Source organism: Coturnix japonica, chromosome 2 (assembly GCF_001577835.2).
Source record: "Coturnix japonica isolate 7356 chromosome 2, Coturnix japonica 2.1, whole genome shotgun sequence".
NCBI classification, from domain to species: Eukaryota; Metazoa; Chordata; class Aves; order Galliformes; family Phasianidae; genus Coturnix; species Coturnix japonica.
The window spans coordinates 47,107,983-47,168,930 of NC_029517.1; the positions used below are offsets into that span (position 1 = coordinate 47,107,983).

General features: G+C 42.1%; 1 protein-coding gene across 1 annotated transcript; it reads right to left on the minus strand.

The window, feature by feature from the left end:
- Positions 1-25,232: 25,232 nt before the first annotated feature.
- INO80C (INO80 complex subunit C) lies at positions 25,233-60,720 on the minus strand. The gene is made up of 5 exons (XM_015854316.2): positions 60,496-60,720; positions 38,435-38,545; positions 35,498-35,609; positions 33,705-33,772; positions 25,233-29,565 (listed from the first exon to the last, which is right to left on the minus strand). The coding sequence occupies exons 1-5, from the start codon at positions 60,628-60,630 to the stop codon at positions 29,434-29,436; spliced, it is 558 nt and encodes a 185-aa protein (XP_015709802.1). The 5' UTR covers positions 60,631-60,720; the 3' UTR covers positions 25,233-29,433.
- Positions 60,721-60,948: the final 228 nt, after the last annotated feature.

The window sequence follows — 60,948 nt, forward strand, 5'->3', positions numbered from 1 at the left end:
GATGTTTGTCAGGGCACAACTTACACATACTGACAATCTCCCCTGGGGAGAGCTGAGTAGGGTTTGGAAGTGGCTTGCAAAGACTAGAGCATATTCTCCCAGCCAACTCCCAGCCAGAGGAAGCATCAGCACCTGAGTGGCCCTTCCTAGTCCAGAACCAGCACACAACTCTCCTCAGTCACTGCCATCCCTTCCTCTTGGATAAGCCTGGGCTTTGAAGGAAAAATAATTTCATAAAAATTTAGAGGAACATCCAATTAATCAAAACGCAGCACGCTGCCAGCACAGTCTCACCAGAGCCCTGCTATCATACACCGTGGCACTTTCAATTCTGTTGCTTCATTCTCCTGACAGAGATATTAACAAAAAGAGGAAATGGGCTATTACTGTGACAAAGGCTTTGACAGCACAGGGAAAATGGCATGTTAACTCATCGGCAGGGCAGTCTCCAGGCAGGGATGAGTTAGCTGGAAGTAGCTACACCCCCCCACTCATACAGCTCACAGTGCTCAGAATCCTTCTCCTCTTCCTGTGGTTTTGCCTGCTCAGGAACAGGGCACATCTTTCACAGTATCACAGTATCATAGTTTCGTGAGGGTTGGAAGGGACCTTACAGATCTTTTTCTGTGCAAAAGATACCTTACCCGAGTACTTAGGCACCCCAGCAAATGGCCCCTCTTGCACAGGCTATTAAACACTCAGCCTGTTTTGTTTCATCCAGTGATATGCCTAAGCAAGTGAGGAGTTACGCTCCATTTAATGGGTGGGGGGTTGCTTTAGTGTTAAGGGGGAAGTCTGCTTGCGATGTACATGTAGAAGAGCCATAATCTATTTTTATTACAAGCAGATGTTGGAGTATTCTTGGCTTGGAAAAACCCATGAAAATCAGAATTAGCTACATTAATAAAGGTAATTTGTTAAACTGGGTGTATTTACGTTGTTTCAAGATCCAGTTCAGCTTGCTACAAATTTTTTTCACTGTTGCTCTAAGAAAATTCTGTGAGAACAGTTATTTCTCCATTCGTTTCTCCCTGCTTGAGACCTGATAATGGTTTGTATGTCAGAGGCTGCTGTGGGTGCCTCCATGGATGGAGTATCCACAGCTTCTCCAGGCAGCCTGTGGTTGGGCCTCAGCACCCTCACAGTAAAGATTTTCTTCCTAACATTTACCCTAAATCTCCTTTCTTTGGGTTTAAGGCCATTCTGTCATGTTCTGCCACTATCAGGCCATGTAAAAAAAGCTATCCTCCTCTAACTTGTAAGCTCCCTTCAAGTACTGGAAGACTGCAATGAGGTTTCCCTGGAGCCTTCTCTTCTCCAAGCTAAACAAGCTCAACTCCCTCAACTTTTCTTCAAAGGAGAAGTGCTCCAGCCCTTTGATATCGCCTCTTCTGTTACAGACAGTGATGTAACATAAAGTTAGAATTCAGAATTTCATGTTCTTTGGAGAGCGTACTGCTACCTAAACTTTTTATGTGATTTTTCTGGAAACTGGAGTAAATCAAGTGGAAGGTCCCTTTTAGTAACTGAGGTTGGTCAATCCAAGCCCAGGCTGCTGGCCAGGCCCTCTTCCCAAATCTTTGTATTCCTAATTCCTGCCCTGCACGTAAACTCATAGAATCATTAAGGTTGGAAAAGATCACTAAGATCATCTAGTCCAACTGTCAATGCATCACCACCATGCCACTAACCACATCCCTCAGTGCCACACACACACACAGCTCTGTTTCTGTTGCACAGATGGTCATCTTTAGACCTGGTTCAGAGAGCTGCTCTGTCTCCAGCAGATCCCTGCTGGCCCCCAGCTGCTTATCTCTGTCCTGGTGTAGCCCCTTGCTAAAGCTAGCATATTTCTGTGGCCATCCAGTGAACCAGGATGGGAAACTGATCCAGTTGAAAAATAACCAGGAAAATGTAATGTATTTTTCTCCCAGCTAAACCAGTTTCCTAATCTGATGTGCCGAGCTGCTACAAAAATACCAATACTGGCAGAACACAGCACCGGAACAAGAATGAGGTCATGAGAGAAAAGGACAAAGTGAACCTGAAGAAATGCAGGTCGAGCCGTGTCCTTGGAGCTGGAGGCAGATCTAGGCTGCAGCAGAAAGTAGGACATTGCGACAGCTCTGCCTCATCCCAGGATGAGAGAGGGCTCTCCAGCAGCAGCTCAGAGGGAAGCAGGTCCCTGTGGGAGACCCAGTAATAGCAACACACTTGGATCAAGGCCTTCACAGTGGCTGTGATCAGAGAAAGATGCCATATGTATGCTTAGAAAAAGGAGCAGCCTTTGGTATAGGTGAGAGCTTTGTTCTGGAGGGGAAATATCATGGTCCCGGACATGGGATCTCCTTTCATTGTGGTTGCCCAAAAGTTGCTCCCATGTTTTCCATCAGCCTCTGCGAGGATCTTGTGCTTGTAGCACTTATACAAAAGGAACAAACTGCAAACTCAGTCCCACCTTCTTTTGGCAGCTGTGCTGACTGTCGGTGCCATCATCCTATTATTTACCCTGCTCCACCCGGCACAATTTGCAGTTGAGGCCACAACATCTGACCTAACAATCAGAAAGGTCCAGCTCTACATTTTATAAAGAAAAACAGAAACAACAGAGCTCAGATTTGACCTTTAGAAATTTTTGAGAATGTCACTCCTCAAAAGAAAGTTTAACTCAGAAGTAAACAGTGCTAAGGATTGCACAATTACATGGATAGGCAAAGGATAAGGCCTTGAAGACATATTGTAATGTGAATGTATGCCTGCAGGGAATGGAAGGTATATCAGGATCTCACAGGAAACCTGTATGAGACAGAGTATTTTCCCAGACTTGTAAAATTCAAGAGATAGTCAGTAGGTGGTGAGTTGTTGTGATGGTTTTTGTTGGTTTGGTTTATTTCATTTCTATCTGGTATTTACTCATTCCATGAAAATAAAATATGGCGCAGGCAATATTGACTGTAAATTTACCTCCTCCTTTCTAGAGTGTGTGCTCTGACTGACTGCAAAGCACTTGATGATGCTGACGCTCAGTTGGTCACAGTGCAGCAAATATCTTATGGAAATGAACGAAGCTGCTTGTGATTCACAAATATTCCTTCAGCGTATGATAGGTGCTATTTTCAGACACCACATCAATTACACCTCTTCTCACTTTAAAGATTTTCTTCATGAGCACAAGCATAGACACTACATAAACCAATCAACCAAACAAAAAGCCCTTGTGTTCTGAGAAAGAAATGACGGTGTCAGATAAATAAATATCTAAGGTCAGTTTATTGAGGACTCTTATTTTACTCTTAATGAAAGTCATGAGTGTTCATATTCTCTGCTACCAAGTATAAGCTCTGCCTTCCAGCTCACCTTGTGTTTTAGTTCTGTGACCTATAACATAAAAAACTTGTGAGTAGTTTTGTCATACTCTGTATCTACCCCAGTTTGTTACTGCAACTGCCTAGTTGGTGATCCTGCTTAGGCTTCAGTATGTGGTAAAACAGTCAAACTTGTATCTGTTCTTTTTTTCTTTGCCTTTCTTATTGCCTGTTTCTTTACAAAAAAAAAAAAAAACAATGTACATGTTAGTCAACTAAACTTACCTAAAATTGTTGGAAGAAATTGCTTTGGCAGCAGCACTTACATATTGTTTTATCCTGCGGAGTCAAGGTTATTCACTGATGTCCTCAGAACTACAAAGTTCTTAGGCAGAAAAGGAAGAGCCACCTGCTGCCTTCACCCCAGAAGCATCTGACAGATGGTTTTAAGATTCCCATTCTAGGTGTGGAGAGGACAGTTAGACTCCTACCTGCTATTAAACATTGCAAATACGGTATTAGTGTTGCCCTCTGTCAGTGAGAAAGTATTTCTTCCCAGAATAGTTTTCCAGTGAGGGAAGAATATAGAATTGCCAGAGTTAGCATTCACAATAAGCTTTGCTTTGAGATATGCCATAGAATCATAGAATTACACAGGCTGGAAAACACCTTGAAGATCATCAAGTCCATGAAAAGCTTTGCTGAGCAGCCAGCATGTTTGCATATCAGGGAATAAACAACTAAGGTGCATTTTGTTTTTATTTGACTTTTTCTAGATATTCATCATTTTTCTATACAATTGATGCATCTACAGGGGATTGTATACTAAGAAATGATAAAGCTGTATTTACATGATTACTGAAATTACTTATTCAACAGGAAGGCAGCCTCACTGATTCATCATAGTTTAAATTTTAATTCAGTGAAAATGTAACCCCTAGAAAACACTGCTCACATCTATAATTAATTGATCGTTACGCACTGTAGTTTGCAATTTGATATACTTTCCTCGAACTCTACAAGAAAGTGTTTCATGTTATCTCTTTCTGATTTCATAACAAATGAAAATGGCCTCCTTAGTTTTATACAAAGAGACTCATTTGCAAGGATATGCAGAACCAAATGCCATTTGCTGCCTAACACAATTTAGACAGAGCAGTGCAGCCTTCTCTTTTTCTTGTGACAGTGATTCTCCCTCCAAGACAAGGTTCTGGCAGTCTGCTTTCATACAAAGTAGACTCAAATGTAATTATGCTGCTATGACAGCTTAGTCTTACAGCACTCACGATCCTTTTTCTTCTAATTTCTGTGGTGCGGCTGTGGGTAGAAAGTGATTCTGTTTTTTCTTCATCCAGTATAAATAGAAATCCATGTCAATAAAGTCTAAGTTGCGCTTGTGCAAGATCAGGGTTGGTCTCAAGATCTTAACCACTTCTCTCTTAAAAATGGGGGAGTGAAAAAAAGGGACAAAAAGTGAGGTTCTCCAATGCTGACTTAATGTACGTCAAACATTAACAGCTAAAATGAGACCACCCCTACTTACACATTTGTGTGTGGAAAGAAACCTGTGTTTAAAGTTCCACTCTCACATGGGAAGATTGCAGCTATGGCCACATTCATTCACTTCTTGTCCTCCCAGAAGAGTAAACCCTGTCATTTTTCCAGAGCCCCTTCGTAAAAGGTATCCATGCATGTGATACAGATACCAGGCTGATTCTGGGGTTGCGGTGCCTCGTGGTAAGAGAATTACTGCCATTTGGTGAGGCCTACATCCAAAATAAAAATAAGGTAACAACAAAGCTTGCTCTTTGGTCTTCTTGCCCAGTCTTTGAGATAGGCTGTAGAAAGGAGAAAGTATCTTTGCAGGGTTGCTTCAAAGTTCAGAGCCTGATGCAAGCATTTGAATGCTGATTGCCTGGGGCCAGCCTTGTGATGATGTGTTTTCATGATCAAGATGTCTTTACTATTTGCTGCCAGTCAGAGGTTTTCTGTGGGTTTGCCTTTGAAGAGTTATGATCAGCAAAATCTGCAAGTGTGGCCAATGCAACTTAATTTGCAGTGATACCCATGGAGAGCTTCCAGAGGTGTGATAGCAAGCATTTTAGTTACATGTGGCTTCCTGAAGTTCCCCAAAGCACACTGAAAAGGGTCCAGCCATTTTATTTTTTCTTTTTATTTAAGGCAAGAAATATTCCCTTTCCAGCTGTGAAAGCAGCAGCACAGGCCAGAACAGAAGGTGTTTGTGGTAAAAAGACAGAGGCTCAGCCAGAATATATTCATCATTTTTCCTCCCTGTATTGTCCAGGGAGCCAGCATCAGATCATGAAAGAGGCTTGGGACTTCTGCTCTGATCTGTGCCCTGGATGCAGCAGGCACTTCTGTCAGTCTGCCGTGCTCTTTGTCACTTGCTGAGGCCTGAATTTACAGAAGGACTTCTCCTGTTCAGAGTACCTGAGTGAGCTGCTATGGACCTGGGCCTCTTCAGGCCTGGTTCCAGCTCTCTTGAGGCACTTCAGCAGCTTTGAAACAGCAGATTCAGGGAGCTGTGCAGAAGCACCCACTTTTCCTCTTGCTCTTTGACATTCCCATGGATAAACCAAGCAAGTTCTGACTATTTTGATCAAGTAATGTGGATTTTGTGTGCAGGCTGGTTTCTTGATCTCTTAACAGTCTTATCATGTTGGGATCTCAAGTTATTGGTGCATGTTGTGCTTTATGTGTTTTCAGAATTTAGTAATTCAGGGAAGAGCCAGGGCTGGGGCAGAGTTGGGTGCAGGTGGGATTCCCGGGGCCCAGTGCTGGAGCCTCAGTGGTACCATGCGAATACACTCATGTATGTGTGTCCCTGCTGGATAAAGCCAACATCTGGTATGAGGAGAGGATATGGGCAGGTGCAGGAGCTGCTGCGTATTATGAATGAGGGTAGTAGTGAGTGGAGTGTGGTAACAGAGATTACTAAGAGCAAGAGGTTGAGGTAGCTGTGTGCTTTCATGTTGTGTAAGCAACACTGTCTTGTACACTTTAGTTTTCCTATCCAATATGCATGGGATATTAGGAACGGTTATTTCTCAGAAAGAATTGTAATGCATCGGAAGAGGCTGCCATGGAGGTGGTGGAGTCACCATGCTTGGAAATGTTGAATAACCATATGGATGTGGCTCTGAGGGACACTGTTAGTGGGCATGGTGGGGGTGTTTTGGTAATTGGACTAGATGATCCTCGTGGTCTTTTCCAACCCTAATGATTCCATAACAACATATAAGATCCTTGCCATCTGAAATGGCGTTGGCTTTACATTCCGTATTGACTTTCTGTTGCAAGCCCCAGGTTTGCTTGCTCAAGAGGTTTTGGTCAGCAGTGATACTGTCTCCTCAGCACCTCAGGGCTGAGACCACGTTTTCTTAGGTGAACAGCTCTTCTATAGTGTTGCTGTTTAGACTTCTTGTGTTGCAGAGCAAAAACATGTCTCATGAAAGCTGAGGCAGATCCCCGACAAAGTAATGTTGGCTGTGAGACTTGTCTGTAGCTATGTAAGATCTGGAAGGGGAACTCTGTTTTCATTAACCCAGTGGTAAAACTGCTGCCAGCCTACAGTCTTCCTGTGGTACAGATCCCTGTGAGACCTTCCCTGGGGGAAAGCCTTGCTTCATCTCCATATGGATGGCAGCTGTTGTCCTTGAGGCAAGCGGAATATTCCCTCTGATTTTATATCATGAACATATTCTGCCCAGTTTCTCTTGCCTACTGCACACTTGCCTGCCCACACAGCCCTATTCCCAAAGCATGTCCTACCAAGCACCAGTGCAACTGAGCCTCTTCATCTGCCTGTTTTTTTTCCTCAGAGGTAAAACCCGTGCTTCTGCTTCTCTTTGAGATGGAAATACCTGAGCATTTGCTGTAAGCTGTGTTCACAAAATAAGAAGGCACACGATATCTTCATGTACTCAGCCTTGATTCGTTCACAGTACACTGTTTTGCGCTATTGTCTGTATCTGCAGGGAATGCAGTGGTGTATCTGCACTTACTTTGCAAAGATACCCATGACTATGGGAGCAAAACGAACTGTGTCTTCCCTTGGAATGGAACACCATTTTGTTCCGAGGAACAGATGAAGTATGTATGCATTTGCTTTCTTGGGCACACTTTTCATTTCTTCCTTCATGTTTTGATGCAGAAGCAAAGGTGGGAGTCACTGATACCAATTGGTTGTTGTCAATAGAACAAACATTTTTTGTTTTGAGGTTTCATTAAAAAAGAAATGGGAATCACGCTCTCCTTCTTTAGCTCACATCCCAGTGCCTTGAGAAGTGGTGGCTTTCTTCCAGGTGATGGTCAAACTTAATATTAACAACAGCAATTTCTTATCGATAACTTATAAGGTGAGTGATTCAGCATAATAAAAAGGGCTTGAAGCTTACTGGGATTCTTTTTTTCATTGTCTTTGTTGGGTTATAAAGCAGTTGGGAAAACATTGTTTCATGGTTCTGATTCTATATTAGATTCTATGGCTCTGTATTTCACAGCTATGATAAAAGCAGATACAGCAGTGATGGGACCCGTGTAAGTACCCAGATAGATGATAAAATTATTGCTGTGGAGCCCTTTCGGGTGTGCTTTGTGAGAGAAGGCACTTAATCTGAAGAATAAGGGATTGTTAACTTTTACTATATAGCATATGCAATACTGGAGTTTATTAGCCCATTGTTCAATACAGTAACTGATGTGCTGTTGAAGTATTTTTTTTTCAAAATCCATGAGATGAATAAAGTTCCCAAACTTCCTACCTCAGTTCTCTTATTCGCAATGTGTGTATATTGGTGATACCAGGTGAAAGTGCACTAAATTAGACACCAGTATCCAAACGCAGCACACAGGTGGAACATCATTCACATCTGTACTTGAAAAACATTTGTGTTTTGTTAGTGGTGGTGGGTTTTTTTTATATCTACATCAATAGAAACTAGATTCCTAGTTTAGGTACAGAGATGCACACTGCTTACAATGCTGTATGATGGCTACCTTGGAGATCTGCAGCAAATGGTTAATTAACTGCTGTTGTGGTGATGTCCAGAGTTGTCACCAAGAAAAGACACTGCATGAAGGATTACAGTAAGCCCTTGCTGTATTTCCCCAGGCTGTAGGACAGGCTGTGTATTGCCAGGTGTGGTCACAGCTGTGCAAGGAGCAAGTAGGAAGAGAGGAAATGAAAGCAGAGAAGGTGCTGCCACTAAGGCCATGCAGCAGGGTAGTCTCATGGAGCACTGCTTTCACTACTTGTTACAGTTAGCGGTAATTAGTGGAGACCATTACCAACTTTTCTTTTACTCTTGTTTTGCACAATAGGTTTTGTGCTTTTATAGTTATATTCAGCTTCTTCTTAAGCTAAGCATGAAATGACAGGTGTAGCCCATAGCTGCTTTCAGCACTCTCACAGGGAGAATGCCCTTCTTTACCTCCCTGCAGTTGGGGGGAGAGCAGTCGTCCTTTTTACAATATCTGCATCAGTGGCAGCTTCTAAAGACTTCCTTGCTCGATGTCTGAATTTACTTTTAAAAAATGATGAAGTGTGAGTTTTTTCTGCACAAAAACTGCTTATCCCTCCATTTCAGGAGCTTCAAACCATTTGCTGTCAGCATCCGGACAGCCCCAGCTGAAATAGCTAGAGATGGTTATAGCTTCTCCTGGCAAATGGAGGAGCAAAATCCTACTGTGCTGAAGATGGTTACATTGAATTCTTTTCCTACAGTTGATCTCTACACATCTTTAGGCATGATCACTGCTTACCACATTTCTCCCCCTTTCCAGTAACCATCCTTTGCCAGTGTGTGGAACCATCTGTTGGAGCTGTCTGTCCCTCTGTGCTCTCTTGACATTGCCAAGAGGCAGTCAGTGCTCTGCATCAGTGCTTACATGGGGCTGGTGGTTGTCTCCCAGTGCTTCATGCAGGTCTGCAAAGCTGAAGTGGCTACTTCCCCTGTTTCAGTGTCTGACAGAAATCTTTCCCTACTCCATGACTCCAGAGTACAGGAAGAATGCAGCGCAATTACACTTTGTTCAGGGGGCACATGACAAGCAGTGAGATGCATTTTAATGATTTTAATCTGGGTTTATGCAGCACAGAGGGACAGTGTATCAATTTTCCTGTTCATTTTTTTCATCTTGGAATGAATGAATGCTTACTGCCCAGCAGTTGCAGGCTCATAACCTCAGGTTCGCAGATATTTGTCTTTTCATTTGGCTCTTCTCTCAGTTTTCTCTTATCTGTTGCATACCTTAACAATCTACTTTACTCTACACGGGATTCAGAGGCATAAAATCAAGATCTGTTGGCACCACTTCCCCCATTTGCTGTGATCTGAAAAGAGAAAGCCACTAGTGGAGGACAGCCCCTGTGTGCAGTGTGAAATTAAATACCTTTGGGATGTGAACCCTGGTGAATAACAGTGTCCATGTAAATGCTCTGGTAAGTGCAACACCAGTGTCAGGCTCTGTGGCATCTCTGCTTATTAATGCCCAGCTTCTGTTGGAATAAGGAGAGTCTACCAAGATCAGTGGATCTGAGCTTTTGGAGATAGCTTTTGGATACAGAGTTCCACATATTAGAAAATAACAGGGCTTAAAGTGACATAAAACTTCAACTGTCTGCTGTTGGTAAATACTGTGATCCTTCTCTATCTTCCCATCCCTTGTAATGGCTCAGCCCCACATGCACATACAAGCAGCGGCTATTGAATAGGCATTGCAGATTCAAGGCAAGCTTTTTAACAAAGCCACAACTTAATACTATGCATCTAAGGAAATGGAAACTCCTTTCTTGTAGCTGGGTCACTCTCCAAATATTGTCTGTACAGGTCCACATTTTAGGAACTGTGTTTTTCCTCTATCTCCCAGGGCTTTTTTTCATTACCCCTTACCTAGATGGGTAGCATTACAAAACTTATAGTGTTAGCTCAGGTGTCAGCCCATACAACAACTATCACTGAATACTTTCAGGCTGCCCATCAAGCTCCATCAGCCTTGCTGTGTCTATTTCTTTAAAGCCAAAGGAAACGAGCACCTGCAGCCTCTCAGGGCACCTTTATAAGGGCTGCTGTGGGCAAGGGTTTGTTTTCTTCTCGCTCACTCACTTGTAAGTGCTCAAGCACTTCTTTTCCTCCCAGTGCTTCTCTGTGTGGAAGTGTGCTGGAAGATCTTTTGAAGCCCTTTAGCCCTGTTAAAAGGTAAAGACAAAAGTTCCAAATCCTGCTCTGGTCTTCTGTTTTACCTTTCTCCACCCTATGTGCACTGTGGTGTCATTGGTGTGAAGGTGGGACCATGAGGGAGGACTCCTTCCTTTTCTTCCTTCCTTGCTGGCAGCCCTGTGTGCAGGCATTCCTGTGTGCAGCTGTGCCAGCGCTGCCACAGGGGAAATCTCTGTGCTCGCAGAAGATGGTGCAGCAGTGGTTTTCCCTGCCAAGTCCCAGCGCTTGCCAGTCATTGTTGGAAGCTAGGCCTTGATTTGCTTTTCCCTTCTTTCTGCCAACTCAACATACTGGTGTACTTCGTGATATTTTGGTAGTTAACAAACATTATGTGCATGCTGTGAGAAATATCCTACGTTGAAATGATACGGATGAGTGTGTAACGTATGTCTTCCTTTATAGCACCTTTTAAATGTTTGTTTGTTTTTAGGAACAGCAGAAAAGGAGGATAAAAGAGGAAGAGGTACAAACTGAGAAGAAACAGCAGCAGCTCTTCAAGTTGGTGGCTGTTAGAGAGGAAGGCACAAAGGTAGGATAATGTCTTTGTGGTTATGAATCCTTCATTCCCTCACACAGGCTGTAGAATTGCTGTTGGCTGATGTTGTGCTGCTGTCCAGATACTGTCATGTATCCCTTTCCATATATCCTTGGGAATGAGGGTCAACAGAAAGCTCTGGATCACGGAGATGAGAGTGAAAGGCAGGCAGACTTCAGCAGACTTGTCTTCCAAATGGCTTGGCTCCAGGCAAATCACAGAGGATGTACAAAGTGTCACTGCCTCCTTGAGACCAGCCCAGTTTCACCACCACCTCACATACAAACATGTGAGAGTAAACCCTGAGTTTCTGTGCTGAAACAGCTACCTGCTTAGTGCTTCAAACTGTGGTTTCATTTCCGTAGTGTTTTATGGCAGTATCGTAACCTTTAACAGTCCATGAATCAGAGTTGTCAGCTTTTCCACTTTTGTCATGAGCCTTGTGATTCTTGCTGTGTGTTTTAGCTTCTTGTGGTTAGCTGAAGCTTACTTGCAAATTTTTCCAGTTTAGAAATGGCCATTTCCTGTTCTTTTTAACAACAGAGGAATACACACCGAGGCAGGCAGCCTTGCTGTGCAGCTCCTCACTTGTACAAACTGACAGTGCTGTTGGTAACTGTGGTCGCTGGCTCTCTGTGTTTTGAAGTGGGCTGCAATGAGACTCTCTGCTTTATGCCTCTTTCCTGGCAGATCTAGGGAGGTGGGGGGAATTGGGAAGACAGAGTGTAGACTGGCACGGAAAGGCAAAAAAACAAAACCAAATGAACTCAAACAACCAAATAGAATCGGCAACCTTTTCTCTAGCTGTTTGAATAAAAGGCCTTATACACTTATGTGGAAATGTTCCTATTATTGTTATTATTTCAGCTTTTAGCTGACCATGGGAACATTTCCAAGGAAACCAATTCTCTGGGAAGCCTTTTGTTTTCTGGAAAGGCTGCTAGTGGAAAGCAATTAACATAAAAACATTAAAATTGACCAACTTAAATAGACAGAAGAATGGAGGAAGGGAATGTGGGTGTATGTGTGAAGTAAGAATATGGCAGGCCAGGGTAACACAAGAGGCAAAAAGATGTGATGAGGACTTGGGTGAGCATGCAGATGGATGCATAGAAATTGCAGAGGGTGGTTGGGGCAGGGAAGGGATCTGTTCAGGGGATACAGAAGCAGGGAGGATGGCTGGGTCCTGATCTAACCTGTAGGAGTATGACAAGAGACAGATTGGAGAGCTGTGAAACAGTGAGGCAACAAGGAGTTCCAGGAATGAGGGTGGAGATACTCAAGTGTCTCTCTGTTCTTTGGGTCAGGTATGAGTTTTGTTTTATATGTTTGCCCAATTCTAGATTCCTGTTGTCATCAGCTGTGAAAATGTTCAGCTTTTACTGTGATTTTTAGATCAAGCTTATGTTCTGTCAGCTCCTGAGTCATTTTGCTTACCACAAATGCTGGGTGAAGGCACTGGCAGCTGTGGTGTTGATGTTTTTATGTTACAAAGGACCTGGTGCAATGTTTTCCCCACCGTTTCTTTGGTGGGTTTTGTACCAGCTTATCTCAGCCACAATTGAGGATGCACAGGTACAGAACATCTCCTTAGCCCTTCAACCTTTCTATAGTTCTTTCCTCCTGCATTTTTATTTATTACCCTGTTCATGTCCACACAAATCACTTATAGACAGTCAGAAATAGTGCTCAGCCATACTCAGGGAGGGTCTGGGTGTTTCAGAAGGAGACAGAGGTAATATAGCAGGCAGGAGACCGGTGGAAAGGAGAAGAAACAGTAAATCCTGCGCTGTGACACCAGTCTTCCCGTGGGAGGGATGATATGAAATTACTGGGGAGGAAGGAAGGGATGTGGAATTTGGTCAGAAAATCACCAACCAGTCAGGATGTGAGTTCAGCGATGCTCAGAGTATCTGCATCCCAGAAGCATGTTTGAAATAGAAATACACTAAGGCAGTTGACTCAATAGAAGTGAAATGGGAAAGCTTGTTTCAAGCTGGCTGATGGTCTTTCACTCTTAAGTGGGGAACGAAGCATTACATGAAAAGGCAAAAGGAGTGAGACTATCAGGGCAAATAGATTTGGAACTGGTTGAAAAGAAACAAAAACTCAGGAGTGCCACATACACATGAACAGTCCCTGTCAACTTTACCTGTGCCAGCTGTCCTACTACTGCTGTAGAAGGAGACTTTCCAGCTTTTCAGGCTAATGTTTATGTTGGTGCTTTTATGCAAGCCTTCCCATCTATTCAAAGTGCAGCCTATGCTTCAGTAGATCCATAGTACCCTGTACCAAAGGGTCCCCCCAGTTTTATCCTTCTGCCTTGTTTCAAGATGAAATTCTAATTGAAACAAGATGAGGCAGACAGGATGAGTTTCTATAAATAGGTTATAAAATATCATCTTAACAGGAATATGTATGACCCAGTTCAAAAACCCATATGAAGTATAAGTGTTAAACGCATTCCCCGATTAGATACAGTAATGTCTCCGTGTAACTTGTTTCATTCATTGGAAGATATTTATTTTGGCATATCTCAGCAAACGATAACATATTTTCTGTTTTGGTGCCAAGTAGATGTATTTTACTGATAGTTTCTGCTGATGTTACACTTTGAATTATCACTGAATTTGTTGCACATATAATATAGAATCATAGAATTGCACTGGTTGGAAAAGACCTGAAAGATCATTGGTTCCAACTGCAGCCTAACTATACTACCCTAACTAATAACCCTCTGCTAAATCCTGACCCTCAGCACCACATATATGGTGTATTTCTAGGGTTTTATTTACCATGATTTTTTAAACAACTGTTTCATTTATGTTACCTATTGTCTGGTATGCAGAATAGATTTTGTTTGCTTCTTTAACTGAATCCTCATTTCAAATGCCATTTTTCAAGATACCGTATTTCATGGTGACATACAATTTATCTGAGAAACCATGTTGACTCTTGTAGAGGTTGTGATAGAGGATCTGAGAGCCATGTAGGGTGTTCAGCTTTCACTTGCGTTTGTGTAACACAGTATGTAGTTGTCTCAGCCAACCGAGATTACCTGTATAAGTATCAGAGGAGTCAGCGTTCAGTTTTTGTTATTCAGTTTCTTTTATACATACACAATGCTCTCAAACAGCTGGTTACTGAAGCAGAGGTTTGGCAAGGCTCTAATTTTCATTACTTGACTCTCAGCAGTTCATATTTCCTCATGCTTTTTTGCCATGTTTTCTTAGAGGTTGCACATATCACTCTTTCTGATCTGCAGCAGCATGCACATTTTCAGAAAAATACATGTTAAAGTGTAAATACACTTTCACTATTGAAAACCTAGGATTAGTGTTGGCTTAAAGAAACCAATGTACATTTTCTAAGCAGGCTCATGTGAGCTTAAATAAATGAAATGTAGACTTTTAAGCCTTATCCAAATTCCCTTTGCTTGACACATTCTTGCTATAGATAGTAAGCCATCTGAGCCAACTGACACTGAAAGACCAGCAACAACAGTATCATGTTTCTATATTATATTAGAAGAAACTACTCCTTACCAACAAAATCAAGTGCAAGGTCCTGCACCTGGGTTGGGACAATCCCAAGCACAAATACAGGTTGGGTGGAGAATGGCTTGAGAGCAGCCTTGAGGAGAAGGATTTGGGGGTGTCAGTTGCTGAAAGACAGCATGAGCTGGCAATTTGCACTTGCAGCCCAGAAGCCCAACTGTATTCTGTATTGCATCAAGAGAAGTGTGACCAGCAGGTCAAGGGAGGTGATTCTGCCCCCTCTACTCTGACCTTGTGAGACCCCACCTGAGTACTGTGTCCAGTTCTGGGGCTCTCAATACAAGGATGAGAAGTTGTTGGAGTGGGTCCGGTGGAGGGCCATGAAGGTGATCATAGGGCTGAAGCACCTCCCCTCTGAGTACAGGCTGAGAGCACTGGGGTTTTTCAGCATACAGAACAGAAGGCTCCAGGGGGATCTTATAGCAGCTTTTCACTACTTGAAATGGGACTACAGGAAAGCTGGGGAGGGATTTATCATAAGGAGTGTGCAGTGACAGGACAAAGGGAAATGGCTTTAAACTGGAAGAGGGTAGATTTAGACTAGACATTAGGAAAAAAATATTTACTGTGAGAGTGGTGAAATGCTGGAACAGGTTGCCCAGCAAAGTTATAGATGCCCCCTCCCTGGAAGCATTGAAGGCCAGGCTGGATGGGGCTTTGCGCAACCTGGTCTAGAGGGAGGAGTCCCTGCCTATAGCAGGGGGGTTAGAACTGTATGATCTTAAAGGTCCTTTCCAGACCAAACCATACAATGATTCTTGTCTGTTTTGTGAAGTTACTGAGGTCTTTATAATGTACTGCAGTGCTGGCCATTCATGTCCAGGCTGCAGAACTTCTCAAATATTTTGGAACCTGTATTATATCTGTATAAAAGNGTATTTGCTATATCAAGTGTAAAAAACAATACATTCACCAGTCATAAATGCAGAATGCAGACCCTAACTTGAAAAGTTGGTTGGCGGTCTTGGACATAACCTAATGGAAGCTGAATTTAAATATCCTACACTGCCTCTAGCGCGAGAAGTCACAGAGCTGGGGTTACCAAGTAAAATACAGAGGTTTATCAAGGCACAGACAGGAGAGGTTTTCAGGATGGTCACATCTGGCAGTGTTGACACTGAATGGTGTGTGTGTGACTCCTCATTGTGAAGCTGCTGTTGCAGTTATCACTGCTAATCTGGTGCGTGCATCTTAAAATGCTTTTTAAAACATGGAAGCCTGAGTATTAGGGGACAGGAAAACAGAGTAAGTGGTCGTGGCTCTGAAGATACAAAGGTGCAATCCTTTGGCTAAAAGCACATATTGCTTCTGCCTCATCATGGTTCTTCCCAGTGACTGAGTAGGTGACAAAGGTGGACTGTTAACTCAGTGAGGTGTGACACTGCAGGAGCTGAGGAGACCCACAGCCTTATGGACAGTCCTCAGTCCTGTACCCTCTGCACACCTGAGGTGCTCTACTCAGCTGCCTGCAGTATGATGTAAAGTAGATATGGCCCATTCATAAAGCTAGTGAATATGTGAAATAGTAGATATGTGCCATACAAAAGTAAGCATCTCTGGGAACCTTCAAGTTAGCGTGTAGATTTGACAGCAGTAATTTAAGCCAAATTGAGACCAGTCAACACTTTCTGCAATAAAAACTCAAAACCTCTGTACGAGGCAGGACTCTGAGTAGATGTGCTGAGTGAAGCGCCGTTTAGACAGGTTTATCTGCAAATGGAGGAAGAAAAGGGCCAAACTGCACATGTACAACCTCATAAAGAATACGTTCTTTTGCAAGATAAGGGGTGATTGCTGAGTTTACTAAATGTATTTAACTCACTATATCTCTTTTCAATACCTTTTGGGTGTATTTTTTTTTTCCAGATAGTCTTGGCCTTTATAGAAACCATTATTTAACATGGGTGACCAATTACACAGTGTATTTGAATCCTGAACAAAAAGTACTTTGAGGTATTGGTATAACACTAAGCAACCCATAGGCAGAAATTGTTTTTACTGACCTCTTCACTGCATGGTTAAAGACAAAAAAAAAGCCTGTAACAAACGTACCCACTTGTGGTCAGGAGAAGCATGAAGTACAATAAATTAGTTTTACCAAATGCTTCAGTTACTGTAGCTGGCAGTAAGCTTGCTTTAACTCTATTCTAGAGTTGTGAATAAACTCTCTAGCAGAAATTCAAAGTAATGGTGCAATACTGTGCTTTCAGTTCCTCACACTGTGGTCTTCCTGACAATCACAGACTTGCTGTGCCTACCAAGAAATGTACTCTATTGAGGTGGCAGAAAATTTCAGCAGTTCCTAAATGCAGAAGGCAGCACAGCTGAGCTATTTGGGATGAGATCACCATGTCACAACTGCAGTTCCAGCACGGTTTTGCTCAAAAATCATGGGGGAAGCATTTCCCCTACCACACCAGTGATAAAAAGGAGAGAGGGGCTGAGGGTGGCAGGAGCTCCAAGTCCTGACTCACTGCTCATGGTGGCCAAAGGAGGCCTCAAGTCCACAGACATCAGCAGCAGGAGGGAAGTGGCTGCTAAAGCAGACTTGTGTGAACTTTCCTTCCTCTTCCTCATTAAGAAGAATTGTACTTTTCTTCTGATATGCACCTTCTCACGTAGCATTCACCATAATCATCTAGAGAATCTCCACCTGCATCCTAACCAAATTGCCCTCTCATGGTTCAGTCCGTTAGGAACTGCTTCAGCACTCTGGTCAAGGCAGGCTGTGGGCTGTTTGGCCTGGTGGAGATTGGCTTCCATCTGATTTTATTCCCAATGCAATGATCAATTGCAGTGAAATGTGTGCAGACCAGCAAGAAAATGAAGGAGGCTCTAGTGTTAAGAGTTTGAATCTTTGTTTTTCTTTGTCACCTATATAAATTCATTAGATACGCTGATGTTTTCTCCCAGAGGAGCAAAGTACCATAAGGCAGAAGATGGTAGTGAACACATTAAAAAGATGGGGGGGGGGGAACCAACAACCCAAACAGCTGAAGAGTTTAAAATCAAAACTGAATGGACCCTGAGGTGCCTGTTGCTTCAGTAAGTGCATCTTTCAGCTTTGGAGGCAGCTTGCGTGGCAAAGGAGAGCCCCTCTCCTGCAGTGGGGTCAGCTGGATGTAGGACCTTGGCTGAAAGTGTGGAGGAAATAATGTATCAGCCACCACATGGCTTCCCAGTTGGGGTCATAATTTTCCCTGAGTGTGCTGCAGAAGTGAGATCTCGCCTCTTGCTGTTGCCAGAGCCTGTGCTGGTTTATCAAGAAACCCCAGCAAGCTGCACAGGTACTTAGGCCATGAACTTAAAGAAGTTTACTCCTGAATTGTAGCCAGGGGGCTGCAGTTCTCACCTGCTGCTTGGTGCCTGGGGCCACTGCTGGGGGGGGCAGGATTGCTGGCAGGGGGCCCATCACCGTGCCAAATGGACGGAGCCACCTGTGTCTGTGTCACCGTGCCTGTGTCCAAGCCAAACAGCCACTTCCTGGAGTCCCAGCTTGTAGAGGAATGTCACTGTGCGTCATTGCTTGGAGTGGAAATTGGATAATGCTGCTGAGAGAGAGCATAGGCCACGGCCAGCCCAGCTGTAGGCATTGCTGCTGTGAGCTCATGACAGCACACGGCTCTTTCCTGCAGTTGACAGCAGGAGGGAAGAGGGAACCTTTCCCAGGAAATCAGCCTGTCCCAGCCAAGCATCTGCGTGTCCTGGGAAGCCTGCACAGACACACTGCACTGCTGGTGTGGCCCCAGAGCTCCCCAGCTGCATGATTCAGAAAGTTTTCTTAGCTTTCCCCCTGTCGTCAAACAACTCCTGATGTCCCAAACTTCTCGTTCCTTTCCCAAACACCAGCTAATCTTTACTTGGCCACTAAGAAAACAGAGATGAAGATACGATGGTCAATACAAAATGGCTGATTTTTACAGAAATGTGGGGCAGGTGGAACCGCGGTCGTATTTCTTTCCTCCTTTTGCATTTCCCCCCTTATCAGTACATGCATTTCCTGTGCAGTGGAGTTCGCATCCCTGCAGTTTTGGGCAGCCTGAATCACTTAGCACAGGGCTGGGGCTGCACTCAGTGGTGAGGCTGCCCACCTGGCTTCCACCTAAGCCAGTGTGTAGGTAGGGATAGGTAACGGTGAGGCTCATTGGAGAAGCTGATGAGTCTTTTCATTGAAGATCATATCTGCAGTAAGTGTTAATGAGCTATGCTGGCTTGGGGGTGGAGGGAAAAAGATTGTGAGATACTTCTGTTGTCACCCTGTTCACTTGTGTATGAATGGAGGTGCCTCTGCCTTCCCCCTTCTTCTAAAGATCAGTAGCTGGCTGATTTCTTTTTTAACTGGAGCGTTCAGAAAAACATTGTTAAACTGTGATGTCCCCAGGGGTCTGTGGTAAGAAAACAATGTTAATTTGCCCAGTCTAGAAGCAGAAAGCTAGGGAGAAAAAAAAAGAATAAAATACACTGTGTTCTTTGTTCTAAATACCTGGAATTGAGAGCCCTTGTTGGAAATAAGTGCCATAAACGGCTTTAATGGTTTTTATTTTCCCTCTTATTTATGGGGTAGTGCAGGATTGCTGCCATAGCACTCAGTGTTTCATTGCACAGCACAGCTAACTATTTTCATTTTTTTAATGAGCAATGGCTCTAATTAGTGTCGATATCCCGTTGGGTGTGCACCTATGCTTTATTGCATTTTCCAAAGGTTGTTGTGTCATATCAGCTTCTAGAAAAGTTCGAGATAGCTGCCTGTGTCATGGAAAAATAAGGCTTGATTAACAGAGGATGTGAGAAGCCAAAGAAAACACTAGAAATGTGTAAGGCAGTTAAGGTGGTGCAGATCAGTACATACAAAGGGGTGTGTAAATCTGTGAACATTTGATGTGATTCATTTATTATCAGGAGGAAAGTCATTGTTACTACATTCCTGCTTGGAGATCCCTGCTTATAGGGGTAGTTACTTCAATGTCCCACTCAGCTCACAATCTCAGTATCGTGAAGATTCAGTCCTGCTTTTTCCTCTTTACTGACTTGGAAATAACAGTGATTTTAAAAGCAGATCCATCAGTAAACCTGCTGATACATACACAAGGCCAGGAGGTGCTGAGGCTGTTGGGTATCACGTTGTAAGTTTCCTCCTCCTGGGTTTGTTCTCAGTAACTGCTCAGTGGTTTGGTGCAGCTTGTACTGCTTGTTTTGTGGTTGCTATCAGGCTGGATGTGAGCAGCTGCCATGTGCAGAAGCACTGCCGACAAAGAAGCACGTGGAAAGCTGCAGTTATTTAACTGTTGAGGTGCATCCAGTAACTCAGTTATGCAGAAAGCACAAATTATTGTGTTCGTACCCTGTCATTGGAAGACAATTGTCCATCATTATGAGTACATACAAGAGAAAGAGTTCTTTACAACAATCCTAAGACTTCTAGACTTGGGAAAAGGTGGGTCCAACTTGTGGTCAAATCCTGCGGATGACAGTCTTGCTGATCTCAGGATTTTCCAAAGATTAAAACGCAGATGTTTGGATTTCTCAAAACCCCTTTAAACTTCAAAAAAAACCCAGATCCATTTCCCTCTTCCCCAGATACCCGAGATGGCCATAAACCACTTTAGCATCCTGGCAAGATTTCCTTCAATAGACAATCTATTGAATAGCTCCTAGAAAGCTCATCAGCAACTTTATATTTTAGCACATGAAGTCAAAGTTTATCCCTTAGCTTTTGCTTAACCATAAACTACTTATAAGGTGCATCCCTTGTGTATGCACATACAATCCTTTTTCCACTCGTACTATTTTTATAACAGACTGTGTATGTGTGTGGGGTGTCTTGTATGGGTATATACGTATAAAGTCTGAGCCAAGAAAAAGAAAAGGATGTCCAAGTAAAACCCAGCAGACTTGTGATGGTGACCATCCCCAGCACTGCTCGTGGTCTTGGTTCTTCCAGGAGTCCAAGGACAGTACTTGTCCTTTATATAGCCCTGTATGCTGGCTCATCTAGTTGAGAATTTGTGTTAGCCAAATTAAGTGCAAGCCGCTTAATAGATGGACAGAGAAAAACCCATAGCACTCATGAACCTCAAGCTCCTAACAAAACATTTGCAATGCACATATTTACATTAAGGGTTTGTATGTAGAATTACAGTGCAGGGCAAACATCCCTATCTTGACGAGCTGGCTGAAAGAAGGGCTAGTAGGAACAGAGGAAGTGCCAGAGTGTTGGACTGAGTGAAATCTGGCATGTCTGCCTATATGTGTATGTGTCATTTCTTCGTTAGCTTAAGCTCTCTGAAGGTTTTCAGGTGGTGACTGCATTGCCTTGGGTAGCCATATGGTTTGAGAAATGGCATATACTTGCTGATGGAAAACACTTTGTATACTAGCCAAGCAATTTTTCATTTTCTGGTGAACTCATTCCCTTTTAGGCTTTGCTTCAGTGGTCCTTTTGACAGAGGGATTGTTGTAGGGATACTTCTGGTTTGGCCTGCCCTGGGGTTTCAATTACCATTTGCAGGCTGTTTTCTTGGTAATGTATGCCCTCAGCTTTCACATTGTGGTTTCAGTTTTTCTTTCTCGCTTGGAATTTTCTTCTTGCTTGAAATCCCCTTGGATTTTAATTCTTGTAGTGCTTCTTTCCTCTTTTCAGTAAGTACCTTCTGTAGATCTCCAAGTGAAGGCTTCCTTTGAATAACTTGATTTTCATTTATTTTTCAGTCCTCATTTTTAAGCTAACTACCACAGAGCTGTGATGGTGTGAGGTTTTTGTTGCTGTTGGCTGGTTGTTGGTTTTTGTTTGAGTGGGAGGCAGAGGGAATTGCATCCCCTTCCAGGGAAGGTGGTATTACTGATTATGCTATGGAGATTATCTCTTAGTGGCTCATATTCTTGGTTAAACTTCAAAAAGTTTAAAACTTTTTTAAGTTTAAAAGTTTTAAACTTTTAAAGACAAAATCCAGCCTGTCATTCTGTATCACCCCCAAAAATGAGCTTTAATTTCAATTATTCATTTTTAGGGGTCTAGGAAACAAAATATGTTATTCTTATGCATCCTCTGATCATCTTCATGGCCCTCCTCTGGACACTTTCCAGCAGCTCCATGTCTTTCTTGTGCTGGGAGCCCCGTACTTCAGCAGTACTCCAGATGGAGCCTCATGAGAGTGGAGTAGAGGGGGACAATGACTGCAGGGCAACATCAAAGACCTTGCTCAAGTCCAGGTGGAAGACATCTGTTGTCCTTCCTTTGTCCACAGATGCCATCACTCCATTATAGAAATTCACCAGATTGATCAGGCTCATTACTTTTTGTCCATTTCTTCTGCCTAATGTATCTAAAGAATTCCTTCTTGTTCTTCACATCCTTTGCCAAGTTCAATTCCAACTACGCCTTGGCTTTCTTACATCCATTCCTGTCTCCTCAAATGTATTGGCTTGAGTTTGTGATGTAAATTTGGAAAAGCAGGAAGTAGAGTGTATTGATAAATAGATCTTGGAGATAGTAGATTAATGGTCTGATGGCAGAAAGGATCTAGGATAAGGATCAGGGCACTGTTTGTCCTTGATTTGTTGGTTTTTTTTCCCCTCCTCTACTACTGATGCTTTCAACCCTTCTGATCCAGCACTGGTAGCAATACTGGGAACCTTTAATTGACAAGAAGCATGTGCTGCTTGTGTTGGCCTGGGTGTTGAGTCAAAATCCACCAAGTTGGTAAAACACATTTCTAAGGCTTCAGGAGAAGTAGCCCCCCAAAAGGGATGTGGGCTGAGCTTACTCAGTTGTGCCCAAACCTGCAGTGCTCTGTAACCTCACACGACTGATGGCTGAATCCTGGATGACTGCCCTGACATCTGAAGCCCTGCCTTCGAGTGTGCCCAGGGACGTGTCAGCCTTGACAGAGCCAAGCAGCTCAGTGTCAGCCTCTTGCCCACTGTCTCTTTTCCAGCAGCAGATGCAGCACTTGTGTGACTTTTCACTGTTGTTCCAGATCACTCAGCAAAAAGGCAATTGTGGGTTATTGCCTTCATTTGCAATATGGTCAGGGCAGTGATGCTGCCGCTGCAGTTTCTGCTCTCCTTATCCAATAGCCCAGAGGAGAGGATGCTTCCCCCCACTCTTTGATATGGGCTCAGTCTCTTCTTCTACCTAACAGATTTAGGTTCCTTTAGGAACTTTCCACTATCCAGTGAACATCCAAATCACTGGAGTTGTGTACAGTCCCCACTCATTCTGTTGTCATAGTTCATAGAAGGATTAATTAGGAAACTGCTGAGTGAACAAAGCGTGTACCTGAAGAGTGAAAGAACAGGGTTCCATTGCTTTTTCCCAAAATCATCCACGTGGCTTATTTTTTTTTTCTAGAAGCTATGAACAGTCCTTGTGGGGGTCAGTGCCACAGGGCTTCAGAGAGATCTGCATGTCCCAGAGGCATTGCATCCAGGAAATATACAGGAAAGATAGCTTTTGCATTCTCTGTCCCAGCGTGGCACTTCAGAAGGACACATCAAGGCTCATGGATAATTTGGCTTCCAGTTCGTCCTAAGATAAATTAGAAGAATGTGGAGACAGCTGCTGAAATAAACTGTTTGCAGATGAGATTTCCCTGAAACAGGCAGGGTTTGACATGCCATTTCCAAAGGGTTATGAAAGCACAGGGCCAAACCAGCATACTTCCATGGAACATTTCTTGTGTCGCTGGAAGGGGGGTAATAACTAACTCTCAATTTACAAAGCTCATGGGAAGGGGAGGAAGTTGCTTATATTTGTTTCTTAGCTCTGGTGTTTTGCACAGCCTGGTACAAGAGATGGAGGATAACAAATATCTGTCTGCTTGTGCTTTGCCGTTGGCTTCAGTAACAAAGGGCTGTTTGACAGGAGAACAAGGCTCGTGCCTATGAGCTGCTCTCTGCTTCATTTGTGCACATGAGAATGATGACAGTCGCTGGCTCTACATCTCCTGCTATGACATACCTTCCAGAAGGGGAACTGTGTGAAGTAGTGAGCTATGATCTACTTACGTTCTCTATTCCAAATATAAAGCCACCCTAATGTCCTATCTGTGTTTCACAGAATTGATTAAGAATCACCCACAGAGTATTTTATAAATGTACTTGTATATTATTTTATAAGCTTTATGTATTTTATAATTTTTTTCTCATTGACATAGCCTTATATCGACAGGCAGTTGGTTCCGCAATTCCAATGCATGCCCATTTACCCTATTCTCTAAGTCCAGCACTTGGTGAAAGTCCTGACATTGCCTCTTTATTAATGGTAGTATCAGACCCCGCACTGCCCCTGTTGTCTCCTGGGAAAGAAATGCTGCTCAGAGATGCTCCTAGAGACTGCCAGCTTTTTTTCAGTTGAGGGCACTTTTGTCCAAAGCTGAAAGGCAGGCTCCCATCATGAGACTGCCTGCATGTATTCAGCCCCACTGGGTTAGAGGTTCTTCACAGGCTCCTCGAGGCAGTGCTAGAGTTCAAGAAGCATCTGGACAATGCTCTCAAACATAGGGTTTGGTTGATTTTTGGGTGGTCCTACGTGGAGCCAGGTGTTAGACTTGATCCTTGTGTGTCCCTTCAACTTGGGGTATTCTGTGTGCTTTGATGGCTTAGCCACCTGCTGAGGGATGCAGCTGTAGTCACAGGGCAGGGGAATTACATGTTGTACAGCTCCTTGACACTCTGTAAGCAGCCTGAAGGTATCCCGCAATTAACCACTCTTAATTGTTTCAGCGGGTTTCAGACCAGACACAAACTCTTCTGTATGGATGCGGCCCCTCTTTTGTGAGCATGTGGGGATTGCCAGCACCCAAGTTAGTTAAGCTGGAAGACATGAAAGGATTTGGGCCAACTGAGCAGTATATTAAAAGATCCTTAATTCTGTGCCCTCTGTCTTCTCAATGCACGTAGTGAGCTGATGCACAGTACTCAGGCAGTGTGTGTGTGTGATGACCTCCACCACCAGGAAGAAGTGAATCAAGAGTGCAGGAAAACTGCTGTCCCTTAGAATATGGATGGGATCACAGCCAAAATTCAGATGTTCCCTGTTACTCGCTGCTCCCATTAAAGGGTAGGAAGCAGTCTTGAAGAATTCTGAAGTTTTATGTTAAGAACGTTCTTGTGTGTGATCTGCGTTGAAACATTAAATTCCTATATATAGGGTACTTTTCTGCTTTGGTGCAAACTCTGCTTTGGAGCCGAGGCTTAGAGAGAAAAGGGTCATTGTTGACACGTGCAACACATGTAGCATCTTGTAAACAATTTCTTCACTTGAGATAAGAGTAATTTTTGCATGTGAGATTTGTGACACAGGAGAAGACTTCAGGTAGCCCATGAACCTTCTACAACTGGCTGGACATACTGCAGCCAAGTGACAGGCACAGTACTCACAAGCATCTGGCAGGAGATAATGCCCAGAGAATGTGTTTGCAAACAGTGAACACAACCAGTACCCAAACCAACTTATTATCTAGTCTGCTGTTACTTCAGTTTCATGTACCAATTACTGATTTTAGGTTACAGTGTCAGAGAAAATGCCGTTCTGTATTTAATACATGTGATCTCGGAGGTCTTAAAAAGTATGCAGCTATGTCACGCTTAGCAGTAGTTTAAACAGTTAGTTATTATTATTATTAGATCTCCCAAGATATTATTGCGATTGCTGTCTGCAGGCTGTGATTTACAATAGTGTAATCAACTGAAAGGACTGCATTCAGTACAGCTTTTCAGATCATAGAAAAACAAGCCAAGCAACACTTGCGGATATCAAATGGACTTCAGTGCTTTATTACATGAAGATGTATTACCCTGTTAAATCCCACCCACCCAGCAGAGAAGAAGCGGTTTGTAATTGCGACACACACGCTAAAATGAGGGAGATAATGCATTTCTTCTAATAATAGATGTATCATCATCCTGGGGCGACTGAACTGTTCAGAAGTAATGCAGAATACTGCTTGGCTGTTCTTGGTTAACAGAGCACAAAGTCAGTTGTCAGTTGTTTTTATGTTTTGGTTTTCTTGTTCCTGGAACCTAACATCATCTGTAAGACTTCTTCCCTGAAGTGTTTCAGAACGAGAAAGCTAGGTGCTGTTTTGTCTGGGTATGTAAACCATGTACATTAGAGGCAATTTAAAGTTTGATAGTAATAAATTATTGCTGGGTTAATTTACTACCTTACATCTTCAGGAAAATATATATATATATATATATATGCAGCGAGTTTGAGCTTCTTTCCTAATTTCTAGTTCATTTTTACTTTGATATTTTTCACTACTAAGAAGTCACAGAATCATTAAAGTTGGGAAAGACCATTAAGATCATCCAGTCCAACCACCAACCCACCATGCCCAGTGACCATGTCCTGCAGTGCCACATCCACATGGTACTTGAACACCTCCAGGGACGGTGACTGCACCACCTCCCTGGGCAGCCTGTGCCAATGTCTCATCACTCTTTCAGAGAAGTAGTTTTTCCAAATATCCAAACAGAACCTCCCCTGAGGTTCTGGCACAACTGAAGGCCGTTACCTTTCATCTGATCACTGTTACCTGGGAGAAGAGGGTAAATAGCCCCTCACCACAGCGCCCTTTCAGACAGTTCAAAAGAGCAATAAGGTCTCCCCTGAGCCTCCTCTTCTCCAGGCTGAACAATCCCAGTTCCCTCAGCAGCTCCCCATAAGACCTGTGCTTCAGACCCCTCACCAGCTTTGTTGTCCTTCTCCAGACACGCTCTAGGGCCTCAATGTCTTTCTTGTAGTGAGGGGCCCAAAACTGAACACAGAACCCGAGGTGTGGCCTAACCAGCGCCGAGTCCTCTCCTTTGTACTTATTTCAGTCTCCTTGTGCTGTAAGAGCTTTGATACTTACTGGTCTCTGTCAGAAAAGATGAAGGCACATTTCCCAGCACACATCTGCTACTCTTATCTATGGAAGACCATATGTAGCAATTCTGTGGGGATCCAGAATACTGCCAGAGGAGAAAATGGAAATACATGACAGTGAAATGGCAGGGCTCCAAAATGAGCAGTACCTTTTTAAATTGCACTTTGGTGGTCTCCAGGATGTGGGGCTAAGGCAGAGGAAAAGGCAGAGGCAGGGAGCTTTTAAAGAGTACAAACTAACAGGGAAGCAGCAAGGAGGCAGGTAAGGCAATCCTCCTATCTGGAAAGGGGTGGGAAGGGTGGAGGCAGCAGCCACAGCTGCTGGGAAAGCTGCTGCTCTCAGCTGTCTGCAGCACTCGCCTTCCCTCTGGATATGTTGCCACCAGCATCACTGCCCCACAAGCTTCAGGCTGAAGCCGTCCATGTCTGTAGTATGTAGCATACCCAGGTGATGCTCTGTAGGCATTAACACCTGTACATCAACAGACTGGTCATTGCTATGACTGCTGGCTTTTTCACTTCACATATGTGACAGCACTATTTGTCAAAACATATTTTCCTGAAGTCTGAAATGGTGTTTGTCACTGCTTGTCTTTTTAAATGCCTTTCTTTAGTCCTCTCTGCAATTTACATTCAGCTTCTTTTATTTATGTCCCGGAATTACTTTTAAATATAAATGCACTTCTCGATTTTCAGTTCTTCTGAGGCTGACAATAACACATACTTAAAAAATACTCTGAGTAGCTCTTCACTTATCCATGTTTTCTGCTCTGTACAGCAATGCTGCTGTTGCGCAGTTCTCTCACAGAAGGCACTGATACAAGTAGCAGCCTGAAAACTGCTCCCCAAAAGAACTTAAATGGACTGATCAACAAATTGGCTAATGGATCTTTTCTCAGCTTCCTGCTAAAACAAATACATTTTAACTGCTGCACATGGTAAACTGCTGTTGATCAGTGTAAAACTGTGTGGTTTCAGTGTCTTTCAACAAATACTGCACAGCGTACTAAGTGGAGTGCCGCATACGATGGTCTGCATCAAACGAAGTTAAAAACTAGGAATGAGAAGGGAATCCAGTAACCATGGCATGGCTAGAAAGCGATTAGGGGCTGGTAATGTTTTTTGCCAAACCTAAGCCACATTTACTTTTCTAAAGCTGATTCATCAAGACACTTAAGTTTTGAAAATGGACTGCATAAAAACTGGAAAAGTAAATGATTCTGCATCCAATGCAGGAGTGCCTGGAACACTTCTGATAGGGAGGGAGCCTGTGCTTCTCAACAGTCATTCCCAAAGAATGCTGAAAATACTTGTGGGAGAGAACAAGTTGGTGAAATCTCATTTTCTAAGCTAGTGTCTGTTTACTTAAAGCAAAAGTGATCTTAGAGCAGTTCTATGTTTGCTTTCAATATCAATGTTAAGCTTATCTGATAAACTTATCTTCTGTTAAAATAGCCATTACAAAACTCAAATGCAAAGAGAATGTGGCTTGGATGCCTACTGGTATGAAGAGAGATATCCTGTCCTATTATTTTTTGTTCTATGATACAGTTGCAGCATTATCTAGTACCCAGATCTTTGATGGATCTATTGTAAGCATGTCAAAGACTTTTCAAATTACTTTGTTTTTGTAAATATTAGATCACAAAAAACAAGGACCGAGTCACACATTGAACAATGTAACCCATTGTTAAGTGATTTTTCCTGTTTTAGAGTTGAGATTAAACTAGCATTACTTATTCTTACGAGAAAATGTCTGTACCAAAAACTACCATTGCTATAGAAATGTGTGTGGAAGATGCAGTTTAGACATTAAGTAGCCCCCACTGCGTGCTCCTTGTGCCCTCAAAGATGGGACTTGCATAATGTCATAGTGTCCATGATGGAACCTGGATGAAGTGAGGACTGCCCACTTCCCCCTCAATCTTAGTTTCAGAAAATCATGATTGTTTCTGATGTCAGCAAGTACCTGTCAATCCCAGCAAGATTCTGAGCTCTCCTTCCTTCCCCTTTTCTCTGAAGAGAGACAACTTTCAGTTGCTCTCACATACTCTCCTGTTACTTCAGAGTGCAAAGGTCAGTGCCCTCATCTAGGAGGTCCTGCCTTGCTGAAGACCATCTGGGTGCCAAAATGCCACTGGACAGAGGAATTCCTGTTCTTATAGCATCTTTTCCTTAAAAAGTCTGGGAAATAAGTACTTTCTCTGTACTAATTAGTAATAATAATGAACTAACTAGCAGAGGCAGAACAAGTGAGTTGTGGAAGGAAGCGCTCAAAAATTACCAAGTGTCACAACTAAGAGTTTCCTGGTGATGTGGCTTGAGTCCATTATATCGACTCATTAAGCTATTTTAAAATGAGTTTGAGTCCACCTTTATGTATGCTGACCTTTCTTCAATGCAAATATTTGTGTGAAGCTGTTCACAGTGCTTTGTACCTTAAGCATTCATCTCAATAGCAGCACTTAGCTGGTATGTTAACTTGGATTTTTACAGGTGGGACAAGCTTCTTCATAGCCAAATTTAGAGCACATCTGCAAGGCAGGTCTTGGAAGCTGAGATGTGTTGGAACTTTTTCCTTTATTTAACTGGCTGTTTATTCTTCTGAGCCAGATCAGTACTTAAATATATAGAGTGGGAATGAAATCCTGTCTCTAAAGAAATTAATATAACTTGGACATTATGGTGCTGATCCGTGTCCTTAAGGTCTTAAGTTATCTTGGCCACCAAACCAAATTGCTTACGAATTGGAAAAGTAATGTAAAATGTAAGTATTTGTCAGAATTAAATCCACATGTTCATTCAAATCCATGTGTCATCAACAACTTCCAGATGTAAATATCAATGGAGTCCTGCAGGCAGTCTGTCATAACTCTCAAACCCAGCACCATTCCAGGGTGACACACAACAGTATTTGGTCTTTTCAGGAAACAATGCTTGTTGCTTTCCTTAAAGCCAGGTATCCTGTAACCACATCTGAAGGGAGCATCCGAATATAGGCAAATTCTTCGATAGTACTAAATCTCAGCTTGCTCTGGGGATCTGTGTAATTTGCCTGCAAAAGAAACAACGGAGAAGATACTATTCAGATAAAATCTCAAATCAGAATACTCTAATGAAGCACATAATTATGAGACCGGTAATTACTGACTTTCTTTTTTTAGTAACAGCACTGCTATCCTAGCATGTGACCACAAGTTTGTATGTTTTCTTCTTCCTCGTGTCAAAATTTATGAGGAGTTAACTAACCCCCAGAAAATCACATTAGAAATGCATTGAGCATCACAGAGGGCTAGAACAGTCTCATCTAAAACAACTGCAAAAGAAATTTCCCAACTCTCTAAACTCACCCTAGCAACTCTGTGCCTTGTGCAGTTTCTCCCAAGGCAGCTCTCCAAACCATCAGGCTGCTGCCAACAAATTACCCAACAAAGAAGCTGAATTATGGGTGCACGGATAGCTTTGGACTGATTTTTCTCTTCCTCTGTACAACTTAGCTTTTAATTTACTTTAAAGCGGTTGCTAAAGCAAGGGAGTCTCAGCTTATGGTACTGTGACTGAACTGATAAGAAATTTGAACTCCACACTTAGCTTTGCTGCAGATGTCTGCTTTCAGGATAGAGCCTGGCCAGCTAGCCCTGGGCTAGGCTCACATCCTCTGCTGCATTTGGGTTTCGAGTGCCTGGGAGCAGTGCCAATCTCATTCCATCCTCTCCCCTTCCGTGTCGCTACAAAAACCCTGAGCTCCTATGAGTTAATGGCAGCACAGGAGAATGGGCTGGAAGATGGCAGGTTTCAGCATAGCCTCCTCTCCACCTTCAGCCTCCAAGATGTTACCATTATATTCCAAAGTGCCTGCCAAGGACCTGCAAGTGTCCTGTGCACCCTTCCTCAATGGGAGTTGAGTGTAAGGCGCAGGCAGCTGAAATCTCTTGAGACGCTGCTACTAGAGCAGAAAAGGCCAGGAAGGTACAAAGTGTTATAGTGTTACAGCATGGAGCCTTCCACCAATTTTACGTTGGAAAGGATCTGTTGAGTGTGAAACAATCCACGTAATCGTCTGGTCTGATAAGGCTTAGCAGAAAATGAGGTGTTATTTGTAGCATGTCTCTTTACAAAGAAATGCTATAAGGTTAATTAAACGTAGGCAGCTAGCAGGCAAGCCATCAATTCATTTCCAGACAAATGGCAAAGTTAGGACATTAGGACTAAATTTATCCCTGGTGGTAACTTTATGGCTATTCCAGGTGTTAATTTACTTCCTTTTTTTTCACACTGTAAATTTGGCCTTAGGAATCTAAAGAAAAGCTAAGCAAGCAAACTGCTTCTCCAGAGTGCAAGGCTCTGTAATAAACCAGGACAAACGATATGTTTGTGCTGCACATCAACCAATGTTAAAATTATGGCACTTCTTCACCATTCTTATACTTCATATTGTGCTGTACTGCTTGTACACATTAGCATGTGGTATGTGTCATACAGCAACTACCATACAGTGAGTGTCACTAACTTAAGCTAGCGCTTCAGCAAATGCCACAAGATAGTAGGGAAGTGAAGTAAGAGGATTTTGCCAAGAATGAACTCTGCTGTACTTCAGAGCTAAATCAAAGGCTGCAAATACATGCTTTTCTGATACAATAAATAATCTTGATCTGTTTCTATAATAAAAAGAGAGATTCAAATATTTGAAGTTTTGATGCTTTGCATTAAATTACTTTGTTTTGCACGTTAATATAGCTAAAAACTCATCTTGCAACTTTGGAAATAGTTCTATTTTGCAGTGTCAATATATTAGATAATAGCTTTTGAGTTCTAGGCTGCTTTACAAAGATAAATTGGCTGCTCTGCTTTGACCAATGGTGAATTTAATTCCATTTGTGTTACGCACAGAAAGAGAAGAGAATCAATAGAATTTAATTGTGGCAGTTAATATAACTGCAGATATACTGATGAGAGTGTTTTAATGCACTTCTCTTTCTTTTCTTTTTTCTTTTTGTACCTGCTAGACCATTTAATTCTTCCCTAAATGAGCAATGCTAAGGAATTTATTTTTTTCTCTGTGGGGAATCCAGCATTCCCATACAAAATACTTCCTTCCACAAAGGCTTTCAGATTTGAAACAGTAAATATTACAGTAAACATTACACTAGATTTCTAAGATATTCTATTACTTCACATCTCTTCCTAGTAAGAATCTTTAAAATAAATGTAGTGCTTCTTAAGCACATTTCTGGCTCAGCAATTCAGAGGATGCACTGTCTCAGTTTCTTTCTCAGTACAGGAGACTGAGTGGAATCTTAGAGAATGGAGACTATTTACACTAAACTAGAATAGTTAATATAGAATAGTGTGAAGGGCACCGGTGGAAAGGAAGAGCTAGTAAAGAAAAGCTGGGGAGTAGAAGTCTGCTTCCAGTGGCCAGCCTACCTCTTAGCTGGCAGGGACACACTTCACTTACACCTGCACTATCATCTTGCTGTAGCTGCAATGACTGACTATGCAACACATCAAAGGCTGGTGCTGGGAAGAACTGGTTGGTTCCTTGGACATAGGACAGACAAGGACTTAATCCTTTATGCCTTCTGCCCCATTGAAGCCCAGCAGAGGTGTTGTATCAGCTTTAACAGCACCTGTTGTGAATGCCACTTGAAAAGCAACTCTAAGGGGAGAGTAGAGAAAAGAGAAGGAGATCTTGCTTTCCCATTTCCTCTTGAATACTGGGTTACCAGCCTTGATCCAAGCAACTCATTTCACTTCCAAATCATGCTTGGAGGCACAGCTGAGAACATGCCACCTCCTAGGAGGCTTTTCTAAATGTGTTACTTGAAAAAGTCAAACGATGATAGATGTTGTCAAATCAAAAACTCAAATGTCAGGATGTACAGGATTACTGTTGGCTCTACAGCTGTTCTTTAGTCCCCTGCTCTGTGTATCCACTCTCAGGCAGTTCTTAATTAAGTGCTCACCCACTGTTTTCCCAACAGGGACTTTCATCCAATTCGGTGCACAGAACGCAAGGTGCCCTCTTAGTGAGAATGTGTTTAATCCTTTGTTTTATCTGCACTGATGCCATACAGTGAATATTCCTGGCTAATGCACATTGCTCAGCTCTCACTCTGAAGATAGAATTGTTAACTTTCTGAGGAGCTTTTTAGTGTTAACCTACATCAACATACCATTTACAGGCATCCCAATGAGGTAACATCATCTCTGTGGGGTGAGACAGCACCCTATGCATTCAACTGATGGAAAGGAACCAAAGAATCTGTCAAAGGCTATTTTAAGTTACAGAGTTCTCGTTGTTGTAGTTATTTGGTAAAAACCATTACTTAATACTTTCTATAGTCCAAAATGCAACCTTCCTATTCTTTTCAGTTGTAGTAAATGCATAGGCTTATGCATAATCAATTACCGAAGAGATCTGAATCTGAGCATTGGCCAAGTGAAAAATTACACTGTTATTAACACCTGTTTTAAGTAAAACATCACACAGGAACAGAGTCAGCAACAGATGCAAAACGTTTGTTGGGCAGAGTTCAGTGACTTGACTCATGTTTTGTACCAACAGATTCTTTGGATGATTCAGGTGCAAAATTGTAACTATCTTGACTTTTTGGAGCATGTGCAAACCATAACTAATGTCAAACGTGGGTTTTGTTTTGTTTTGTTTTGTTTTTGAACAAAACAAAGAGCAATAAAATTTTGGGAAGAGCAACAAAATTTTGCATAATCTTGTTCTTGGAGGTTTCTTAACCATCTTTCAGATATTTTCCCAAAAATATACAATGAAAAAATCCAGACTCAGGGAAATGCTGAGCATGGAAAGTTTCAGGGTGTTGTGCTTAAAGCCTGGCAAAATTGAAGTCATGCAGACTATGGGCCGCCAGCTTTCACTGTAACAAAGCAGAGTTGAGAGTGATGGGGACCAGTGCAGACTCCACAGCTGGGAAGTAGTGTGATAGGAGCCAGCTGGCAGGATGAGGTGTTTAAGCTGCCCTGGCATCTGTTGAGATCCTGAGGACTTGGAGATGCAGGGATAGTATTTGGGGTTTGGCCCTAAATCACAGGACAATTATTAAGCACAAGACAGAACAGCGGTCTTAGCATGTACATTTCTTGCAAAGGCATGTACCAGTTCATTTAATTGTGGAAAGTGAAATGCCAGTTTTGAAGAGGAAAAAATGAAGTACTTACTGGAAGTCCTGAAATGTCTGAATATTTCTTTGCAGGCTTAAAGGATGGAGGAGCATCAATATTAAAATCTAGTGGGAAACAAAAGAATAAATTCAGTGTACTCCATACATTTTAAAAAGAAAACTCAGAATGTAAAAAGAAAACAAATATTTAAAACACTGGGTTTGATTTCAGGTCTCTGTTAAAGTAGCACTGAGGCAAAGGACTGTGAAGCAGAATCACCTCTGATATCATTCAGTCTGATAGGGCTGTAAGGAACAGCCTGATTCTGCTCACTTCAGTAATCCGAGAGATCAGTGAACAGAACTCCATTCTGTTCCATTTTTCCTTTTTTTCTGCAGAAGGGAAAATGCAGTATGGCTATTTAAAATGTGCTCATCTTCTCCAAGTCTGAACTTTTTCCCTTGCAGTCAGTTAGTTGCAGAGAATAGCAGATAGCCATTAGTGCACACATGCTGTATGTTAAGGCCATGAAACATTACTCAAGATTGTAGCTCTGAAATGCTATAATCCAGAGAAGCAACATAATCTTTTAAATCAGTTAAATCTTTAAGCATGTACCACTTTAAGCCCAGTCAATGACCTAGAAAATTGTCTGAATGTTTAAATTAACTGATGGAAATTGCTGTTCTCTGATGCCCTTTAGATACCAAGTCTCATTCATTTATGAGATATGACTGTTTAAGATATGACTGGCATGGCTAAGTAGTTAAATCGCTGATTTTCAATGTTTACAAAACTATCTTGTACCTGGCTCATTTCTCTACTCCTTCCTGAACTCCTTTGCATCTCATTTGGCTGCTATGATAAACTGAAACTCTCCATCCATATCAAATCATAGTCCCATAATTCAGACGACATTAATGCGACAGAGAGCTGTTCTTAAACAAGCAAGTGAATTTCTTTTGCCACCCTCTTAAAAAAGCCTTTAAATTTACTGTTGCAAATGACAACTAACAGAAATCGGCAGCCTGTGGGCTACACTAGGTAGGCACATGCAGTAGCCTACACTCTTCTGTAAGTTGCATCTAAAACACTTAAAAAAATGGCAAGTTATTTTTGGTTAAAGCATGGATTTTGACAGGTATTATGTACCTGCCCAATTCTGAAATGGCTCTAGTTGCTTAAACAAAATCTGAGGAACAAATTCTACCTCCAGCTAAGTTCAATAGTATCCTGTACCTTACAACTCGTCTTGAAGTACATTGTGATTAAAAGTAGTTCTTTAATTCTGCTCCTGCGGTTTTACACAAGCTGGCTGTAATCTGGAGTGCTAATAGTGTTGACTGAACTGTGTTGAACTAAGTAGGGGATGTAGGACTTAAGTCTCCCAAGAATCTGGATAAGGAGCTGGATAGAAAACTTGGGCTGAGGACTTGGCTACCACAGGTATGTGGCTAGCAGAATCTCACTTGAAAATAGCTCCGACAGAGCTAATGAAGCAGCAGCTACTTGTGTGCAGATGCACCTTCATGAGACATACAAGCAGCTCCTCAGCAGTGAAGAACTGACAAAAAATGCAATGGGAAGAAGTTTCTAACCTGGCTCTGATAAATGCACTTCTCTCCTAGAACTCGCTCCTCAAATGTATCCAAACTTCTTCACAATGCTCCAAATCATTTGTGTTCCCTTACTTTTTCCTTGGCGCTGGTGTGATCAGGCTAGTCTGAAATGGACCCCATTCAAGCAGGATAGTGCATTCACCGATGAAATAGTTTAGGTTCGTTTTTTAAAAAGTTATTTGTGTGGATTTTATTATTTATAAATACATGCAAAGCATCTAAGCAGCTTACAGCTAGGATCATTTAGTTGCCATGGCAATGCCCTTTCAGAAGCAAGAATTTGTTTTAGGTTCTTCCAAGTTCTGTTCTTCTTGCCAGCTGCTGCTCCACCAATGCTGGAGTGCTAGAATTAAAAATAATAATGTTCAGAGAAAAAAATAAAGAATACAATTTCAGAGCACCGTACTTCTACTTCATAGTCTTTTAGATACATCTCATCCTGTCACAAACCATTTGTTATTCTCACTTATTTCATCAGCAGACTACTATAATGTACCCTTTAATCTTAGTTGCAAGAAAAACAAAGACTTTTTGGACTGTGTCAAAGCTACTATATGTTTAGGATTAACTGAGGGAAATGAAAATCTGCTTTTTACATGGAAAGAGAAAATCAATGCGGTTAGGTTTAGCCTGAGATTACAGGATTCTGTATGCAATCCCCACTATACTAGAACTCATACTATGAAGTTGTGTCTGAAATTGTGATTACACAGCTAAATTGTCTCTCCCTTTTTTATGGCACAGTACAGGTGCAGCTCTCGCTTGTTTGAGTAATCCACGACTATAGAAAACATAACTGAGCTTGCAAAATGTAACAAATGCTATGAGAAGCTTTCTGGAAATTTTGTTTTTCTTTCAAATGATGGAGGGATAGAAAAGGAGTAATAAATGGAATACTGGCTGCTGAGACAATTTTGCATTTTGAAAGCTATGCTTGCAGAAGGCTTGCTGCTGGTGCTATAGTGCTGGTTTCACTTATTAAATGGAATACGAAGTAATTTATTTATGCCCCTCCAGAGACAGAAGATGCACAGTATTACTGCACTTCTTCTAAATGATCAAAGGACACAGATTTACAGCATTACTTCAGAACAGAAACTGTTCTCAGAACTGGGGAGTTGTAGTTATCGCTGATAATAATTACTACCTGCCACCTCAGTCTCATCAAAACTCAGCAAAGTTCTCTCTGCTGAAGTGCTTCTGCTGTGATTAGTTTATAAATTAGGCTGCTGAATTGCTGAGGACGATAGCAGAAAGGATTCAGTGAGAAAGCTGTTTTTCATAGACCTAAGATATATTCAGAAAAAATGTTCATGAGCTGTCGATGTATCTGTGTTGGCAATGCACATCCACTACAGAAAGTATGTGCAAAGCGTTGCTCTGAGAGTAACACCTTAGTAGCAGCCACTGCAGAGACTGCTGCAATATGAGATGGAAACAGATATACCAGCAAGTTCCTAATTCAAGTTCATTACATGAATTTTCCCACAAATCACTGCACAGCCATTATTTTTCAGCAATCTGGTATATCCAAAGCTGGCCCTTGGGGGCTGCTCTGAAGCCCAGTGAAGCTCAGAGGAAGCATCAACCCAACCTAAGCAGGCCACAGTCACACACAAAGTTTTGCTACTGGTTTGAACCTCTCTCTCATCCACAGTGAAAAAAAGGAGGCATTGTTCTCTGAACAGTTAACCAGAAATTCAGTGTTTACAAAGTAATCTCTATCACGTTTCTGTGTAACACCTGTTTAGGGGTATGGCTGAGGCCAATAAAAAGCAAACACATTAAGAGATGCATGACATTTGACTCGTTTTGTTTAAGGTAAACTGGGCTGGAAGAAAGTCATCCAAATTGTTGTTACTAGTTCACACAGACAAAAAGCTAGTTAAACCTCAATACATTTCTTCTCAAATTATTGACTACGTTTAGGATAATGATGTTTTTATTATAACTGCCTATCATTGCTGAATCAGCTGTTCAAGGCCCCATACATTCATTACAAATTCAAGTACGCAAACTTCTGTATTGCCTCTTTAGAAATGGGGATGACCCTCTAAGAAATGAAGGCTCAGCATGCCTTAAGGCAATTTAAATCCTACAGGGAAGCTACATGGAGTGCTCCTGGGCACAAATGGAGCTTTTCCACTAAACCCAGTTTCCCAGAGACGCTAGTGCTCACTGGAGAATTAGCACGAGCCAAGTATGCAGTTGTTTCTTTGACTGCTCTTCTCGTGACAAAAGTCTGTAAAGCAGGCACATAGCAACTTGCAAGTCAGAGATGAATTTTACACCCCCTGCCAAATCCTCGCTTAGTGAGCAGTGTGAAGCCTGATTACTCAGGTTTTATGCTGAGGGATATTGCCTCTTATTCATACAAAATTAAATCTGGGATAAAATCCTACTTTCGAAGCACTGGCTTAAGACCAGCAGTCTGAGAAGTTTGCTTGCCTAGAAAGCATTAGTACAGTGTGCCAATGAGTTGGCCCTGGCAGAGCAAGATATTAAAAACAAACCCAGCAGTGATAGCATGACTAGCTCTAGCCTTCTTTCAACTTCTCCCCCAATTTACATCTCATATTGTTTTAGCAGACTGTATTTCATCAGCTGTCAGGGTTCATGCAACTTCTGAATGCCGGAAGGCGAGGCTTTTGGGGAGCACACAGCGTTTGCTTCTAAATCTAGCAATTACTGCAAGCACAGACACCACAGGTCTGTCACAGTTTCAGGGACTAGGAGAGGAGCAAAATGCCAGCCGCTAATGACTATGTGGCTGATTTTTAGTTCAATTATTTTGCAGCTTCCCCTGGTTAGGAAATAGGAGGTAGGATTTCTACATGCACGGTGGTATAAATAGTGCTTGTAGATCTGCTAGTTAGTGAGATACTGCACCATAAGACTTCTGCACCTACCCTGATCTAGCAAGTTCTGTTCCAGAGTTTAATACAGTAGTTCTCCCTCTGAAAGAGTGCCACTTTCATGTCCTAATATGATGTGCACTTCAGACCACAATGTGGCGTGGACTTCAGGTGAGTTACTAAAGAACTGCCCATCTTTTATTTAGCTGTTAAGCTGACTTTCTTAATATTTACATTAGCAATGTGGTTAAACAGAAATGTAGGCAGGGTTTTATTTGAAGAGTTTAGAATTTTAAACTGTTCATATACTTACAATGAAGTTTGGATCTTTAAATGGTAACGGCTTGACGGCTGTTTCCACTGATCCTGTGCTGGAGTCCGTGTTGAGAAATTTATTTTCATTCATGACCTCTCCACCTGCACTCTGAAAAAAGAACTCAGGCTTACTGCTTGTTACTGCAAGCAAGTTCAACCAAAGACTGCACTTCTACTTTATTACTCTGTTCTGTTCAGCCTTTTTTTTGAATCTTTTAAAGATGCTGCATGGCAATGACAGCAGTATGAAACAACATTTGTCAAGCAGCTTACAATGACATATAAAAGGGAGAAAAGGAATAGAGTGGCCAAAGGCTACTGACTAAAACCAGCATTGGTTTGATTTCAGTATTAATGAAAGCCATCTCTATGAAGTGCAAGACAGAATGTGAAACCAGAAGTAGCCCAAGCGTGTACTGGCTGTTTCAGAGTGTTTGGTATTAAAGCACTGATAGTAACAAGGACTATAAATGTATAAAAAGTTGCTTCTTTTCAATGTTCTAAAGAATAACTGAAGAATCAGTTTATTCTGCATCCTTGACTTCAGTCATGCTTGCGCAGGGACTGAAGGGAAAAAAAGACATTTTATTATGTGTATTATTTTTATAAGCAAACCTCCCAAAAGCTACACGGATACTGGCAGGTGTTCTCTAGGCTATTCTCCTTGGTTTATTTATTCAGCAGGAAGAGCAGTGGGAGAATGTGTGTGATTGGAAAGCTAAGAAAGTTGTGTGACTGTCCAACCAATCTCTGATATCTGTACATGGCTGATTCTGTGTTGTTCTTTTATGAGCACCCTACAACTCTATGCTAGTCAGAACTTGCTCACTCTACATACTTAAATGTGTTAGTGAAATCCCGATCTGTATTGAAGCCAATGAGAATTCTGCCATGGAGTCAGTAGTTCAACCAATAGGATTTAAAACTCTGATTATTTTTTCTTGACAAACAAAAAGCTTCACTAAAAGCTAAATCAAGATTTACTGAACGAATGTTTAAAATGTTTCTCTACCTTTAGATAGATAATACTTATAACAAAAGAAGTTCTTCCATGAAAATCTACACTGCAAAACTTTCTGTGCTATTAGACACTCTTAAGTAGGAGGAAAAAAAAGAATGATCATTATTATTAGTGAGTTTGGGAGTATCCCTAGAATTTGGGACTAGGAAGCAAGGTCCTTGAGCCAGCATAGAATCACAGAATGGCTCGGCTTGGAAGGGACCTCAAGGATCATCTTGTTCCAACCCCCCCACAACAGGCAGGGTTGCCAGCTACTAGATCAAGTACTAGATCAGATTGCCCAGGGCCCCATCCAACCTGGCATTAAGAACCTCCAGGGACAGGGCACTATTACTCTCTCAGTAAAAAAACTTCCCCATGACATCTAGTCTAAATCTCCCCTCCTTTAGTTTAAAACCATCTCCCCTTGTCCTATCACTAGCCTGGTAAAAAGTTGATTTCCCTCATGTTTATAGACTCCTTTATAAACTAAGCATGTCCTTCTCCATGTGATTACAAAGGAAGTGTTTGTATTCATAACTACATGCATAAGTAATTATAGGATTAGGAACTGTGCGAGCTGAACTCTAGTTTGGGGAAATACATTAGTTTCTCAACATACTTTAATACAGCAAAGAGAGGTCTGACATATTCAAAGAAAAGAAGCTGTCAGGCAAAATAGTCATGTTTCTAACATCTTATTAAAATAAAATGTATGAATAGGGATGATCTGTTTTCAAAACCACAGTTGGCACTCTGTAAGCCCATACCACAGGGGATACTGTCATAGTAACAGCAGTGAAGGAACACTGAAGCCTGTAGCTAAAACCTGATTCTTCCCTTGCTAAGAACAGTATCAAAAGGCAATGGCTGTCACAGAAACAAAAGAAATGCAAACGGATGTTTAGAAACGTGTGTTACATGAGTGAGCAGTGAAAATACTCTCTTAAGTAATCCTGAACAGAGTGATTTTATACAACATGTTGTTAGGCTTCCATGTTCTTCCAAATGCACGCTTCCAGCACTTTGGATTTCAGCAGTGAATGTTACTTCACTGTTAATCTTGAGAAAGACAAGGCTTGAGATACAATATTACTTTTGATGGATAAATTACCTCTGATACTGTTCATCGGCAGTACAAATTCACAGTACAAATGAGCAGTCACAGTTGCTCTTCAAAGTCTTTTTTCCTTTAATCTGGTACCATTTGGTCTGTCTTAAATACAATCCCGCAGTTTCTGATTAATTACTTCATCACTTTTGCCCCTTCAGTGATCTACTCCTAAATATTCCATTGCTTGTGAAACAGGTTTCAAGCAGCATTTGAACAATGACTCATAATAGTATCTAGTGTTCTGAGTGAGAGTAAACAGAAATGGATAAACAGTAAGGGGCAAGAAGCGTCCTTGTACACTCAGTGCTTAATTTCTGTGTACATATTACACTTGCTGTCCTCACTGGGTTTTTCTCAGTGGGTTCAGTGCTAATCTTGCTGGCATGCTGGGCAGGAAAGCAAGGAACAGGACAACTCACAAATGTAAATTCGACATGTTGTTTCTTTGCCAGACCACCTCCTGAGGGATTTCAGGTATTAGCGCCGCTAAGAGTCAGGATAACTCACGCTGAGGTTGTGCATTTTGCTTGTGCACGGTGGCAGAGGCATCAAGCTCTGGAGCTGTAGATGCTGCCTGCCTGGGCCCCATGAGCATCCACATCATCTCCCAGTCCCACTGGGGCAGAAGCAGAGCAGTAGCTTTGGGGTCTGTCCTAGACAATTGGAGAGAGGTGGTTCCTCTCCTAGGTAAAGGGGCAGGCTGGTGTGCAGGACTGCAAAGCAGTCTGCAATTGATAGCACAATTTGGGAGCCTTGTGCACACTGGGAAGCAAATAAGATTGAGTGGAGTCATAGAATCACTCAGGTTGGAAAAGACCTTAAAGATCATCAAGTCCAACCACAACCTAACCATAGTACCCTAACTAACAACCCTCCACTAAATCATGTCCCTGAGCACCACATCCAAATTGTTTTTGAACACATCCAGGTGACTCAACCACCTCCCTGGGGAACCTATTCCAGTGCTTAATAACCTTTTCTGTAAAGAAGTGTTTCCTAATATCCACCCTAAACTGACCCTGGCACAACTTGAGGCCATTTCCCCTCGTCCTGTCACCTGCCACCAGTGAGAAGAGACTTGCCCCGCTCTCACTGTAAGCACCTTTCAGATACTGGAAGACAGCAATAAGGTCTCCCATCAGTCTCCTCTTCCCCAGACTAAACAGCCCCAGTTCCTTCAGTCTCTCCTCATAGTGCATATTCTCCAAGCCCCAAGTACTGTGATCCCAGTTAAAATGCAGGGAACTGAGATAAAAGACATACTGTAGAGGCATGCCAGTTCACTCAGTCAGTATTGCTTGCATGAAGGCTCTGATTTATAACAGTAGCACTGCAGACGATTGACAGTCAGCAAATGTGCTTTTCTTTCTGGAAGAGCATTAAAGAGTTCAACAGGAGCACTGTTTCCAGAACAACGTACTGCTGCACAGAGCTCCATCCAGTGCAGCCTGCAGCTTCCCAGCTGATAATCTCAGCAGGTTTTCAGCCTCCAGCTGGAAATGTCTGAATAACCTACAAATTGTTGTCCAGCCTGTTTTAAAACATTGGGATGTAAACCTTAAGAAACATCATTTCGTGTTTCAGGTTTTTAGTGGTTTTTTTAAGCTTTTACAATGCCAAGTGAATTTTAACCAGTGCAGATCTACCTTTGTACTGCAAAACCCTTCGTGAAAGTAAATAATATGCTGACAAATACAATACATTAGTTAGAGCCTGAAAGAAGATTCCTTGGTGAACAATTACTGCAAAGTAAATGTAATCTTTATCTTTTAACATAAGTCGAGCAAAACTCTCTCAGCTGTGCTTGTTTGCCCGGTCATTTTGTTTGTAAGATACCATTCATTCTTCACTGTCATATGCTAGAGAAAAAAAACAACCAGGAATGAATTCAGATCCTATCAAGGGATCACAGTCTCATCAGTGCAATGAGGAAGTGCATGTCACTGGGGAACACGTACTGCTCAATGTGTGCTGTAACCCTCAGTCACATGTGGGGGAACTTCCCCTTCCTGTGAAATTCACAGCTGTTCTGCAGCATATTTTCACTACTAAGCCAGTCCTGTCTGCTACCCTCTGCCCTACAGTAATCCCAAATGCTTTGCAGTGAGGCTGGAAAGAAAGCATAACCATGGGATGAAACTCTCAATAGCACTTTTATACTTTCTCTTTAACTGAATAAAAAAAAAGAAGTGAAGGTGTGATTGTAGCACAGCTGAAGATGCTTACATTAGTTTTACTCCAAATTAACAATAAAAAATGCCATCAGTCACCACATTCAGTCATTTATTCCTTCTCATTGACCCTTCTCCTGACTGTCAACCTCCACAGGCATCTGTGCTGCCACGTCTTCCCATGTCCCATTGGATACCAAGGAAAAACTTCTTTACAGAAAGGATTGCTATGCACTGGAATAGGCTCCCCAGGGAGGTGGTTGAGACACCATCCCTGGATGTGTTTAAAATCCGTGTGGATGTGGTGCTTAGGGTCATGATTTAGTGGAGTGTTGTTAGGGTACTATGGTTAGATTGCAGTTGGACTTGATGATCTTTAAGGTCTTTTCCAACCTCAGCAATTCTATGATTCTACATCACCTCCGTCTTCTGCCTCCTCTTTAGAGTGTCCTCATTAACCAGACACACAGCAACCTCAACTGGAATGGCATGCTTTGAAAGATGGTAGGCAGCAGGTCAAAGGCTTCTTAAGTGATCACTTGGACAGTTTTATTCCTCCCATAAAGTTGTGTTTATGTGCTTTAGCTGAATTTTAACCACAACCACAGTGTGACAGGTTGGCAGCATATTTCACTATTAACAGATGTTACCCTCCTGGGATAGAGTGGAGCAATACTGGGAAGTGTTCCTTCTGTTTTGCAATCTTTTCCGAAGACTATAAGTTTTCAGTGCATGCCAGCTGGGTGGGACGCAGTCCTCTCTCTATGCCATTACACATGAAGACTAGATGACAGCCACTCACTGAAGCTCAGGGTTTCACCTGGCTATGAGGGTCTAAAGAGCAAAGACCTGTGGCAAACACTCAATTCCTAAAAGTTTGTCTGAAGAAGAGACCTGAGCTAATCCTTGCTACCTTAGCATTGATTCCTTTTGAGTAAAGCCAAACCCCAGGAATGAGTCCAGCTTGGACCCTACTGCATACACTGTCTGTACAGGGAGAAAACTCACATTGGGAGGCTGCCTGTTCACATACTAGTTTCAATCTTAGGTTTTGGTAGATCTATTCATTTTTTTTTCAATATATTCTGTTCCAAATTCCCTACCGCAGATGTATTGGTTTTCACATGAGTTCCAAAGCTTGCTCCATCTGTCTGGTTTTAGTTAGGGAGAGGACAAGCAGAACTTGTAGATCATGGAAGCCGAATTCTTTGTTTTGGCTATTCCCAGGTGGAATCGGGACCATGGGATTTGGGATGGGTGTCTCTGATAGGTCTGAATACCAGGTAGAATGAGCTTATTATGATAGTGCTCGTCTGAATCGTTAATTTATTTATTTTATCCCTGAAGATGAAAACCGTGTAACAGAATATATAAAAAAGCATATAAAGTATGAAACAAAAGAACCAAATTTTGGAGACCTCAATTTGTACATTTCTGGCATCCTATCAGTGCATACCACGCATGTCATGCCTTAGAAACGGGATTTGCACATTACTGAAGGCACAATGTGATCTTCTGTGGCCATTTTTGCCAGATGTCACGGTTTCACGCAGCAAAATTTAAAAATAGAATTTCCAAATAGAAAGTAAACTGTGCAACGTGTTGGCAAAACAAAACTTAAGAGCACAGATACATTCTGTTAGAGCCGGAAAAGGAGCTTTCTAGTTTAAGGGAGGACAACCAGTATGGGAAATGCTGATTATCTGTTTTCTGCAAGTCATTCTTTAGTTAGTTTTAGCAGTACACCGGGTTGTGCAATTGAACTCATCTCTGTAGTTTTCTGCTTTGGTTTTACCCTGAAATCCATTTTCTCTGTATTCAGCATTTCTAATTCTCTGGCACTGCCTTACAGTGATATCTAGGGGGCTGTAGGTCACTGCTGAAAAATAAGTGATAAGAGCAGTCTGGTTCTAAATGAAGTGCTCAAACTCATTGATAACAGTGCCCCAAGCACCTACTTTGGGTTTCTGAGGAGCTCACTTAGCTCCAACGTTTGTATGTGAAGCCCAAGGAACTGTCAACATGGTTTTTACTTAGTTATTTTTGGCAGCAGATTTTCATAATCATAATAAGGCAAAGACATTCTTTGTTTCATGCACAGTTGTGTTAACTCAGCCTCAATACTAGTATTTGTCTATTTATCATCATTATTATTTTGCAATAGGTTTCTTTTAAAGCAGCAGTATTCAGCTTGTAGCAACTGACTGAACTTGAAGCTTTGGTTAAGTTCTGTGACATCCTGATGAAGCTGTGGCACGCAGACAGGGAAGAAAATGGCAACTTCTAGCAAAGATAGATAATACCTGTATTTTCCCTAGCAACCAATTACAGTGAGTGAAAATGCCATGCAGAAACACAGTACAGATGTCACCAGATCACAGCAGCAGTGATAGAAACAGACTTCCCAAAACTGGGAGAAGATGCTGAATGTCAGCTTTTAAGACAATCCCAGCTAATACTGCACCTAATGGAACACTGAAATGAAGCCTGATAGAATTTCCCTTGCCAGTTCTGTGGCACATTGTAGTGTTTTAGGAATGTTCTTCCTTCAGAATGAAGAAACTATTTCATCTGCTTATTTTGGGGCAGGAGAAAAAAGATTTCAGCTTGGAACTCTTTGAATGCCAGAAAGGAAAAAAAAATATCTTGTGTATTCACAGCAGATTTTGTTCCCAGTACTGCAGGATACTGAGAAACTCAATTTACTAAACACAAGAGAACTACAGTGCAGATCAGTGCTCTTGATTTCAGCTGGCTAATAGAGTGGGCACCATGTTCAGTCACACACACAGTGTAGTTTGGGAGAAGTCAGTGAGTTTCACTGTTGCCAACTCAATCTAATGGGAATGGCAGGACTCCTGGTGCAGGTTTCTACTGCTAGAAATCGAAAGAAAAACCTTAAAGGCCTATCAACAAAACCATTTTTGTTTAAATTAGCACAATTTAAAGATGTCTGAATGGTTCTAACAGTAACAGTTTACAATTCCAAGTGTATATGACCACATGACTCCCAAGTCCCTGTCCAGCAGCTTGTCTGCCTGTACCATGAAACCAGGAACTGGAAGGCAGCACTTCTTCCCTTCTAACTTGCTGAGTATTTGCACTGATCATCAAGAGTTAAAGGATGATGCAAATTAATTCCAAACATACAGCTAGAACGCAGAAATAATCCACCCAGTTTGGTGTATGAAAAGGGGGTTGGGGCTGTGGGAGTGGGACGTGGAAAAAGTTCCAGCTGCATGCTAAATCAATAAAGATGCTAAATAAAGACATACGCACCGTCCAGAAAGCAATCTTCACATTATGCTTCCACGCTGCTGCTTGGAGATGAGTTAAAACATCTTATGTTTCAACTGCCTTAGAAAGGCTGAGTAAAATTTTACTCATGTGCTAAAAGATTGGACTGTCACAAGGTGATGGATGGCTTTTCTGTGTTCTCTGTAGGGCATTTCAATACCATAGACTCCAAGTGCTCTTGATTAAAAGGCGACATTCCCATTTAGGGTCCCGTCACTGCCTGAGCTTCAAACCATTATCATTCACCTGCACTGGTGCTTCCAGTGACAAAATACTTACCAAAATGTATAAAATACTAATTACTTTAGTCACTTTGATAGAGGTATAAAACACCCCGAAGCAAAGCTCTATTACATTGTGTGAGGGTTTGAATGCAGAATTAAAAATGCAGCCAAAGGGAGGGTAAGATTTTAATTACATTCCTACCTCTCAAACATTGCTTGGAAAACTAGAAGAAAAAGGCCTGGCAATTCTGTGACACAAGAGCTGCCTTTTACTGGTGCTGTTCACTTAAGAAAATAAAATATCCAGGAAAACTCTTCAAAATGACTGAACTTTCAACGACTGACTAACAGTCTTCAATAAAAGCTTCGATTTCTCCTCAAGAGATTTCAGAAGCCAAAGATATTTTCCCATTTTGAAACTTCCGAACTTGGACAAAGTTTTGTACCTCACAGATATTTTAAGGTAGAAAGAATATTACTGTTTTCTATGGGGAAAAGCCTCAAATAAAATGTAATTGGGACACAACTGTGAATAGCTGCACGCTATCCCAGAAAAGTGTGGCTTAATTTGCATTTGCCACAAAGCTCCCTTTGGCTTAAATAATTGCAAAGGAACTCTCACTTTCAGATTTCACTTTGCAGACTCAAACTATCCCTTGTTTGTAATGTTTGACAGTTTTCTTTATTAGTTGTCTTTATTTCTTTATACTTTAAGGGAATGTATAAACAGGAGGGGGAATGGCTGTTTACAAGGGTGGACAGTGACAGGACAAGGGGGAATGGTTTTAAACTGGGACAGGGGAGGTTTAAGTTAGATAATAGGAGGAAGTTTTTCACTCATAGGGTGGTGATGCACTGGAACAGGTTGCCCAAGGAGGCTGTGGATGCCCCATCCCAGGAGGCATTCAAGGCCAGGCTGGATGTGGCTCTGGGCAGCCTGGTCTGGTGGCTGGCGACCCTGCACACAGCAGGAGGTTAAAACTACACGATCACTGTGGTTCTTTTCAACCCAGGCAATTCTATGATTCTATGATATGATTGTATGATTATTAAGAAAAATGTATCTTAGACAAAATTATGAGCTGAATGGCATGCTGAAGCAGCTTTGGAGCTAAAATGTTAGTGTACATAGAATGAAAAAGCATGTTAATTCATGCTTTCTCCAAGAGTAAACATAACTGAGCCCAGCTAACAGAATATTTTGATTCCTCACAAGTAAGAAATATAAACTGATGGGGCCTCGTGTCTAAAAATGTATGGAAATAATAGAGTAGCAAGAAAGACTAGAGTTAATCACAATTGATTTTTTTTTTATTATTAAAACTGCCTGTACCTTCCTTTCTCTATTAGAAAAAAATAAGTTCGGTCAAGGAGTTTGGCTCAACTGCATGATAAAGTTTTCAGTACTTCATTTGCTACAGAACAGCTAACGCCAAAGCACTTCGGGGGAATAAAATGGAGGATTACAACAGCTGATGTGCTTTTCTCACTGTAATACTGCTCAGGAAGCATATCAAAATCCCTCTGTCAAACAACAGACTTTGGTCTCAAGTTTGGAGTAGAATCCATGTCCATGCACTGACCTGCGCCTGAATCAGAGACAAGGAAAGTAAAGAGATACCAGCTCCTACAGCTGACAAGAAAGCAATTGCATTCTGTAAAAAATACTCCCTTTCCTGATTTTAGTTTGTTCTGTAAATCATTATCTATTTTGACAGGAAAAAAGTTTGAGTATTCTCTTTGAGGAAGGGCATTGTTTCAAGCAAGGACAGGTGCATCCATCTTCCAGAGTTCTTACCTATTTTTCTTAGGCAAAATAGATAAGTGTCAATTAGAATACTCTAATTTTATATCCATAAGTTGTGGACTAACTGATAAACTGGTACAGACAACAAAACTTTATGTTTTTATCCCCTTTTTTTTTTTTACGACTTGTAGGCCCTCTTTGTGTCTGTCTTAATTGTCACTTGAAGTATATAAAAGTTCTCACTTTATTTCTACTGTATTTCTGCTAACTGTACTTCCTGCTGTCACAATGCATGAGGAGATCTCACCCATCTTACTGCAACCACTTCAGTCTAAAGTTACTTGCATGAGATTTTTTCATTTATATCTAGGTATTTAAGACTTATATCGAAACATGATGTCAGAAAGGCAAATGTTAGGTAGAATCATACAATTATTAAGGTCGGAAAAGACCATTAAGATCATCTAGTATGATCATAAAGGTACAGTGGCATGTGAAATAATTCACTTCTAAAGCAATTTAAAACATCTCTGAACACACAAGAAGTGACTTTCTTGTAGTGAGGGGCCCAAAACTGAACACATGTACAACCTCACCAGCACCGAGTATAGGGGATGATCCTCTCCTTGCTCCTGCTGGCAAAATTACTTCTGATACAAGCCAGGATGTTACTGGCCTTCTTGGCCATCTGGACACACTGCTGGCTCATGTTCAGATCAGAATCAACTAATATCACCAGGTCCATTGCCTTTCCACAGTCTTGCAGCCACTCTGCTCCAAGTCTGTAGTGTTGCCTGGGGTTATTGTAGCTGAAATGCAGGACCCAACACTTGGTACTGTTGAACTTCATCCCATTGGCCTCAGCCCAGCTGAGATCCCCTGTAGCACCTTCTTCAAAGAGCAGTAACTGTGTTTCATGCTCCAAAGGTCTAACAACCTCAACACCAAGCAGTCCTGCTCTGAATAGCAGTCTCCCATGCTTAAGCAAAACTGTAGATGATTTATCCTACGAATACATGCATTTAATTGGATAATGACAGAAATAGTGATGACTGCACCAGAACAGACAGTATATGGCAGATTTTAACTCCAATGAAAAGGTGATACAGGTATCTATTATATGCTATTCTGAGACTACTCAGGAAAAAGGGAGGAGAGTACAATGCTAATTTCAGAGCAAGTTTCTGAAATGTTTCTGCAGAAATATTTCTACAAGCCTGTGGCTGTTTGCTCAGTTGTGTAATTCTGTGGCAGTAGAAGTCACCTTGTTGTTCTATGTTGTTATATATTGGAGATGAAGAACCATGGTACATCCTGAAAGGGCCAAGCAGTTTAGTGCTTTGCATATAAACTTGTATCCTGACTGCTTATTTTGCTGGATTTAAAGCAAAACAGAACTGTTACAAGACTTGGCTTTACCACTACACTGTAATTAGTGAGCACATTAGTATCACATCCATTATCACCAGTGAGAGAGAAAAACAGTTTTTAGTATTTTCTGATGGGTTTAACAGGGTTTTTTAAGAAGTTTTCTACAATCAGTGATCTAGCAAATAAACAACAACAAAAAAAACCCCTCTTTTGGACAGACAGACAGAAGGAGGAGAAAAGGATATTTCTACGGCTGCAACAAAAACCAATTCTGGCTGCTACAAACTGGATGTAGCAAAAATTAAAGGCAAACTTCTGATCAATGGAGAATATTGAAGAATGCTCATTTGAAACTCAAATGAACACTGCTAGATCTAGACTAAGTAAATAAAGGTAATTAACTTAAGGAATAAGGACTTTCATAGCTGACAACCTCAGACCAGGGCTAAGGGGCCTGAACGTGCTGCGAGCATGTCAAGGTGTAATGGTGTTTTCCTGTTTTGGTTTCTTGACTTTTAGAGGTAACCTATCTGTAAGAATACTGTGCTGTTCCTCAGAGAGAAAAGCAGTTCTAGCAAAGTATTGTTACAGCAAAGGAAGAATAAGAACAACAAAACATAGTCATTGGGTCTGGGGTTTCATTAAGACACTGTGGGGAAAGTTACAGTACAACTGCAGTACCCAGAGTGGGCTATTAGCGTAGGACTGAATGACCACGGAGAAGATCACAGTATCACAGTCTCATGTGGGTTGGAAGGGACCTTAGAGATCATTGAGTCCAACCCCCCAGGATTCGAGCCTCTGTGTAGCAGAGTGGCACTTCTACCACTTGCGCCACAGGGGGGATTCGAACTCAGGGCCTCCAGTGTTGTAACGCGGCATTCCTACCACTGCGCCACCGGAGGCACACAAAAGAAAAGATGGAGATGGTTTATCACATAAACCAGGTGTGTGAAAGGAGATGCTCGCTGAATCACAGCATGATGAGGCTGGAGGGGCCCTTGGGAGGTGGCCAACCCACCTCCTCCTCTAGGCAGAGTCAGAAATGAACTTGAGCCAGGTGGCATGAGCACCTCCAAGTACAGTGATAGCACAGCTCTCTGGGCTGCCTTCCATGTCTCTAATAAAAAAACCAATATCCTATAAAACAGAAAATACTGTTTTTATTAACAAAAAGCTCTTTTGGTTGTGAGCAGTCATATAACTCACATTAATTACTTCCCTAATTTCTGCATGTTCTATTTCAGCAGTATTTCGCTGTAGTCTTGATGGTTTCTGGGCATAAAGTTTCTAGGCAGAGGGGCTATCTTTTATTAAATACATCTGTTTATCTGGAAAATAAAGACAAGCTTCTGGATGGACTGCGTAACAACTAAAAAGAGAGATTTTTTTAAGTCGCGTAACATACATATGGTTGTACACAGGGTTTTAACTCTCTTCTTCCTCACAGATGACAAGTATTTTCCCAACACTTTCTTCCCTTCCCTGATTAACATCACCTGTGCTCCTGGGCTGCCACTAACCTTTACTCCAAAGATGGTCTAACTGACTACCTAACTACACTCTAAGCAATTGTTCTCAGACTGTAATCAGATTTGGAAGCTGCTGAATCGTTGTATGCTTAGAAGGTCATTTGATTTTACTACCTCTACCACTTTGTTGGTGATATCCATAATTGTATACCTTCTCAAAGTTATACAGGAACTATTACAGGTGTCTCAGCCTTTCCTACCCTTCTTCTCACTCTTTTATTACCTTGGAAATGCATAAATCTGTAGAAGCAGTAAATAAGGCTGTAGCGATATAGCACACAGCACTCATAGAAACACAGGGGCTCCATCTAAGTCTATGCTATAGTTTAATTAGATATTACTCACAAAATGATTTCCTTCTTATCCATTACAAATTTGTCTTGGAATAAGTCATACATTCTTATTACAACATAAATACTTGTTATTAGATGGCATGTCTACCTAGCTTTTTTTTATTAAAAAAACCACAAAAACATTATGAAATACATAAGCAGAAAAAAAAAATACATAAAAGAGGCCATTCTGACAACTCAATACCAGACTATGCAGTCATTCTCTCTGGAACAAACAAAATGTCCATCCTCAGCTGCAGAGGAGGAAACATTTTCATGCCTCTCCCACTGCACCAGACTGGCTCCTGGCCTGGCGGTTAGGGTGTGTGTGTGGAAAAAGGGGCTCTGAGTCCCCTGGGGCAGAGGCAGGAACAGAACTAACTTCATGCAGGGGATCCAGCAAGCAGCTGGAATAACACCTCAAAGGAAAAAAGCAAGTAACAGTGCCCTGAGCGTGACTTCTGTTCTGCTTTTGAATGAAAAGAGGAGAGTAAACTCTACGAAAGGGCTGACAATAGCAGGACACGGGGAAATGGTTTTAAGTTGAAAGAGGGAAGATTTAGGTTGGATGTTAGGGGGAAGTTCTTCACTAGGAGAGTGGTTAGGCCCTGGAACAGGCTGCCCAGGGAGGTTGTGGATGCCCCGTCCTTGGAGGTGTTCAAGGCCAGGTTGGACGGGGCCCTGGGCAACCTGATCTAGTAAAGGTGTATGTTTGGTGGCCCTGCCAGGCAGGGGGGTTGGAACTACATGATCATTGAGGTCCCTTCCAACCCGGGTCATTCTGTGATTCTGTGACTTAATATTGGCCTTTGGAAAGGCAGATGTTCATGGTTCTGAATCCAAGTGGAAAGAGTTGCCTAAATCTTCAGGGAGAAGCAGCATCAGGACCCAGTCCTAGCATTTCCCTCTAGCATATTTTGGTGGCATTCCACATGGATTGCTGGGTGGCACAGAATCACCTCTAAGGGGCTGATAAGCAAGCAGTAAGGCAGCTGAAGCTTTGTCCTCTCTGCTCCTCCATAGGCAAGGGCACAGGATGTGCTAATGAGTCAGATCTTGAACTGCTGCAGTTTCCTCATAGTTTGTTAAGGTAAACTAGTGAAACCTGCAGTTAAGAACCTCCAAGCTCAGGCAACAGTTTCACAGTATCACAGTATCACAGTCTTGTGCAGGTTGGAAGGGACCTTAGAGATCATCGAGTCCAACCCCCGGGATTCAAGCCTCCTGTGTAGCAGAGCGGCACTTCTACCACTTGTGCCAGTTCACTTGTAATGGAGAAGTGTTTTGTTGTTGTTGTTTGTTTGTTTTTCCTGCATTGTCCAACTTCTTCCCCATGTTAACTCCTGCCTAACAGATCCCCTGTGAACCAGTCCAGCTCACCAAGGCAGCAGAGACACAGAGCATATCCTAGGAGAAGGGAAAGTCTGCTAAGTGCTGCTGAGGGCCGGGCAGGCCTGGTGTGAAGCTGGCAAGGCTGTGGGGGTGGGGAGATGTGAAGAAGGCAGAAGGAGACTGGGCCACTCTCCTCTATATCAAGATAAATTACTAGGCTGGTTAACTGTGCCTCCCAAAATTGTAGGTGTGCTTTCCAGGGAGACAAGACGTGCTGTTGATGGATATGAATGCTGCCGTGAGGGCAAGCTATATTTTGCAATGCAGTGTCACGATTTTTATGGCTTTCTACGGCTCTAAGCCAAAATAAACTGACGATGTCTCAATTCAGTGTTCTTGGAATGCTTAAAAATGTGTTCAAAACACTGCCATGCTACCAAATTAATCTCTATATTAGCCTTTCTAATAAAAAATTAATACATTTATATAACTGCATTGCTGTTTGTCTAACTGCACTGCCAATGCACTGCTAAAGCAAGAACTGAAATACTATCTGCCATGAGCATTACACCTCACAAAAACATGAAGAATGGGCTGACAGCTGTTCTAACCTGCACTACTTGGTTAAATTACTCCAAGTTTTCTTTGGTTAACCTGAACCTTGTAATGTGCCGAGTGGCCCCTCAGATTGCCTTTCAGGAGCACTGCCTCTCAGACAAAATGTCACGCTAAAATACACGTGTAAAATGTTGTATAGATTGTTCTTTCTCTTTCAAAAATAATAATAATAATAATCCATTCTGTTTTATCTCCTTGCAATAGAAGCAATGAACCATATTTATGATTTCTTTTAACCTTCTTGTATGCTTATTACCAATCCTGACACTGAGTGCGATCACAGAAAGACTCTCCATTATCTTCTGGCTAAAGGAAAAACTAAAGTTCTCTTGCCAGCATAAAGGGAGATGGGTAAATAACATGACACCAGCACACTGATGCCCACAGTACAAATCAATACCCATATGCTTTTACCTTTCTACAAAAACCCCACATCTGTGTTTATTCTAAATCTTAAATCTAATCCCATTTGGTGGGGGGACCAGTAGTTCTCAGAGTCTGGCATAGATTGGTTTGGAATTCACATGCTGCTATGATTACAGATCTTCTATACCCTTCAGCGTGTGACAAACATTAAGCAAAGTCAATGCTCAGCTCTCGGCTTCGACAGTCTTCCTTTTAATCCAGATTGTTACATAAATCAATCCCCTCTTCTTCTTAAAACGAAGCTGAACATAAAACACGCAGCACTTTAGACACATTTCCCTACAAAATACGCTAATTGTTTTTAATTATTGTTTTTCCTCCTAGGGGACTGCAGGGATTCTGCTGTTTTTAATTGATTTGAGTTCAGATGTGCAACTGACAGAAACCAGTACCTCAGGAGAATCCTGGCTCTCATTAGTGGACAGCCTGAAAACAAGCTGTTTCTTACAAGAGTGCAAAAAACCTCTTAGAAGGGATGCTTCATATTTCAGCTTATCACAGCCTGCTGTATCACACAGACTACCATCTTTGTGGCCATATATATTTAAAAGGGATGTATCTAAGCAATGATCCTATCTGCTTCATTCAGAGACCTGCCAATTCTGGGGATTTTCCATGCTCTGAGTTCTGGTGATGTTGCAGTGTGATGTTTCATTACGATACCCGTCCACGGTACAGCTATCACAACCTGCCCACTGCTGCCTGAACTCTTGTTAGGGCAAGGCAGTACGGATTCAGATGGATGAGTTCATTCTGTAAGAGCCAAGACTCTTGGGTAGAAATGTGAACAAGAACGCAAGTGGCTCAACCTGAACAGCTCACCTCAGGAATTCTTATCAGTACCTAGCAATTGGCTGCTACGTATCCTGATAGCTACTCTTTATCCAATTTAAAGCATTCTTTATCCATTTAAATCAATTTAATTAAGTTTGAGTTGACATCCCTTGGGAGCGGATTATGTCTTTCTTTGTTTGAAGCGAGCAGTAGCTTCAGATTGGGTCCAGTTCAATGGTTAAATTCATGTTTTTTTCTGTTACTGTCATAACCTTAAGGGCTGGGAGGTGTTTAAACAGAAAAAAAAACCACAAAAAACCACAAAAAACCACAAAACAAAAAACTTCACAGCATAATGAAAAGACAGCTTTTTCATAAACTGGCACGTGCATATATACTTATGCCTCCCTTCTACTGTGTTGTATCAGGGTCTTGCTGTCTCTGGGCAAAGGGATCGGAGACAAACACAATTTCTTTCTTAAATTTTCAGCTACGAAAGAAAATTATGCTTTCCTGTTACAGTAAGTCTCATCATGGACAGTATTAGGAAAGTAAGTTTAGTGTTACACTGGTTAGGCCTGTAAAAAAGGTCTGTATTCATAAGCAATTCATTTCTCCCGTCGAATCAGCAAATCATTATTACACTGCCATACTGCAGGAGGTTCTTGTCCCGAAACACAGCGATAGCAGCAGTTTGGTGCAGTGGTTGCAGTCACACTCCCTGATTCTGTGGTTAAACTCATCCTTCCCTAACCTCATTTTTCAGGAAATTAGAGCCAGATCAAATGGACTCTTTAAAACAAAGTTATTTTTAAATTGATTTGATGGCTTCCTACTTACAGTGATAGGCTTGGTAAAACAGCAGAACAGGAGAACTGATTAAATTTACTGATGGTTTGGAGTCCAATTGCACGCTATTTATATCCCCGGGTAAGCTCTCTATTGTTAGCTTCTGAATACATAACAGCAGCCATGCTAATATGAACATAGCTAAGTCTTGTGGAGAGTGAAGCTCCTAATCAGGTGATCTTCAGGTGACAATGTTGTCATGGTTTAATAATTTTGCTATCAGTATTCCACATCATAACATCATATAAAGCATGAATAATTTTACTGAATATGCAACTTACAGAAGAAGACTACATCTCCCAGAGAACATCACGGTCAGAGATGGGTCACGGGACCTGGACACTATATTATCTCACTTGCAGGCTAGACTGACGTCTTTTGAGTTCTGGCGTTCAGGGGAGTGTGTGGGAGCCTTCACCATTTCGCCTAGAGTTTACAGTAGGCCTCTCGGTTTTGGGACTCATTCTCTCTCCTATTTTGCTTGATTCGTTAGCTTAATTTCAATTATATTATATTATGTTGTGTTATCCTGTATTTCGATATAGTATTAAGTAAATAAGTGTACCTCCTTAGATTGTTGCCGCTGTTTTCTTTTCCTAATTAACTTTTCCTTTCAGCCTAGCGGCCCTGTGGAGCCCGTGGCCCCCCGTCACGGACGCAGGTAGATTTTCATTTAAACCATGACAAATGTAAAATACCATCATCCAGTTACATTTTACATTAAAAAATGGAGTTCTAAGCTTATCTTAGAACTGCTCTTTTTGTTTTAAGGCTGCACATTAGAGGAGCTTATTTAAGAGAACCTTACACCGTTCTGAGTTTTGTATTTTCTAACATCAGTGCAGAGCTCCTGTTTTGGAGCACAGAATGAGAAAAAGGGAAGACACTGTGAAATATATATATGAGAAACACTTACGTAAAATGGTTTCCAGTAGCAGTGCTGCAATATTCGCAGAGATAAAATCAATGTGTTTAATCTTGGAAGTAACTCAGAAATACCACTCAAGTCTTGCAGAGGAATTAAGTTCAATTGTTACTTTCAAAACTGTACCAAAACTTGCTACAGAGTTGGGGAGAGGAAGCAGGAGAGTTCTTGATGTAAGACATAGAGATTTTGGAAAGGGTCCAGAGAGGGCCATTGAAGATTCATCAGGGGGCTGGAGCACCTCCCCTATGAGGACAGGCTGTGGGAGTTGTGGTTTGTTCAGCCTGGAGAAGAGAAGGTTGCGGGTTGACCTCATTGCAGCCCTTCAATACCTGAAGGGAACTTACTCCCAGAGAGGGGAGTAAATCTCTTCGAAAGGGCTGACAATAGCAGGGACTAGGGGAAATGGTTTTAAGTTGAAAAGAGGGAAGATTTAGGTTGGATGTTAGGGGGAAGTTCTTCCACTAGGAGAGTGGTTAGGCCCTGGAACAGGCTGCCCAGGGAGGTTGTGGATGCCCCGTCCTTGGAGTGTTCAAGGACCAGGTTGGACGGGGCCCTGGGCAACCTGATCTAGTAAAGGTGTACGTTTGGTGGCCCTGCCAGGCAGGGGGTTGGAACTACATGATCCTTGAGGTCCCTTCCAACCCGGGTCATTCTGTGATTCTGTGATGTATTCCTGCAGTTTAAGAAGCAGCTTATGTCCATTCAAAACGTGAGACCTACTTTGATATCTTCCTCCAAGTGAGGCATTTACTGCGCTTCATCACTCATGTATGAAGTTGTTTCACAAGCGTGTAAGCAAATATGCATTTACCACATTTAGCGCATCTTCTTTCTTTGTCCTCTGACTAAATTATTTCCAAGTCCCTCTCTTATCTTAATGCAAATTCTGCCTTTGAAGCTTGTTAGCTGTCAGGTGCAAGCATTTTGGCTCACTGTCGCACTAACACAGAATAAACTCTTTTAGATGCTTCCTGTTGCTCTAACCTTATGTGAAAATACTGCTGTGAACATTAAGGCAGAGGAATTAGTGGCATTTTTTAGATCAGTGTGGAAGATACTCATTCTACCCCATAAGTAATTAGTAATTTAAAAGGACAAGAGATCTGGAGACAAGTCTGCCCATGAGCTTTTGTTACTTCTGTCAGCAGTGGAGCTGAACCAGCAGAGGAAGCTGATTGAAATCATTGGGCACAAAGACATCTAAGTGAACGTGCTATGTAAGCCAAAAAAACAGCTGGTTTTCACACTTGAGGTTAATATTTTAATATACATAATAATCCTCAACATTAAAAATCATTTGCTGCAGCAAAGACTGAGGTATTTTTCAGAGGCACAACCACATGGGAGGAATAATTGTGCAAGGCTGATAGAAATGATGTAATCGATCTGCAATAGTGGTTTCCTGTAAACTCATTTTTTAATTTTACGTTTGGTAAATACAGGCTTTGTATCCAAAAGCGTGTGTCTCCTTCTGTAGACGTGACCTACAAGCCCTATGGGCAACGTTCTTCCAAAGCAAACATGACTCAATACCTCTGGGCTGGTAAGTCATACAAACTCCCAAGAATGTTACTTGCTAATGCCTTAAATGTGTATCTTAGAGAAAGTAGTAACTCATGTGCTAGAGCATGTGTCAGAGAAACATCATCAAAATGGGGTTTAAAACATCTGTATGCTGTGTGGTCCTTGTGCATTCTTATATAGTACACACATAGTTAATCTAGCTGATTACAATGCTACTACACTCAAGCAAAATTGTTTTATTTAAAAAATAGCTCATTTTGGGTGATTCTTTGATTTCTACAGTTTTATCACACCAGCATATCCTTCAGTGTGAGCACTATGCTGATAGCTACTTGTGACAAGAAGCTTACGAAAGAAGAGCAAGGTAATCACAGAATCACAGAATGACCCGGGTTGGAAGGGACCTCAAGGATCATGTAGTTCCAACCCCCCTGCCTGGCGGGGCCACCAAACATACACATTTACTAGATCAGGTTGCCCAGGGCCCCGTCCAACCTGGCCTTGAACACCTCCAAGGACGGGCATCCACAACCCTCCCTGGCAGCCTGTTCCGGGCCTAACCACTCTCCTAGTGAAAAGAACTTCCCCCTAACATCCAACCTATAATCTTCCCTCTTTAAAAACTAACTTTAAACCATTTCCCCGTGTCCTGCTATTGTATTGTAATGCAGAAGTCATGCTGGAAGGAAACAGTTTTGTTTTATTTCAGTGACGGAATCACAGATGTGAGGAAACTCTAAATTGGCAATGTGAAATGTATTTTGAAGTAGGCCATGCAGAAGTTACCAGTTAATGTAAAGGTCAAAAGCATACAATGTACTTTAGAGTACATTAGCAGAGTCCTCAGATCCTAAGCTGACCTTGCAGGTACGAAGAGACCTCTTGGTAGGGATCCTCTTACCTATAGTTTGCTAATTAACCAAGGAAATAATTCACTATTTCCCCATTTGTTTCACAATGTCAGTTTGTTTAAAATAGAAACCATACCATGCTGAGCTAGAGCATGATATATTTGGCACCTGAAAGGCTGAAATGAGGCTGTATAAAGCTGTTGAAAATATCAAAGAGGCTACTTAGGAAACTGAACCGTCAGAAGAGCACCAACTACTACATCCAAACTTGTGCTGCAAGTGGTGTGTGTTAGGGGTGTGTACTTACCAGACAGCTAAATGAAAGATATTATTCATGTGTCATTAGAGATTAACTAACTAGTTAATTAATTAATATATTCAGAAGGCGTTGATCTGCTTAAAACTTGGATAGTTTTAAAACAGAGCTCTAAGTGCTTGTTGACAGGCTGTATTCTGAAGAGCTCAGCAGGCTAGAATTACCGTTTCCTTGTGTCACAGGTTTCCTTATTCAGAAAAAGTACATTACTCAGCAATTAACTATGGACTATGTAAAGCTTCTGGAGTGCACAGATTAAATGAGGTACTGAAGAAGAATGTGCTCAGTGATCAATGTTTCTAACTGAAAAAATGCAAAGTGCCCATTTTCCATTTCATTTCTGTTCAAACTGGCTCACTCCAGAGCTAGTCAGCAACATTGGATGTGATAGCGGGAAGATCAACGAGCTGTTTCTTGTCCCATTTCTTAGGGTTAGGCACTTTCTGAGCCTCATTTTTTTCTTTTCCTTATGGGATTGATCTGAGCTGCTGAAGTCAGTGGATGCGTATGTTGGCTTGAATGAGAAATTACTCCTTTCTCCACTGAAATCTCTGGTGAGAAGAACTGCAAAAAACTATTTATCAAAACTCAGTTAAGGTAGATCATGGTATCTCATAATACTGGAAGATACCTATGGGCTTAAGTTTGATGTGAACTTCAGAGAACAGTTTTAGAGGTTGAAGTACTGGAGAAGATTGTTAAGTATAAAGGATTTTATACATGCACAGAGACACAGAACAGTCTTTTCCATGCTGGAAATCCAGATTCTTATTGCTAACAGACCTTGAAAAAAGTTGTCAAATGCAATCATGCCAGGCAGTAACTCTTCATGGTTGCAGTGCAGTTTGTTAGCTACATTAATCACTGTGGCTCGTACTGCCTCTCCTGGGGATAAGACTGCCAGAAAAGGAAAATAAACTACGTAAATGCCACAGGGAAAAAAAACAAGAGTTACAAGAGCATCATTCAGACCACAGAAAGGTTTCTGTCTGTGCCTCGGCATGAGCACAATGGCTTTCATTTGTCTGGAGAGAATCACAGAATCACAGAACTGTAGTGGTTGGAAGGACCTCTAGAGATCATTGAGTCCAACCCCCCTGCCAAACAGCAGCTCCCTACACCATGTCACACAGGTAGGCGTCCAGGCGCGGGTCTTGAATATCTCCACGAGAGAAGGAGGACTCCACCACCATCCCTGGGCAGCCTGTTCCAGTGCTCCGTCACCCTCACCACAAAGAAGTTCTTCCACACATTCGTGCGGAACTTCCTATGCTGTACTTTCATCCCAAGATCTGCAGGAAAATACATGCACGTTTCCCTGATCTGATGGCTTGTGTGAAAATAAGCAACCTAACAGGCCATGCATGCTTTGCAGCTATAGTACTATTATGGTCCGTGAAAGAAGAACCACGTATGGGATGAAATATAAAAGGCAGGCATTTCTTTTTCCAGCCTTTTTTATGCTGGCTAACAAAATCCTTCTAGAAGAAGTAATCCAGATGTCATTGGGAATTGCTTCACTGTGAGGGCGGTGAGGCGCTGGCACAGCTTTACAGAGCAGCTGTGGTGCCCCACCGTTCTCCGCATGCGCGGTGAGTGAGGGAGCGTGGAAAAGGCCGCTGCACATGCGCGCTGCCCGCCCGTATGCATTACCTGCGAGCCGCTCGACGCCGCCACTTTCTTTTTCTTGGTCGGACCGCTGCCGGTTCCCGGGCTCGCCGGGCGCTTCTTGCTACGGGAAGAAGCGCCGGCTGGAGATGAGGTCGCCGCGGGAATCAGGGCCGCCATTTTCCCCCCGGGCCGAGCACTGCAGAGCGCGGCCCCCTCCCCCTCTGTCGGCAGCGCCGCGCAGCCTCAATGAGGCCGCTGCTGCTGGGCGTGCGCATTGGCGGCGCACCCCCACCTCAGGCCGGCTCTGTGAGGGAGGCGGTTAACGGGGGTGGGGCGGGAGGTCCGGGCTGTAACCACCAACGTCGTGAGTGTGTGAGCCCCTGTGGGTCAGCAGCTGTGGGGGAGGCGTTCAGCTCCTCGCCCTGGCCCTGCTGAGAGGCGTTGCAGCCTTTCAATACCTGAAGGGAACTTACTCCCAGGAGGGGAGTAAACTCT

Bases quoted from the DNA above. Each gene is read 5' to 3' on its own strand.
- INO80C (XM_015854316.2), bottom strand. From the start codon at position 60,630: ATGGCGGCCCTGATTCCCGCGGCGACCTCATCTCCAGCCGGCGCTTCT. The intron at 38,546-60,495 runs GTAATGCATACG...TTCTTTTTTCAG, and splicing joins CGGCGTCGAGCGGCTCGCAG to AGTGCAGGTGGAGAGGTCAT. The intron at 29,566-33,704 runs GTAAGTACTTCA...TTTCTTTTGCAG, and splicing joins CAGACATTTCAGGACTTCCA to GCAAATTACACAGATCCCCA.